Source organism: Chenopodium quinoa, unplaced genomic scaffold, assembly GCF_001683475.1.
Source record: "Chenopodium quinoa cultivar QQ74 unplaced genomic scaffold, ASM168347v1, whole genome shotgun sequence".
NCBI classification, from domain to species: domain Eukaryota; kingdom Viridiplantae; phylum Streptophyta; class Magnoliopsida; order Caryophyllales; family Amaranthaceae; genus Chenopodium; species Chenopodium quinoa.
Window position 1 is genome coordinate 143,453 of NW_018744583.1, and position 64,667 is coordinate 208,119.

Sequence of the window (64,667 nt, forward strand, 5' to 3'; positions counted from 1 at the left end):
TCAACCACGAAAACCACCCTAGCCTACTCCCATCGTCAACCACCACCACGAAAACCGCCTGTGCCGGTTTGCCCCCTCCCCCTGCGCGCCGATTTCCCCCCTCCCTCACGCCGGTGACGCGACCCACCTTCCCACCGCACTCCTTCATCAATTCCCTCCTTTATCGAACTCCCACCTCGAGAAAACCCGTCGCCCCTCCCCCCACCACCGATTTTGTGATGCTAGTTGTTGATGATGTCGATTGATGGTGATGAACGGTTTTGATGGTTGAATGGGAAGATCGAAGATGGTTTTGATGGTTGAACGGTTTTGATGGGGTTTGGGTTTTGGGTGGCGTTTCGGGTGGGGATGGGGAGGGGATTGATTCCGGCAAGGTGGGAGGGGTGGTGTCGTGGGTGGGGGATAAGGGAGAGGTTGGGTTCGCCGGCCGCCAGGGAGGGAGGGTTCGCCGGCCACCGGGGAGAGAGGACTGGCAGTGGGTGGGGGTAGGGTGGCTAGGTTTTTTTTTTTTTTTTTTTTTTTGTTTTTTTTGATTTTTTTTTTAATTTTTATTTTGACCAATCGCATGCCGCCACGTGTCATGTAACCTGTTATAACAGGTTACATGACCGGTTGGGACCAATAAAAATTAAAGACCCCCAAAGGTCGGATTATTAAATAATAATCGAAAGGTCGGATTATTAAAAAAGAATGGGATAAAGGTCGGATTATTGACATGAATTTTTCCTTATTATTATTATAATTATTATTATTATTGTTATTGTTATTGTTATTGTTATTGTTATTGTTATTGTTATTGTTATTATTATTATTATTATTATTATTATTATTATTATTATTAGTATTAGTATTAGTATTATTATTATTATTATTATTATAATTATTATTATTATCATTATTATTATTATTATTATTATTATTATTATTATTACTACTACTACTACCATTACTATTACTATTAATATTACCATTACTATTAATATTACCATTACTATTTTTTTTTTTTGGACACAATATTACTATTATTATTATTATTTGATTTTTTTAGATTTTTTTACTCTTTTTATAACATTAAAAAATGTGTTAAATAATATAAAATATTAATTATTACCATTAAATATTTGTTATTATTATCAAATAATATTATATATTAATTGTTATCATTATTATCATCATATAATATTAATTATTATGATTATTAAATATTAATTATTATGATCTATAGATATTAGTAATTATTAATTATTATTTTTAAGCAGAGCAAAGCGAGCAAAACAGAGCAGATTACAGCATAGCAGATTTCAGCAAAGCAGAGCCGGACACAGTAGAGCAGTTCAAAAGAACACAGCCTAACAGCGCTACCTCAAACCTCACTGATATGCCGTCCTATATTCATTCTACCAAATTCTAGGCGCCAAAGCAACATACCACATTACCACCTATTCTTAATCCAAACAAATCCCACTTCCCAAAATCTATATTGTCATTTTCGGACAATTTGCCAAAATGAGCTTAATTACAAAACTATTTTGTAAAATAGACGCGTGGCCAAACTATTTACCAAACTAAGCTTCTGGGGTAAAACGCGCTTTTTTTTTTAAAAAAAAAAAAAAGTGTAAAACGCTGCCTCAGTCAGCGTTTTACGTGTTTGAATTTTTTTGTAAAATTTCGTAATTTCTGATTTAAAAAAAAAAATCAAATACACTAAGAACGCTGAGTGAGTCATTGTTTTTAGTTTATTTGTTTTTTTTTTAAAAAAATTTTTGTATCGATTCCATTCTCATCTTTCACAGGGTTAGCCTTGCATCTTCCTTGATACACTGCTCAGCTCCTCTCGTAGTTATGAACATGTCCACACATCACCATATCAACCTATATTACACTTTATAGGTCAGCATTTATTCAACTATAATTAAAACTTTAATTTGATTGATGTAAAATATTTACCAAAAAAATTAATTAGAACCTCTGTTATAAACGAAACTTGCAGGAACAAAAATAATAAGAACAATGTTACCGGGAATAAGGCTGAGTCGCGGACTATGTCGCTTTCTTTAGAACATTCATGGTACTGCCTTTAAATTGTGCAAGCAGATCGAACTACAACCGGATGTTCCCCAGGATAAAACAACCTCTCAAAAGTATAACGTACCGGTGGATTTGCACAGAACCACCGGGCAACCAAACACCAAAAAATACCAGAAAATTACTGCTCGGGTTATCTTTTTTTTTTAAAAAAAAAGAGGAAGAAAGAATATTATTCGTATTTTTGTTGTGTACGAAAACCGTGAACAAGGAGGTCTTTTATAGCCAAAAATGGCAGCATAACGATACCAATTAGGCCAACCATTAAATCTGTTCAAGACCAACAATTACCAAAACCGAAATTAAAATAAAAACCGGCCAAGATTTAATTTACAAAACGGTAAGTAATAAAATCTGGAATCAATTGGTAAACGGTAATCAGTTAGCACAAAATCTGGCATAATAGCATATTGATCGGTTTTTAAAAGGTAGGAAATCAGTTACCCAAAATCAAGGCATTAATTACTCAATTAAACCTTGTTCAAAATCTGTATAAAAAATTAAGATTGTTTAATAGACCCGACCCGACCCGGCTCGGCGCGCGTGTGAGAAAGGTTGGCTTGGTAGGTAAGTCTTCCCTCTCCACAAAATGTGGGTAGCCCTTGGGCCACACCCAAGTACTCCACTCCATACATTATAAAGGAGGATAAACTCTCATTTCCTACTAATGTGGGACTTTGTGATTTTCACAAAATTCACACCCATACACACTTTGTTCCAACAATCCCCCACTTGAATTTTTGAAAACAGTTTCGAGCAGAATCCTTACATATATAGGTTGTGCATAAACAGAAGTGTTTTTCAACTTGAACTTCTGCATAGTAAATACGATTCAGATTTAACAAGGGTAACTCGAAGTTTTGAACCCTATCTCTGACAACGTACCACACACGACCTATTCTTGGTGTTGTTATAGACCCGTGCTATTACGGCCATGCACGTCTATCCCAGTATAGTGAACGCTCTAGAAATGCTGCCACACATTTCATAGGAAGCGGCCTAACTTCCACATTCACATAGGTGAATCTATCAAGAATACCCCTATAGCTAGGTACTCCACTTCAAAATGGATTATAAATTTCATTAAGAGTTCCTATTAACTCATCCTTGATCGCTTCAGGAATTTATGTCTTTTGAACATAACCAACTCATATCACTCCATAACTTGTTATTACCCATTGAACATATTTCTTAGGATCTCCAGTCCATAGGTTGGGTTACCATTATGTGTGACTCATTTTAATGGCAATAGTCCCATTCTCTTAGAAGAATAATGGACTTTCTCTCTAGCCAATCCTTTCGTCAAAGGATCAGCCAAATTATTCTCCGTACGTACATGATCCACTCTAACAGCTCTGATTGAAAGATATTCTCTTACAGTGCTGTGCTTACGACGTATTTGTCGTCTCTTACCATTGTAGTAACGATTCTGAACTTTTGCAATAGACGCGGTACTATCGCAATGGATCAAGACAGCCGGTAATGGTTTTTCCATAAGGGAATTTTACCTAGCAGTTCTCTTAACCAACCTGCTTCTTCACTAGTTGTAGCTAGTGCTATCATTTCTGACTCCATGGTGGACTGAGCCAAAATAGTCTGTTTCTTAGACTTCCAAGATACAGCTCCACCGGCTATAGTAAAAATATATCCACTAGTAGCCTTAGAGTCATCTGATAAGGTGTTCCAATCAGCATCACTATAGCCTTCTAGAACAGCTGGAAACCTTTCATAATGTAACCCTAGGCTCATGGTCCTCTTAAGGTATCTCATGACCCTTTCAATAGCATGCCAATGCTCATTACCAGGACAACTAGTAAACCTGCCTAATAATCCCACGACATAGGCAATGTCGGGTCTAGTACAATCAGTGGTATACCGAAGGCTGCCAATGACGCTCGCATAATCAGATTGCTTTACGACATCACCAGTGTTCTTAAATAATTTTACACTGGGATCATAAGGTGTACTAGCAGGTTTACAGTCAAAGTAACCATATTTCTTTAGGATTTTCTCAATGTAATGACCAAAGAAACTCCATTTCCTGTCCTAGTAATCTTGATTCCAAGGATTACATTTGCCTCTCCTAGATCTTTCATATCAAACTCAGCATTCAACAATAACTTTACATTATTCACAGCATGAATATTCGAGCCAAAAATTAACAAGTCATCCACATACAGACAAATTATAGTGCAAATGTCATTCTCAAATTTTACATATATGCATTTGTCACTAGCATTTATCTTAAAACCATGTGAGATGACTAAGTTATCAAACTTTTCATGCCATTGTTTAGGTGCTTGTTTGAGACCATAAAGAGACTTATCTAATTTACATACCAGATGCTCTTTTCCTGGGATGACAAAGCCCTCCGGTTGGTCCATGTAGATTTCTTCTTCTAATTCACCGTTCAAGAATGCAGTTTTTACATCCATCTGATGCACTACAAGATTATAAACAAAAGCAAGAGACATTAGCACTCTAATAGATGTTACTCTAGTTATAGGTGAATAGGTATCAAAGAAATCAACATTCTCCCTTTGCCTGTAGCCTTTAGCTACCAAACGAGCTTTATAATTATCAACGGTGCCATCAACTTTCAGCTTTCTTTTTAGGACCCATTTGCAGCCAATTGTCTTGCAACCTGGTGGCAACTCAATTAAGTGCCTAGTTCGATTAGACTCAAGTGAGTCTATTTCGTCACTTACGGCTTCTTGCCATAAGTCTGCATCAACTGAGGCTAGGGCTTCTTGGAGGGTAGATGGATCCTCCTCTACATTGAGAACTTCAAAGTCCGGGCCAAAGTCTTTAGCTACTCTAGCCCGTTTACTCCTTCTTAGCTCGGGTTCAGCATCCAATTCTTGTGAGTTAGATCTGACCTCAGGAATAATAGAGGAGGACGAACCCCCACTATTTCTAGATTTAAAAGGAAACCTGTCCTCATAAAAATCAGCATCATTAGATTCAATAATTACACGGGCATTTAAATCAAAGAATCTATATGCTTTACTATTAATAGCATAACCAATAAATACACATTCATAAGCTCTACTAGCTAACTTAACTCTTTTAGGATCAGGAATCCTAACATATGCTAGACAACCCCAAGTTCTGAAATAAGAAATGTTAGGTTGTTTATTACGAAGTATTTCATAAGGAGAAACCTTACTCTTAGTCTTTGGAATACAGTTCAAGACATAACAAACAGTGAGAAGGATTTCACCCCACCAATGATCAGCACCACCAGAATTTAAGGAAATAGCAACTACTAACTCAGTAAAAGTTCTATTTTTCCTTTCAGCCTTACCATTCATTTCTGGAGAATAAGGGGCTGACCTTTCATGTATGATACCATGTGAATTATAAAATTCTACAAAAGCATCAGTATCATACTCAGTTCCACGATCACTTTGTAACCTTTTTATTTTCTTGTTGAATTGATTCTCAAACTCTGTCACAAACAACTTAAACATTTCAAAAGCATCACTTTTATTTTTCATCAAATAAACACAAGTATAAACAGAACAATCATCAATAAAGGTGATAAAATACCGTTATCCATTTCTGGTCAACATTCCATTAAATTCACAAATATCCAAATGAATTAAGTCTAATGGTTCTGAATTTCTAATAACTGACTTATGAGGTGTTTTTGTAATCTTAGCCTGACTACAAAAATCACATTTGTCAAAGTCATTAAGAGAAATATTAGGAATAAGGCCTAAATTGCTCATATTTTTTATGAATCTTTTGTTCACATGACAAAGTCTAGCACCCAACAACACTTTCTTATCATCGGTCTTTTCAGTGTATGTTTTAAACATCCGACGATCATAGCAGACCACTACTAGAAAACACCTTATTTACGACGGAAAAATTCCGTCGGTTTACCCTATAAATCCGTCGGAAAAGGCTGTTTCCGACGGAATTCCGTCGGAACGCGTTGTCGGAGATCACTTCGTCGGGAAAACGGCCAGTTTCGTCTGAAATTCCGTCGGAAAACACTATTCCGACGGAATTTTTTCGTCGGAAGAGGTTTTTCCGGTACCGGAAAGTCCATCGGAAATTTCCGACGGGATTTAAATCCGCTGGAAAATTCCGACGGAAATTCCGTCGAAAAAGTTAAAAGAAAAAAAAAAAAGCGAAACCCACCACCAGCCCACCCCCTGCCCCCACAACCCAGATCCCCACCCACCAGCCCACCCCCTGACTTACCCCCCTACCCACCACCACCAGCCCACCCCACCACACCAGACACCACACCACACCAACCCACCCCCTGACTTACTCTAACTTACCCAGCCACACCTACCCACCCACCACCACCGAAGCCTAACCTAGATTCACCAACCACGCACCACCACCGAAACCACCCACACCAGCCCCTAACCTTGATTCACCGACCACCACCATCGAAACCACCCACACACCACCTCACACACCACCACCGACACCACCTCACCAGAATTTAACCACAAAAAATCAAAAATTAACCCCAAAAAATCACAAATGGGCCCAAAAGTACGGAAATTAACACAATAATATCGAAAAATTCCACACAAAAATCGAAACCACCACCGGAATTTAACAAAAAAGAAAAAAATTCCAAAAAAAACGAAAATTATCATAAAAAAACAACGAAATTACCCAAATTAAATTAATTCAAAGACATATAATTATACAATTATTTAACAAAATTTATACATTAACATTACAATGACATCAATAATTAACTAAAATCAGAATTTAAAAGGAAAAAAAAAAGGCTAGATCTACAATCTAAGAAAATAAAACCGTGTTGTTGCGATGGAGGCTTTTGTTGCGGTGTCGTTGTCCGGTGTTGGTGGTTGTTGTTGACATCGGTACGGTGTTGGCGTTGATCTCGGTGTTGACGATGATCTTGGGTCTTCGTTGATGATTTTCGTTGATGGTGGCTAGGAGATCGAAGAGGAGAGTGAAAGGGGAGAACAGATCGAAGTGCGTGGAGAGTGAAAGATTGGAGAAGAGAAGAATAAGAGAGGAATTTAGACTGAGAAGAGGAGAGAGAAAGGGAGGAGAAGAGAAGAGGAATAGGGAGGAGTAGAGTGAGAAGTCTGGGAGGAAAGAAGAAGAGAGGAGAGAGAAAGGGAAGAGAAGAAGAGAGAGGCGGAATGAGAGTATCCGGATTTTTTAGGGTTTTGTAGGTTCTTTTTTTTAATCATTTAATTAGATTCCGACGGATTTTATTTCCGTCGGAAACTTAACGTTACGTCGAAATATTCCGTTGGAAATCTTCGACGGATTTTATTTTCCGTCGAAACGTTAAGTTTCCGACAGAATTTTCCGTCGGAAAGCCCATAAATTCTAACGGATTTATGTTCCGTAGAAAATTCGTCGTAAATTTCCGACGGAATAAAAATCCGTTGGAATTTACGACGGAAAAACATGTCCGTCGGAAATGGTCCGTCGGAAATAGGCCTATTTCTAGTAGTGGACATGGCGTGTAGCACCAGTGTCTACCCACCACCCATCTGATCCACCAGTAAGGTTGATCTCAGTAATCATAGCCACAATAGGCTCTTCAATCATGCTTGCCTATGCAGGTGCAGGGTTAGGCATGTTCCTGCACTTTCGTCCCATATGGCCTGGTTTTCCACACCTATAGCATAGAAATTGACCAGTACCATTCTTAGGGGGTTGAGATTGTTGCTTTCCATTGTTCTTTTGAACATTCTGTTTATTTTTGTTGAAGTTATTCTTCCGGTTCTAAGGTTTGAAATTCTTACCAGCAGGCTTGAGAACTACAGCAGATCGCTTAGGAGCATTGTTTGTAAGATTTCTTCCTTCTGGTCCTGTTTTCTGGATTCTTCTTCTATACGGAGCCGAGTGATCAAACTCTCTAAGGAGAATTCCTTAGTCTTGTGCCTGAGATTATCTTTGAAATCTTTCCAAGAGGGAGGTAGTTTGTCAATAATAACAGCAATTTGAAATTGTTCATCAAGGGCCATACCTTCGAAAATTATCTCATGGGCAATTTTCTGAAGCTCGTTGGGTTGCACTTCCACGGACTTTTCATCAGTCATCTGAAACTTCAGGTACATACTGACAACATACTTTTTGGCACGTGCTTCTTCAGTATCATATTTATTTTGCAGGGCATCCCACAAATCCTTAGCAGAATTTTCCATATTGTAATAGTCATACAAGTTATCAGATAGACCATTAAGAAATTCATTCCAGGTTTCGATTTCACTGTTCAGATAAACTATTTCATCTTCATCAGCATTTTCAGGAATAACAGGCCTAGGAACAGTCAATACGGAATGAACCTTTTTAACGGTCAAGAAAAACTGCATTTTCTGTTTCCACCTTTTAAAGTGAGCGCCTTCAAAACGGAAGGGCTTGTTAAGGTCATTGGACATAGTCATATCTTTGGTAGACATAATGTTCACGAAGGCAGAACAAAGTGTTCTAAAATTGTTATAAACGAAACTTGCAGGAACAAAAATAATAAGAACAATGTTACCGGGAATAAAGCTGAGTCGCGGACTATGTCGCTTTCTTTAGAACATTCACGGTACTGCCTTTAAATTGTGCAAGTCGATCGAACTACAACCGGATGTTCCCCAGGATAAAACAGCCTCTCAAAAGTATAACGTACCGGTGGATTTGCACAGAACCACCGGGCAACCAAACACCCAAAAATACCAGAAAATTACTGCTCGGATTTTTTTTTTTTCTAAAAGAGGAAGAAAGAATATTATTCGTATTTTTGTTGTGTATGAAAATCGTGAACTAGGAGGTCTTTTATAGCAAAAAATGGCAGCATAACGATACCAATTAGGCCAACCATTAAGTCTGTTCAAGACCAACAATTACCAAAACCGAAAATTAAAATAAAAATCGGCCAAGATTAAATTTACAAAACGGTAAGTAATAAAATCTGGAATCAATTGGTAAACGGTAATCAGTTAGCACAAAATCTGGAATAATAGCATATTAATCGGTTTTTAAAAGGTAGGAAATCAATTACCCAAAATCAAGGCATTAATTACTCAATTAAACCTTGTTCAAAATCTGTATAAAAAATTAAGATTGTTTAATAAACCCGACCCAATTTGGCTTGATGCGCGTGTGAGAAAGGTTGGCTTGGTAGGTAAGTCTTCCCTCTCTACAAAATGTGGGTTGCCCTAGGGCTACACCCAAGTACTCCACTCCATACATTATAAAGGAGGAAAAACTCTCGTTTCCCACCAATGTGGGACTTTTGTGATTTTCACAAAATTCACACCCATACACACTTTGTTCCAACCTCATTTTTGAGAAACAGTGGCTCCAAATGTTTAGCGTAGTTGCCTCAACACTGAAGAAAGATAGAAAATCGGAACTATACATCGGTCTGTGCCTGAAACATTCAATTTCAAACTACTATAATATTCAAGGTAAGGGATGGAAAACCATGTAGGGGATTCAGGCTTGAACACAAACTTCGTTCTTGCATGAAACTCACTATTACTAATTTCTTGATACTTGAACATACAGTTGAAATGCATGAATGTGGCATAAATTTGACATCTTTGCTTTTTAGTCAAAATAAGATATGGAAAGCTTGTGTGCAAAACTGATATAGAATATATCAATTCTCGCAGGATATTCTTCCATTATATATGCATGACCATGAATAACCCCATTAAGGGGAAGGGGTTGGGTGGTTATGGGGGAAGGGAAATGCGCCAGGGAGATAGTTGGGTGGTTACCAAATTTTTATTTTTGTTTTATTTTATTTTATTTTATTTTTAAAATCAGAAATTAAAATTTAATCAAAAATTAAGAATTTGACTCGGTCAGCGTTTTTAGTGTATTTTTTTTTAAATCAGAAATTAAGAATTTAAAAATAAAAAAATTTGCACTAAAATCGCTAACTGAGTCAGCTTTTTTTAGTGTAATTTCTTTTTTTTTTTAAATTTAAAATCAGAAATTACGAAATTAAAAAAAAAAGTCAACATGTAAAACGCTGACTGAACATTGATTTTTTTTTTTTCCTTCAAAAAATCAGGGATAAAACACTGTCCGACACAGCGCTTTACCCTGAAAACATAATTTGGTAAATAGTTTGACCACGCGTCTTTTTTGGTAATTAGTTTGTGAAATTCGACTTAGTTTGGAAAATTGTCCGTCATTTTCCCTAGTACAAATCACTCCAAAACAAACCTCCTCCTGTGCTAAATATTCTCACCCATATAATATAAAAAATACATTTATTTATATAATAAATAACAAAATAACAACAAAGCCCAACCTAAATACTCCGTAATATTCGCTGCCCAAGTTATTATCATCATTTTCATAGTCACCGCTTTCACTAACATTCACCGTCTCTGGAATATCAATGGCGGAAGCAGTCTGCCCTGCGCATTGCGCAGCATGGGCGCGCGACTACATTGGGTATTGCTTATGCACTACCAGTGACGCCGTCTCTTTATCCCTTGGTTTGGCTAGTGTTATTAGTTGGGGTGTTGCCGAAATCCCTCAAATTATCACCAATTTTAAGACTAAATCTACCGAAGGCCTTTCCTTTGCTTTCTTGCTTACTTGGATTATTGGGTATTTTTTTTCTCCTTCTTTCTGTTCATAATTGTATTTGTTATGAGTATTATCATATGCTTGTGAATAATGTGTGAATGGTTAGTATTTTTCGTTAAAATAAACCGAGCCTTAATTTTACTCTTTCTTTTTTTTATAATATAAATTAACACTTATTATGTGTCAAATTTGTTTAAACATAGTAACTTTATTTCTAACGTCTTGAGTCGAGTCGAATTCGAGTCGAGCTAACTCGAGTCGAGTTTTGACCGAGTCGAGTGCGAGTTGCTCGCGAGCTACTCAACTCAATTAGCACTCCTATCTGGAACATTGTTGAGTAATTTGATATGAATGTATTTGATAAGTTACTGTGGGTTGAGACTTGAAAGTGACTTTTATTTATAAATTTGGCATCTTTTAATAACTTAATGGTCAATTATTGTACGGGACGTCGTTGTTATTGTTTGGTATTGCTACCTGTTAATAATGGGTGAGTAATTTTTTTTTTTTAATTTTCATTTTTATTATGTATTTTCTGGGGAATTATTCTGTATGCGGCGGACTTTTAATACTCTTTCGGAGTTTCAGTTCCTAAAAGTTTGCCCCATTCACACTTTTCGTTGTAATAGGAATTTAGGTAGATTTTGTTTTTATTATGAGGTATTTTTAATAAATACTAAGTAAAGTAGAAAGGGATTGTAGGGACTAAATGAGTTGGATCAATCTTTTAATTAAAGGCGGCTCGAAAAGGGAAATGGGTAAATCTTTAAGAGAAGGAGAGAGTAACTTATTATAGTCAATTATTGTAAGTCGGCCTTGCCTAAGAATTAGGTAATCAGGTTTAGGACCTATGTACTTTCATTGTTAGATGATAATAATAATAAGTGTTTTCTCTTTTTTGAGATTGTTTGGGTATTGCTTTATTCTTTCAGCCCATAATTCATGTATTTGCATGTGGTAAAAGTCACTAAGCTTTGTCACAATGCTGGAGTAAAGATCAGGTTTTGTCTTATATATATGTAGTACCCGGGTTGTGTACTTTAAAGATAAGATTGGTGGTACCCTGATACAATTATGAATAATATCAACATCTTTTTGAAAAGTGTTAATGGCAGCTGTTACAAATTTTAGTGTTTAGCTGTTTATCATTTTAGCTAGACTGTCTAGCAATTAAGGTAACCATGAAAGTTTTGATAAGCTTACTTAAGTAGGAAGGTTAATGTTCCTCTGCATATTGCAATGACAGGACTATCAAGAAGGGAAAATTAGGATTCTTTTAAGATGGTTTTAATTTAGCTCACTTTTTCTTGTTATTTTTTAATTTCGAAAAATTGATAGGGGCCTTTATTCTGTGTGAACAACATTTGGAATGTATTATAGAGGAAATTTTATTTACTAGATTTAGTCATCAAAAGGCCCACAAGTGACCTAAAGCTGCTCTAAAAAAAACTAACTCTGTTCTCTAAAGGCTTTTCTAGTACTCCGTATAAGTTTGACTATTAATAGCTCAAATAATGTATTTGTATAAGTTATATAAAGGTTATAATCCAAAATTACATATTGAGAAAAATCTAACAAGACTTTGCGTGAATATGTTTTTTTGTATGTATGAACTACAAATGATGGTTAAGGTGGAGTTTGTGAAAAGATATGGGCCCCACTATTTCTCACATTCTATAAATAAAATACATACCTCCTATTACATCTATTTTTTATTTTATTTTATTTTTATTAATAAAATAATGTGAAGTATTTTACTATCTCTTCTTATGTCTATTAAAAAAATATTCCATTTTCCTTTTACGTCTATTTTTCATATGAAATAATATTGCACTATCGCCTTTTACCTCTATTTTTCTAATCTAATAATAATTGATAACCAAATAACTAATTATCTACAGTAGTACTTGCCATGATAAGTGCTAAAAAATTGGACAGAGGGAGTAACAATATCCCATATTATAATCATGTTTCTTGTAAATTAGCAAAGGATGTGGTCATAAATGATAAACTTTGACCTTGAAAAGTCAAATGGATCAACTAATTTGAAACGGAGTAAGTGTTAACCAGAATAAACGTACCCGTGTGGTGGGGTAGCCGAGGGTAAAAGAGAAATTTTCTTTGCAAAAGTAGACCAAAGCAAAGAAGTAAGACCACTGAGGATTGGACACAAATGAAAAAAGTGGGAAGGTCTTTGAATAATTAAAGGACTATTCAATCAATGTCTTGCTTAAGCAGTTAAGCCACCTCTCATTTTTATTCCTAATCAATTTCCTTAATCCTTATATGTATTTATCTTCTCAAATGGGAGAAAGGACCTGAGAATCAAAGCTATGGTCCTCTGGTATCTGAAGCTCACTGTGTTCTCAACACAACAATCAAGATTGGCTACTCTCATTTGTAGCTTAGAAATTATCTTAGTATAATTGATTGTATCATATGCAACTCCATAGAGTTTCAGCAAATCAGCAAGGTATAGGTAGACTCTTATCTTACTGTGTCTAAGCCTCTAAGGTGTAAACGCAACGTGCTTAATGGGTTAGTGTCTGGATGTTGCTTAAATTTTTCAATTTGAGTATGGATATGTTAGTACCAAAGATGAAAGAAGTTACAAATAATATTGTCTTGTAGTAACTCAGATCATTTTGTGACTTGTGCATTCTAAAATCAGACATAAACTAAGTATTTATTATGAGACTTTTAAGTATTAATTGGTCTTTTTGTTTTTTAAGGAAGTATTAAGTGGTCTTTTTTTTTCTTTTTCTTTTTTTTTTTTTTTTTTTTTTTGAGGGAATTATTAAGTGGTCTTTTATCCAAGAGATGTGGCTTTATTTGTTTTAATTTTTTTTATGTGATTGTAGGAGTTATGGTTACTGATAATCTCTGTAACCCTGGATCATAATATCTTGTGGTCTTACCTGGACATGTTTCACTTATCCGTCTGCACTCAGTCTTACTTTTTGTTACCCTTTTTATAATTGCAGGGACTTTTTCAACATGTTTGGCTGCTTGCTAGAACCAGCTACTGTAAGTTTCTCTGTTACAATTTTCATTGCTAATTATTCTGTAGTTCCTCCTTTGGCATACATTATGCAGATTTATTTATTAAAATTTTTAAGTCCCATCTATGATTTTTGCTCACAAAGAACTTCAAATGGATGTATCTGTTTCTTGTTGATCTTTGGCATCTCAAGTTGTAATTCTACATACTGAGCTGTAAAAGGAAAAAAAAGGGAAACTAGCTACCTCAGTTCATTGTTAGCCATGACCATTTTTAGGCATTTGCTTCATGCTCCTGGAGGCAAGTAAACAAGGTTGTTCCCTTGATGCAAACCTCTCATAAACTGATCCCTTTCTTGGTTGAGCCTAACCAGTTTTACATAGTTTGCTCTCTCCCACCCCCCCCCCTCTCTAAAAAAACCCCTGGACTTACCAACCTTATTTAACAACTTAGGTAGTGATTGCAAACCCGTACGTGAATTAGGTAACCCTGTACCTTACTATTGTTTAGTTGCTTGATTCTCTTCCTATCTCTCTCCCTTTCACGTCCTTGTATTCAATCTTTATAAATAATGTGGATCAAATGGCTGTGTAGTCTATACCTTTGTGCAATTATGGGCGTTGTACTAATTTGAATCTGAACTACAATTCAGATCAAGTGATTATTGTGTTTCTTATATCCAAAGACTACCCCCTCCCTCCATTTTCTATCTTGTAATATTTTTCTTGAAGGTCTTTGTCTTTAAAGCTCTCATAATTCCCTTCATCCCCCCCCCCCAAATTCTTTCCAAATCCTTAATTTTAGACTTTTGCTAATGCAAGCCAAAACCAAAGCACATGGTACTAGCACAAACACGTAAATACAAATAAACAACTCTAAAAGAATACTAGGATTTAAAATCTGAAATCTGAAAGTATACTGTTTTTTAATCTATTTTTATTTTTCGGCTATTTCATAAAATGCCACCGAGTACTTAAAAAATTCACCAAATGCCATCGTGTTTTTCAGAATTCACCAAATGCCACTGAGGTTTAGTATAATATCACCAAATGCCATTTTCGTTAGTTGACTGTCAGTGTCCGTTAGTTGACCCCACCACTTGCCACGTGTCACCTTCTGATTGGTCCGTTTTTAAACAAAAAAAATAATTAAACAAAAATAAAAAAATAAATTTAAAAAAAAAACAAAATAAAAAAAAAACCCCAAACCCCTTCCCTTCCCCTCCCATTCCGATTTCCGGCCTCCCCACCCACACAACCCTCACCCTCAAAATCGACCACCCCACCCACGACTTTTTCATCGGAGATGGCCAAGGAAGCGGATTCAACTGGTGGCGAGATCATGCTTTTCGGTGTTCGTGTTGTCGTTGATTCCTTGAGGAAGAGTGTTTCGTTGAATAATCTCTCTCAGTATGAACATTGCCTTGATTCTTCTTCTTCAAACGACGTCGCTCCTCCTCCTCCTGCTGGTGGTGTTAGCCGTGAACGGAAACGAGGTATGAGAGAGATAGTCGGCGTCGCGTATTGAAGTTGTTTTTTTGTTTGTTTTATTGATTAATTTAGGATTTGTTGTTGACTGAAAAATTGATTGATTGTGATTGTGATTGATTAGGAGTTCCATGGACTGAAGATGAACACAAGCTGTTTTTACTTGGATTGAATAAGGTTGGTAAAGGTGAATCGAAAAGGGATGGGGAAGGGGGTTTTGGGTGGGGTGGCCGGAATCGGAAACTGACGGGAAGGGGATGGGTTTTGGGTAGGCTGGCCGGAAATCGGAAGGGGAGGGGAAGGGAAGGGGTTTGGGCTGGTGGCTGGGGTTTGGGTTTTTTTTTTATTTTTTATTATTTATTATTTTTTTTAATTTTTTTAAATATTTTTGGTTTTTTATTTTTTAATTATTTTTTTTAAAAACGGACCAATCAGAAGATGACACGTGGCAAGTGGTGGGGTCAACTAACGGACACTGACGGTCAACTAACGAAAATGGCATTTGGTGATATTGTGCTAAACCTAAGTGGCATTTGGTGAATTCTGAAAAACGCGATGGCATTTGGTGAATTTTTTAAGTACTCAGTGGCATTTTATGAAATAGCCGTTAATTTTTTATGGTTATTAGAATGGAGGCAATTTTTTTTTTATTCCATTCTCCAAGGTTGCTCCTCACGATGGCCTATCAATGGCCTCTTAATCTTCTTTTGACGATGCAAACTCATTGCACATCTATCAATGACACAAATTCCTTTCCAATCGGACAGTTTAAGTCCTTTGAGACCATTTTATAGTAACTTTAATAAGTTTAGTCAACTGTGATAAGTGATAACCATAGCTTAACTGCTCCAATCAATATGTAGTGTGTATTTGCCATCTGGACTCTAGGTCATTAGAATTCTAAACAGAATTTGATGTTGGACATGCATATTGCACTGAGCTTTTCCAGCTAGACACCTTGTGAAAGCTTTGTAGTTAAAGCCATTGAATATATGCATGTGAGACTTGGCTGCTTGCAGATTTAACTTGTTGACCTTAGAGCCTAGGTTTATCACTCATCAAATTCAGATCTTGTATTTTTGAATGTCAGAGAAAACTCCCTGTTGGATAGTTTCTATTAAAGCTTGATTATTTTTTTTTCTTGGTCAGAGTTTTTAAATCAAGAAGAAGTTCTGCTTCTGATTGGAATTCTTAGATTTCCATATTGATGACCATTTATCTTTGAAATGCTTCACAGAACTGACTGTAGACCTAGTGCTTCCCTTACTACACTTTTTTGTAGCGAGTCCTATGAAGTCTGGCTTATGTGTTTTTGGTCTTATTCCAAATCTTCGAACACCTAAGGTGTAGAGTTACTGTATTTTCCTAGAAACTAAACACTAATTTATCCTTCTAAAATCATGCAGACAAATCCATATATTCCTAGTAGTTTGAATAAGAACCACTGTTTGTTCTGACCAAGTCCTGAAAAAGGTGTTTGAGACTTAGACTTTTTACAAACTGTAAGGTATTAAAGTAACTCTGGTAGTGTGCCCCTTATCCTGAAAGTCAGTAACCTTTTGAAAATATTGTAAACTTCATCATCAGAAATAGATCTCTGGGTTTCCTCCTTGCTCTTTCTCAATGAAAATTGTAGAGAATTGGTTTTTTACAATGCAAAGAGGATATTAATATTTTATGCTCCACCATTTCCTTCAATCCTCTATATCTTCCAAAATTATTTCTGATAGAAGATGAGCATGGATTTATTCGTGCACCATGGACTAAGGTACACGCTCCTGCACCATGCTTTTTGAGTTCAAGGGTTTATACTCTTGAGCAGCTTAAAGCTCAAAGCTAAAAGCTAGGCTTTCTCACTTTGTTAGAAAGTATCCATTGAGTTGGGAATATGAAACTTAGGAGTTTAGCTACAAGTTCAAGGCTTCAAGCTAAAACATCTTTAGGTAGTCAAGTCAGCTTTCCAGATATAGTGTGACTATACATATGGTATTCATCAGACCCTTTTTTGTAAAAAGGAATTTTCATACCTTTCCATTTTTAGATGTTAATTGAAATTCCAGCTGTTAAGGATGAGAAAATTTCCTTTCCATGGACTTTGTTATCCTTGACACCTATCCTTCTTTATTTGAGCTCAATTGTAAATAAAGTCTTGTTCAGATGTGGCCAATGTAGCATAGTAATTAAACACTTTATCTCCTTTCTCCTCCCAATGGTTATCTTATGTAGATGAAAGGGTTTAGAGAATTTGAGCTTGAGTTGTTGGGAGGTTTGAGAATAACTTACATTCATAATCCATTGGTCCGATTCAGATATCATTGCTTGCTGTTTAATTGTTCTAATGTTTTATGCTTCTTGAATTTAAGTTCCTGATCTTGTTGAATATATCTTAGTTGACTGATAGTTCACTTGTCTTTGTGCAGCTTCCTACACAATTTTATATGGCCTTGGTAAGAAAGTGTCCATATATGGAGTAATCTATGTCTTTCTGCTTTGTACTGTTGACTTCACTCAGCAATATTATTTTTTCTTGCAGCTGTACACTGTGACTACCTTGACTCTTACATTGCAGTCTGTATATTATGGTCACATCTATCATCGATTAAAAAGTAAAAGACAATGCAACAAGGTTTGTACTTTTGCATCCTGTGTATTTGCTTATGTTTGTACTAATCAAGAAATATCTCTGGGTTTGTGAACTTTACAGATTGTTGAAAGGGTATACAACTATGTTAAACATGATTTGTGCTAGAGAAGTTTGTCTTTTGGGAAAATTTATGTGTCTTTGTAATCTAATGATTCTTCTTGATACGGCTTTCAAGTTGAGAGTTGATAGAGGATTTGTTGGATCAAACAACATTGCTTAGTGATCTCTTTTGTTAGCTAACATCACCACTACTATGTTGTTATAACCTTGTAAATTACTACTACAGACTAAGTTTGTCTTTTTGTTACTTCAACTCATCTTTGTAAAAACTCCCAGCGTCCCTAAAAGTAGTTAGGTTTAGATAAGGGCCAGGTTTATATAAAATTATATAAATGAACAATGACTTATATTTTATTTTTTTTACTGATGTCCAGGATGTGATGCCTCATCAGGTAGAAGTGGGAGGAGAGTATAATGTACATCAAAACGGTGGTGTTGAGAAACAAAATGGAAATTATGGCCACACACCAATATCCAGTGCAAATCAGAGTGGTGCTACAATGAGTTCACCTATTCCACTTCCTGGCATTCCACGTAGTCATTCTGCAGGACAAGATTCCTTTTACACGTAATCTGTTTATCTACTTTTTGAAGGTGTTTCTATGCTTTATTATTCTTTTAGCCTAATCTAAAAATTTTGACCTTCCAAATTATTCCAAATTCCAAAATCTTAGTACCTTGCTAGTCTTTGAGCATGTGTCATAAGTTTTGTTTCATTTGTTGAAGATAGGACTAGGTTTTTTTTTTACCTAGAGAAAGGGTTTTCTTTTCTTTTTTCTTTTTTTTTTTTCTTTTTTTTTTCCCACCACATTATTCTCTGTAAATATCCTTGGTGTTTGCAGTTTGGATATCAGCATTTTATAGTTATCTTACCTTTGTGCTAGTCAAATGTCTCATTCGAAGTTCTGACCTTGCTGTTTGATGAATATACCGACCTATCTCTCGATAAATATGTTGACAACATTTAGTAGATACACTAGGGAACTAACTTCTAGCCTTCATATGTATGGTTTAATCTAATTCACAGTTGCTTTCTTTGTTTTTGTTGCTGTTTGTCAATCTGCTTGTAGCCTCATATGCCATGGGTTTCGGTATTTGTTAGGCTTGTACACATTATTTTTTATTTTTTTTTTTATAATCTTTCTTCTATTTCTCTTGTAATTTTGAGTTATTAAATGTGTTAGTCGTGACAATTTGTACTGAATATGTCGCTCGCCTTTCCATTATGATATATGTTATGGAAGTTTTCAAGTTATAATTGTTGATCTTTTGTTGTTTGTATTAGTATATCTGTTGATGTTAGTTTTCAGTTACTTATTATCATGAAAACCATTTACGAAAATAGTAGTCGTGTACTTTTATTCTGGCAATAGATATTATGTGTAACCGTGGTATAGTTGGAAAAGTTGGTGCCACCAAATGCACTTTTTGAAGTTTAAATGTTCTAAATGGTTCAATTTTATCTATTTAGGTCAGCAAGATCTTTGTCGACAAGCCATACTCCAACAAGGAGGTCTTTTGCTGCACCATGGAGACCCTCTACCACAGTGGATGTTGAGGATCCTATTGAAGAGCCTTTGCTTGGTGGATCCTTGCCAACTAGGCTGATGCATCCGTCAAAACCGAAAAACCTTTTGTGTATTGTGAGCTTCAATCCTGCAACCTTGTTTTCTGTTAAGAACTACTCATGATTTTGTTGGGCTGCATGTCATTTAATTTTTCCACTCAGGTGCCTGCTATAATTTTCATCGTTGGAACCCTGAATTTTACCCGTAGAGACACAAGGCTGAGTTTGGCTGTTGAACTACCAAACAGAAAGCTTTTGCAGGTAATATAGCATACTTCTATATGTATCTTACTGAATTTTATAATTTGTTTTTGGTGTGGACTTTCAGTGATAGATTTGACATCTCCAGTTCAAATATGTGTTCATCAGTGATCCTTTAGTTTACTGCTGGCCTTTATATGTCTTACTTTCTCTTGCTGCTAAAGGCAGCTATATCAATTTTGGAGCTATGCATTTCAAAGCTAATACACAACAGGCATCAAAAAGCAAGGGTTGGCAGATAAATTGAGCTAGTCTCACTTAGATATGGACAAGTTCTTTGTATTTTTTGTCAGCTTTTGCATCTACATTCTTGGTTCTAGAAGCTAATGTAATGTGTGGTAGTGTAGAGCAATAAAACAATTCTGAAAAGAGAGAAAAGCTATGATCAACACAACGCATTTGGTCCTGCTGAAGTTTTCTTATCTTGAAAAATACTAGGATAAATGACTGAAAATATCTTTGATTTTGTGGAGTCAACTCGTGGAATACTGAAATCGACTAATATGCTAATTTCGTGAATTCCCCAAATCAGAACTTATTATAGCAAATTGGAATTTCTGTAACAGTTTGAGTTTGATGGAGGGACACGCCGGACAAATTCAGTGTGACTGACTTGAATGCTAATGAAATTTCAGGTCAATGGTCAGCAGAAGATCACATCAGGTGTTGGTGAGGGAATAGGCACATACATGGGTTGGGCTATGGCAGTTATTTACATGGGTGGACGGCTTCCGCAAATTTGCCTAAATGTAAGATTTACTCACTGAAGTTCTGCATGCTTTTTATGTTTATGAATATAAGAAAAACTCCTTACTAACAATATTTAAGTACATCCTCCGTTTTTTAATAGTTGCAACACGCTTTTTCATGGTCTTTATAAAAAGTGGGCTTTACATGACTTTAACACACTTTAAGGGCTGAGTGATTGTTAGGAGTATAATTAAGTGGGTTAGCTTTAAATAAGGTTAATAGTGGAACTTTCTCCAAATAAGCTTTTCAATTATAGTGTGTTTAAAATTTTGTGACATTTTCATTTAGGGAAGTGTTGCAAGTATTAACAAACGTAGGAAGTACATGCTAAACAGTAGGAGTGAATCACAGTTCTATATTTTACTTCTCTTTATTGAACTTGGTTGAACAAAAGTGCACATCGACCATGCTACATATCAGATTATGAATATCCATAAGAAGTGACGATGAACATCCAAATGCCTAGATAATGGATTAGGAATCAACTTCCTGTTCTCCATATTAAAAATCGATCAACAAACTTCGCTGTGAAGATTTCTTGTTTCTATCCATCTAAATAAAACATATGGATAGCAAGAAAAGCAGCTGACTACAAGATCTTCTGCTCCTTATCCTTCTCAAGCCCAAAACAAGCAATATTAAAGGTGATCTGATTATAAGCTTGGCAGTATTCCACTTTCCATATCTTAGAATATCTATGCTAAAGACATATGACTAGCTCACAATGCTTAAACTATTGCTACCTATTTCTTCATTTTTACAAAATACTGTGTGTACACATATGAGGCATGAGATACCTCCATTTTTCATTCAGATGTTGCAGTTTGCTGCTGCTTCTAAGTTTATCTTATCTGCTGTCCAAGAAAAGCCTCCTCCCTCTTTGGACATTTAGAGTTATATAAAAGTTAGAAGCAGGAAAAATGATTTGTCTTGGTATCTATTTTTGCCTGTTTGTTGTAAGGATTCTTAACAACCTTACCCTTCCGTTAAAATATCCAAAGATACAATTCTAAACATTAAATAAGTATATAAACTTTTTTGGCATTGCAGCTTCTAGAAAACAAAGATAAACTATTTAAACAAGAAATACTTTAATGTCAGCAATTATTTTATGGATTGAGAAAGGTTTCCTTGCCTAAGACTCTTCTTAGAGTTTAGTGTCTTCCTGTGTCCCTGGTCGATCTAATACTTGATTACTGAAGGAAGAGGTGTGGTACACAATGAATAGAAGTACAGACTCGTGTTAGAAGCATTATATATTATCAGTCAAGCATGGAAACCACACGTTTTAAGGCCATACCACTGTTTAATAATTTTATACAAAAGGAATTTAAGTACTTGAACCAACTTATGTTTACCTACCAAGGAGATGTCCTTCAACATTGGATAGCCTGTAAGCAAGGTCCATCTTCTTAGAGCCTTAGTCCTTATGCCAATTATCAACCAGAACAATCTTTAAGTCTACAAGTAGATGCCACATTGTCAAGTGATCTCTCTTGTTTTACATATTTCAAATAGTAAATAGTTGCTATGTATGCATTCAAGCTTCTTACGTCTGCCCCTCTGCATTATGGACTCTGATGTGCTATTATGTGGAGAATTGGAGATGTTCATCTTTTGATCTTAGTACATGGTACCTGTACAACTAGGCATACTAAGTGTTTTTCCTCATAGCTAGCAAGTATTATATTAGTCTTGTAATATCTCAATAGATGATATCCACTTGTGCCAGGATTAAGTATATTTACTCTCTTGCCGTCTGCTGCTCCTGTTTTTGGATTAATGCAGGACTGGGTATTTTGGTTTTCTTACTCTAATCCTGCATCATTTACTTTAAAATAAAAACCCATCCCTAGTATTAAAAAAGTGTGTATAAAAAAAAATTTACATTCTCCCTAGCATCAATTTGTTTTGTCAATCTCATCATAAAGAATTTTTTTGAAATTATGTTTATGTTAATATCAATTCTGACAGGGATGATAGATTACTCTTTATTTAAACAATTTTTCATTCTCTAATTTTCTCCTTGTATATATTATTACTCAGTTTTTAATAGGAGAAATTATAGTAACAAAAGATTATTATTCTATGAAGGAAAAAAAAGTGATGTTAAATTTGTTTACTAGAGAAAAGTTCGCGTTGAAATAGAATAAATATATGTGTAAGAAATTTACCTGAAGAGGCTAGAAGAGTTTTTTTTTTTTTTTTTCTCTTCCCTATTTTTAAATATGACTAACGGAGTTAATCGTGTGCTATAATATTGAACATTAATATAAGGTTTTTTAGGAGCAAAGTGCAATTAGTTTTTTTACTTTGATTTTTTAAATGAAATAAGACTAAACAAATTACTATTCTTGTTTGATTTACCAAACTAGGGGGATCATAATGAAACAAAGTTTAAAAGCTCAGAGCACCAAAGTGGAATTAGTGAAACCATGGGGGACCAAAGTGAAATTATGTCAAATCTTAGGCACTGGAGTGGAAATTTTCCTTCTTTACTGCTTCTTGTGCGATAACCACTAGAATAAGAATTTGTATAACAAGGCTACTGCTCCTCATTCCCAAAACCAGCTTCTTTTGTTAGTATATATTTGGGGCCCGAATTTAGAATGTCAAAAGTCATTAATCTATGTACACCTTGTGATAAAGATACAATTACATTTTCATTGTATGTTTTAATCCTTTTGCACCAATCAAGTTATCTTCATCTTCAAAATTTGCAACTTGTGAGTTTTTACTATTAATCAAATACTGATATATTTTTCAATTTTACAGTTTAAAAGGGGCCATGTTGAGGTAAGTACACTGTACAGAGTTTACTTGTATTAATTCAGGTCTGGACAAACTGATAACCAATATTGAGCCATTTGAGTACTTTGTTGGATACAGGGGCTCAATCCACTGATGTTCATGTTCGCATTGTTAGGAAATACAACTTATGTGGCCAGGTATTTCTGATAAATACTGAGTTTTTATTTGTTCATTGTTAAATTATTAAAAGAATTTTTTTCCTTTCTCTTTTGTTAGTTCCTACCAAGTTATTTAGAGACCTGATGATCTACTCCCTCTGTTTTTATATGTTTGTCCCATTTGGTATCTACACAGTTTTCAATGCAACTTTGTAATTAAAATATCTCTAGCTACACATTACAAAAAAACAATAAAAATTGCATATTTAAAATCTAAAATTCCAGCCGAATCCAACAAGATCTCACATAACTATGTTCTGAAATATATAAAAAAACCATTAAATTACTAGATTCCATTTCCATTAGAATATCTCAAGATTTCAAATGAGACAAACAAAAGAAAACGAAGGGAGTAGTTTACTCCAACTTTTCTAAATGTTTACCTATTATTTTTGGTAGGATCGTATGAAACATAGGTCAGCTATGTAACTGGATGGTTTGAGTAAAAGAGGGATGGATAAAAGATTGTTGACACATTTGGCTACTTTTCTTGTTGAAATTTAGTTGCTAAGTCATGTAACATTTCTAGTTATCTCTCTCAACTTCTGCTTAACCCTTCATCCTTCCTAATCACTAATTCGCTGCCTATGATTACAATTAGTAAAATGCTCAACCTAGTCATCTATTTCCTTTTATTTTTGACATTCTATTATGGTCTTGAAGAGAGGGGGGGGGGGGGCAGTAATTTTTCCTTCACCATTATGCTTGTAGCAAGCGACTCAATTTTTTTATGTTACGTGTGCTTGTAAAAACTTTTCGCATAGTCATGGTACTGTTGCACTTCTTAAAAGCATGTTACAATTTAAATACTAATGGAAAAAATCTTGTTTGAATTAGAATTGTAGATAATGGAATGCTCATATGCTATGAACATGATATGGGAGCAGCCACCAGCTATGCTCATACTGCTTTGGACATTCCAGCTCCTACTAGCTAGGCTGAAATCTTGTACCAGTTTGTAAAATAACATCATTTAACAAAAAAAGCATAAATTATGTTATATGGGAAACAAATGTCTTCTGTACTCTGTGAACTAACCATTATATTTCGTCCACATTAAGCAGAAATTATAAGCTAATAATCTTTTCATGGTCAAAGGATGAAGACATAGTAAAGCCCTTCTAAGAATCCTTTAACATCGGGTCAATGTACATAGTGACAGTTTTGCTTCTTATTAGGTCTTGTGATTGAAAATTAACAATTCTATTAGGCTTCCTACTACCCTAATGCTGATGGATACCTTTTCAACATAATATATGACATTAACTGAAGGCACAAAGGTATTTTTTTTCCAGAAAATTCCTGTTAATGTTTGGTTCTAAGTGCAAGGAGTTGTATAAGGTGAATTCCTCTGTGAAAAGTTGTATAAGATTGTGGGCTATGCTTTTATATATATATATATATATATATATATATATATATTATATTTTTTTTATATATATATATATATATATATATATATATAGTATGCATTTCTTTGCTTTCTGTGAATAAAAGAATGTATAATATTTTGTCATTTTTCTACTTATTTTCATAAGATAACTCTAGAGGGGGATTATTTATTTTCTTTATTGTTAACAACTCAGACTCTAGCTGATGTTTAATGTTTATCATGCAGCATACTAGTTAATAGCTTGGATTGGTCGAAGATTTTCCCAAACCTTCCATGGCTGGTTGATGCAGGAGGCTGTGCACTTCTTGACACATTTGTATCCTTAATTATCATATATGGTGTTTCTTTGCCTAGAGTTACTATATTCAATAGAAAATCTAGAAGATCAATATATTTATTTTTTTTAAAAAAAACCCTTAGACATTCGAAATATTTTTGCAGATTCACTCCTTCCTATCTTGAAAATCAATAATTTCACATTTCTACATTTGTTTTCAATTTGGTAAATGTTTGCATTTATGTGCCTGGGTTCTGGGCAGTTGGCCTAAGTCAAAATTTAAAATGGAAGGAAGAATGTATGGCATATATAATACTTATCTGCTTATGTTTGATGCGGTTGTATTTGTGTCCTGAATTACAAGGCATTGTTGGGTCCTTAATCTCTTTGATTAGATACTACTTCAGTTTGTATATTTTCTACGTCAGCGATCATATCATCGTGGGACCAAGCAAAGCACAGAGACACACATTCTACATTAAGTTAGAACTTTACTTTCTCAGGTAGTTCTTTCCTTATTTTCTCTGCCTTCATATAGTATCAATGCCATGCTAGATCATTTTGACCCCGGCATTTTGAACATATTCATTGAATGTATATGCTGATCTTGAAGATTCTAGTTACATTTTTTTATTTGTTTTAATAGGCAAAATTGGGATTTAGCTTCTTTACATAGTTTTATCACATTTTCCCACTTTTGGTCTTGTTTAGTCTTATCTTGATACTAGTATAATTTTGTGGAATACAATTTAGCACGAAACCTAAAATATATCTATGAGAATAATTGGTTACTTGACGCTAACGAATCAATTATAAGTATAGATTTTCAAAAAGGCATAATTCTTTAATATCATTTTTGATACTGTACATAATGTTGTAGGAAACTACCTTATAAAAATCGATATTTGTGAAAAACTACCATAGATAAAAAAAACATAAAGCATAAATTGTTGTAAAAAAGTACCTTTTGCCGGTTTCCGGGAGTTTGACTATTGCCAGCATTGACTTTTCATTTTTTAATATTTTTTTCCCTCCTTTTTCTCTCCATATTCACCCAAATTTTATCTTCCTCATAATTTTTTCCTTCTCTCTTCTCAAGGCCCTTATACCAAAACCCAATTTTCTCTCCCCTCTTCTTGAAGAAGACCCAACCAAAAAAAGAACCCAAATTGGTGAATTGGACTCTGGATTTTACTTTATACTAATTGTTTTGCAAACTCTTTTGAGAATATTGCTCATTTGTTACAAGTGAGATAAGAAATGCAAATTCTTCAAGGTTTTGATGTTGTTGTTTGCCATAGATGATGCTTTGTTTTTTAGCATGTAACTAATGTGAGAGGAGGAAAGAGAAAGAAGCTAAGTGAATGTTTTGCAGGGACTAAGGAGAGGCATTTGCCAATTTTTTTGAAGGGGAAGAGTTAGAATAGAAGGTGGCGAGTTAGCGCCTATCAATTACTCGTAGTAATCATCAACTCCCAAACATTGGAGGGAAAAAGGAAGGAAAAAAAGAAAAAAAAAAAAAGTCAACGTCGGTAAATAGTCAAACTCCCAGAACCTGGCAAAAGGTACAATTTTACAACATTTAATGCTTCGTAAGGTAGTGTTTTACACCATTTTCTATACAAGGCTATACCACTTATATCTGAATAGTAACTATTGATGTAGTTTTTTAGGCACAGTTTGATGACGAGAGGTTAGCTATTAGTTACTCACATGAGCTGGTTTTACTAGCTACTTGTATTAGTTATATCTATTAGCTACTCAACCTCCCTTTTTGCCCCAAATCAATCCTAACCAAACACTTTAGTTTAGCTAGATTTTTTTTTTGATATTTTTGTTCATAAACACAAAAATGATACACTATGAGGTTTTATTTAACCATTTGTGAACACAGAGCCATGGGACTGCAGTATATAGTATGTACCATATCCTCTTAATGTCATCTATCGTACCACATGCTCAGAGCAATTGGTCCTGTCCAACCAAGCCTTTTCATTCATTGTCGTATCTTAGTTTCTAAAAGGAAGTGCTCCTGGTGGCATGGATAGTAAACTTCAAGACTTATACAGAGATCACTATAAATTTGATAACTGATGTTCGATAGATAAGGTAATGTTGGGAATAAATGTAACCCATCTTTGAAATTTCCCCTTGTGGCTCGTGAAAACTGGTTACTGTTTTAATTGATCTAGGGTAAATGCCGCTTACCAAGGTTGCTTTATTTGGTGCAATGGTCTTTTATGAGCTCGTCCCATTGCTATGCTCTTCTTTTCTCTAACTTATTGGAGTTGTTACTTGTTACAGCTCTAGTTTCTCCATAAAAATGGTTCAGCCTTTTTATATTATGTTACCAGTTTGATATCTTGTTGAGCTTTTATGTCTCAAAGTCGATTTTTGCATGATCACCTTTAGACTTCTGGTATGACTGTATTTCAAGCTCAACTGCACTAATCTCTGATTTCACATCATAACAGGGAAATTTATGCATCTGAAATCACGACATTGAATCTCATTGATATCAAACTGACAGCGCTGGGGATGCTGCTTGGCTTCAGCGTAACCTCATATCACAAATTGCTTACCATGATATATTTCTAACTATGATTTTTCAGTTTTTGTGGTCTGTCCTGGACAAAACTCCAATTTTGTTTTTTCTCATTTCTTGTTGATATTCCTTTGACAACTGAAAACAGCTTTTAAATTTTCGAAATTGTCTCATTTTAAAACATTGTAAACAGATCCGTAATATTTGTTACCATATGATTCAATTATCCTTTTGCAACATAGTTTTCCTACAAATGTTTATTGACAGTTAAATCCATCTTGACTTGTTTGACATAACTTATAAGATCTCATCATCCGTAATTCCGTAGAATAATATGAACTTTGTTTACGTGGCATGGAACGAAAATGATATGTATATTTCTATTAAGCTCTGTTTGTTTTGAAGAAAAAATTTGAAAGGGAAATTGATAAATTGAGCCAAAAACACACTTAACGAAACGCCTATCTTTTGGCGAAAATAATTGGGTGAGTCGGACTCACTGTGGGTCTAATATGTCTGACATTAATAATATAATATCTTACATTATTAGATCATTAATGTCATATATTAGATTATTAAGGTCAAATGTAAGATATTAGATTATTAATGTCAGATATTAGATTATTAAGGTTAGACATATTGGACTCACGGTGAGTTCAATTTCACGTAAAATGTTATCAATAATCTATCAGATTTGACACTCAATTTTCAAATTGAATTGAGGCATCTTAATTACAAGCGGAATAAAAATGTCTATTCTTTTTTTACTGGTTTAGCTTGTTGATTGGTGGATGGGACTAAGAAGAGTAAGAACGAGGATAAAAATGATGGTTTATAGAGGGAAAATGGGGAATGAAAAAAACCCTTAAAACGGTGTAGTTTGATAGGGGTGTAGGCAGTAATAGGTAGACTATAGAGCAGACTAAAAATTGTAGTCGATCATATGTAAGAAAGGATCGGAGGAAGGAGTTTGGGCCAAGCGCTAATCAATATAATATAATTACGCATTGTTGCAAACCCTAATTGTCAAAATTTTCTCTCTTTCCCCTTGCTGGACGGTTGTCTATATTCCCTAAAGAGGAAGGAGTTCGTCCATTCGTTCTTATCATCCAACTAGCTTTGGTGGATGTTCAAAATGCTTGTGGATTGAGTAGAGAAACAATATTTGGGGCTCTATTTCTCCATGATTCCTAGTCAAAATATTCGTGGAAATCATGTGTCAAAGATATTATTGCTTATTATTATATTATCCTCTAATTGTTATGCATGTGATCTTGATTGGGTGCGAATAATATGATTCATGAAATTTCGCAATATAGTACTTAATTCCTTATAATCATGTCCATTGTTCCTCCACCAACCGATCTTGGTTGAAAACCTCTCGAGACCCCACCATCCAACCAACGAGGAAAGAGGACAGAGAAATGGGTCGGGGTGGGGGAAAGCAGGGTCGGGATAGATCAGATGAAAGTAGATTTGGGGACTAGGTCGGGGTGGGGATAGGGGAGACATGGAAAGGGGTGTGGATCAGGGTGACCAAGGTCGAAGGTGATTAGCAAAGACCGACAAGAAAGGAAGGTCTGGGTTGGGGTTATGGGTGAGGGACGACGTTGTCCAATGGTGGTTAGCGAAGGGGGGTTTGGCCAGTGAGGGATGAGATGGTATGGTGAGAAGGTTATTTATACTTTTATTTTCTTAAAAAAAAATATTTTTAAAACATATTTTAATTGTTGAAAAAAATTCTAACCAATCCCAAGTGTAATACCCTGGAAATTTCCTTCCTTTAAAATACTCCTTTTACTCTAAATAAAACCCCTTTTAGGAAATAACCAAAAATTACCGCCACCGTGATGACGGCTAAGGCTAATTTTCAAAGTCACACAGCGGAAGTCTAAAAACAAAAAACCAACTTTTAAAAAAAATAAAACTTGAGTTCACAACCTCAAAATAAATGTAGAATAAAACAATCACAAGTTGGAACCAATTTAAACCCCCTTCTTAAAAACCAATTAAAAACAAATATAATATTGTTAGTCCATAAACAATAACCAATAATTCAAAAATATTAAAATTAAAAAACATAACAAGTAACTCTCTGCACTTTATCCCATCATGCTCTTCATGCTTCATGTACCAGTTACTTCCTCTTTATTTCAACTCTCTACTCACCATATAAATGGGTCATAGTAGGGTCAACCCAAAAGAAAGCCAAACATAAACACAAAAGTACAAATCAGCAAAGCTGAGTACATATGCACCATACTAACATGAATGTCCTAGCATCAAAATAAAAATAATAATTAAAACATGCTCGCCACACAATCACAAGTCAACTTATCTTTGACTCATAACTAACAATATTAATTATAAATAATAATTTTGGATTACGCATCGAATGGGTTTCCTTCCTTGAAAATAGCTCATTTAAATATTGAGCTTCCAATCAGGGAGCTACCCCAATTGGCACCTACTATGTCACCTTGTGACGGAATTCCAGTGCATTAATAATAAAAGAAAGTACAACGTCTTGTACCCCAGTAGAAGCTATGCTTAAATATAAAACCCCATAACTCCCCCCATATGTTCATACTCAATGTATATACATTCCAAGAGTTTTGGTGCGTATCCTCTTACACTTTACGCGATTTACAAATTTAACTTGTGATGACTCAAACCAATCAATCAAGAATAAACATAGCAACACTCAATACATACTTCCAAATCATTCTTGAATCAAATAGTGAGCACATACTATTTATTTTAATTAAGGTTCCTTGCCTAGTTTTGTGCACAAAATTGCACGATTACTACCTTGGTGCATAAAATGCACTACTAAACTTCCTTGACGCAAACTCAACTTACATGAGTGAGTAAATAAATGAATTAACTTCTTGACTAAACACCAATAATAAATGGGTGGGAGATAAATTTATGAATCTATAAATAACCTTGCTTATTAAATACATGCCTTCTTGATACTTGAAAATAAAACATACTTCCATGATTCATACATATTCAACTTATATCATGCCTCAAATAACATATTCACATGCTTGCATAACAATCATGCTCAACCAACATCAATTTCAAGCATATAATCAACCAAACATGCTACTAAATCATCACTTAAATCATACTTTATGAATCCTAGCATGATACTACGCATACACAAATATTCTTGTGCACATACGTACCTTGAATAATGCCTAAATTCGGCCACACTCGCTAGAAATTACCTAGCTCAAAGCTTCCTACAAATAAGAATACATAGCTATAATTAATCCACTATTCTCACAAATTTCCAACAACTATAATAATCTTTAAACCTTACTAATTAACCCAATTTAATGACATAAAAGCCATAAAACCTTTTTTTTAAGTGGGTACTTCAAATCCAATAAAAAAGACTTAATTTTTATGACTTACATAAATTCCACCATACTTATTTAATATAAAACATCACTAATAGACTAGAAAATCATATTTAAATCATTAAAACCTTTTTCCCTTTTATGGTTAATCAAATCCTAACTCAATAATTAAAAAATAGTGTGCATAGATAAATTTCAGCATTAATTTGAGGGCTTTAAACTCATTAAAAACATGTTTAAACCATAAATTAAACAACAACAACCTAGGATCAAACCCTAACCATAAACATTTTATTCCCAAATCCTAGGGTTTGTAAATTAGGGTTTTTGATTGAATAAAAATCTGAAAATTATATAAATAATTTAACAACATCAAATACCCAAAATCAATACCAAAACATAATCAAAATCATGTTTTAAATTAATAAAAACAATAGAATTAAATTAGGAAGAGAAAAAGTTTTTTTTTTTTATACTACCATTCCGCAAAAGAGGAGAGAGAAGGAGGGGCTGGCGCACGGCGGTGCGCCGACTGCTGTTGCTAGCCGCCGGTGGTCACTGGTGGCTGGTGGTGGTGTCGGTGGCTGTCGGCGTGAAGGGAGGAGAGAGAGGCGTGGGGAAGAGAGGGAAAAAGAAGAGGAAAAAAAAGAGGAAAAATAAGGAGAGAAAGGAGAGAGAAAATAAAGAGAAAAACTTTGAAATTTTTTTTATGAAATCTGACAATTATGATTTTAGAGTGAAAAATCTGAGGTTTTGAAGTATTTATACTCCCTTTTTAAAACAAAAACTCATAATTACAAAACTGCCATTATTAAATCCTACTCCCCCTTGACTTCTTCCTTTGAGGCCAATTTATAGAGCTCTTAAGTGTCCTCAATCTCCCAACAAGTTGATCCAACTATTTAAATAAAGATTACCTAATTCTAAACACTTTTATTGTCTCAATTAATGACCCATATTATTTTATGCACACTTACATAATATTTAAATAATTAATTTCTTTTAAAACAAAATAAATCATTTTAAACTATAAAATAAATAATAAATTAAATAAATAATTTATATATATATATATATAAATATTATAAAATACGGAGTATCACACCAACGTGACACATGTTCAATATAGCCTGGTTAACAAGTGAATGGTTTCTTATTCTATTTTTGAATATATTTTTGTCAAATGTCGTTTTAGTTAGAAAAAATTGAAATATAGTTTTATTTTTAGAAGACCAGTCAAATATCTTATTATTCATGTTAATTTTTCCTTAACCTATAAATTTCTTTTGAAGAAAAGCCAATTTGTCATTATATGTTATAAATATTTAGACCTTTTGTTTCTCAACTAAGATTAAAAAAAAAAAAAAAAAACCTTCTTATTCTATAGTTGGTGTGTCTTAGTTAAAAGTGTTATCAGGAAAAAAAAAAGTAAAGAATAAGTAAGATATTGGATAGCATCCTACATGTTCGAGACCCTACGTATTACAAGTGTGATAGATCCTTTTATATCTTAATTCATGCATTTCATGTTTACCACAAAAAATAATAATGCTGGTAGAAGGCAGAAAGCAAAAGCGCAGCAAAGTTCTAGATTCTTACGTGAACATCGTAAAACAATTTGGATCAATCGAGACGCTAGGTAGTTAGTTTTCACTAATTGTTACTAATATTTGCTAATTTTCAGTGTATTATATATAGATTAGTATAGTATATTCAATCAATCAAAGTTGACTATATGAACCAAATTTAATTATTCCGTGTAATCATCGACAAAGATACTCCCAAAAACTGATTTTATGCTTCAAACAAAAACTTTAGGGCATGTTTGACATTGTTTTGTTTTTAGTTCTCTAATTTATTTGAAAACAAAACACCAAAAAATAGGAAACAAGAAAAAGATGATGTCATTTTTCAAAATTATCATGGTTTTAATAAATTTAACCAATTCATGAATCATGATTCATTATATGTCGTACTTCCTTCGTTTTTATTTACATGACACGTTTAATTTAAGCACACACTTTAAAGAGAAGAGAGAATATTAAATCAAGTGGGTAGACCGTGTACTTTAGCTTATTTAATCAAGTTTGTAGTGGGGTAAAAAAAAAAAGTTTCCCAAAATGCCAAAAAGGAATACGTTTCAACTAAATAAACTTCTCAAAAAAGAATATCGCTCAACTAAAAAAGAACGGAGGTAGTGTATTATATAATTGAAAAAACAAAAAACCAAAAAACAGAAAACCACTGCGATATGAAACGAGCCTTTTTAGTTTTGGTTGATTTACGACTTACAAATTTAAATTTTAACCACCCCTCCTTTTTAAGTATAAAATCAAAAGTTATGGGTAAAAATTTGAACAAAATTTACATGATTTTTGTGATTATAAATTACCAAAATAATCAAAGTAGGATGTGTGAATGTTATAGCATGTATTCTGTCAAGAAAAAAAATGTTGTAATAACATGTAACGACTGTTTTTATTTTATGACATTTATTTTTTACCTGGTAATATATACAACTAATACAAGTGTATATAGTGATTATCTCTTTTATTTCATGGTCTCCACACCCATGCTCATACCCTTTATGCTACGAAGTACGAGTATTGTTTATATTCTCTCACATCCTTAACTTTCAAACACCTCAAGCATAATATTTGAAACATAACTCAACCATCTTAAACTTCAGACAGGTTAAAGTGTTGCAATTTAATAAATGACAGAAGTAACTGATAGTAAATGGAGGAAGATTGACAGTGATAATACTAAATTTCAATTATTAGAAACAGGGTTTAATTCAATCGATAAAAATAAATATGTTCAATTAAAATAAGGAGAAGCAAACATCATTTTAAATTAGTCTCGTTTCAGTTCAACTTATAGTAATATTTACACCATTTTTCAATACGTGCAACATCTTGTACTAGTTATATATCAATTCTACTACATTTAATACTAACATACTTCCTCTGTTTTTCTAAGTATTAATCCAATGTCGTCATCGGATATTTTATCATCTTCTAACCCCACCTTATATAACCTTATCAAATTTAATAATACTACCAACAATTAGAATGGTCAAGAAAGTTCAGGACTTGTTACACTGCCTTGATAATCACTTGTATAAATAGAATTTCTCCTTATAAACCAATTCAAGTTGTCAAATACAGTAACAAAAAAGTTTAAATACGTTCACAACATTAACAAATTCTAGATTGTTTTCTCATAAGGCTCAAAATAATGTCATTGGAGAGCAATTTAGTAGAAAACATGAAGAACATCACTTGAAAATTGGGATCCATTTTATTGGGCAGCACAATCATGTCCTGTATTAAACAGCCCAGTAGATTGGAAAGAAACACCAGAGAATCATGTCTTTATGGTTGATCTTCCCGGTGTTACGAAAGAGGATGTCAAGATAGTGGTTGATCAAGGAAGGGTCCTCCAAATAAGTGGGGATAGAGGTGGTGCCTCTGATCACCGGGAGGTGGGTTCTGAGGCTGCCAAAGACGGGGATAAATGGCACCGGATTGAGCGAAGCAGGGGTAAGTTCTGTAGGAGATTCCAACTGCCACAGAATGCTGAAGCTGATGAAGTTAAGGCTAATATGGAGAATGGTGTGCTTAAGGTGATTATTCCTAAACAAGAGATGAAGAAGCCTGAAAAGAAGGTTATTGAGATTGAGGAGAAATAATGAGATGACACTATAAGGTCTTACTTCGTTTGAAATCAATAATGGTTAAAGTTATGCATTGTAGAGTATATGAGTAATTGAATAAAGATGCTGATGTATTGTGATATTACTGATATATAATGTGTTGAGTGTTTGAGTTTTTGTGTTAAGTGAATACTTCCAATTGATTTGATATAATCTTCTCAAGTTTTAATTTTGAATTGCTCTGTAGCTTGATAACATTACAATTCAGGCTTTTCACATCAATTGCATATATATCAGTTGGTAAAGTAATGTTGATGTTACATATAAACTGCAAATATATGATTACTCCATCAAAAATAATTTCACATTGAAACTTCAAAGTATGATTTTAATTTTTAACCATCAGTGTAAAAACTAATATCTTCGCAAAGACTAATTGATTAATAGTTTTCAAAGGACATGAGATGGTTTCGAGTTGCTTCCAAGATAGGAAGTTTAACCTTTGTTGGAGGAAGGCTTGTGGCACCATAACTTTTTCGAGGATCAAAGACAAGGTATGTAATGTGATTGTTGTGATTCTCATCGTCGCTTTCTTCAAGAAAATACAGGCGTTGCCCTGCACCATACCCCTCAAGGAGTTGGTATGATCTTTCAGTTTGTTCCATTGTCAGGCAAAAGTCTTCAGTACCTGTTGTAATATTCAACATATTAAAAATACATCCCACTGTACAATTAATATAGTAATGCAACATAGTACTCCAGGAGGGAAAGGGACATGTCTTCGGCCAAGGATGGTGGCGACAGTTGGGGTGGAGGCAGAGGTGGTGGGGAGGGGAATCAGGGGGAAATGCAGGAGAATGTGTCATGTGTGCCCCTTTTAACAGATTAAACAAGGAGTTGATGTAAGAACTTACAGGCAGCAAGCTCCAACTGAGTTTGATAGATGAAATTCAGGACAGTAGAGAGCTCTTGTTCAAACTGATGAAAAGGCCCCCCTTCAAAATTCAGCTTTCGAAGCTTGCACAAACTCTCTCCCATCTCCATCATTGCACCCTTGTGATTCTGCATGCCCACTTTGTTTCTTAATTTTAGCCAGTCAAAATTCAACTGTAACCTGTTAGTTTACGTACTCTGTACGTCTAGAATTTATATCACATACTATTTCATTTGTATACTTATTTAGGGTGTCTGAATATAGTAATGGTTTATGAATAGATTTACCGATATGCTGGAACACAAACTAAGTGGATCACATAGGTAACAAATGAAAAGAAATGAACCAACAAAAGGGTATGATTGTCAAAACTTGTCATACAGGAGTTGGGACAATATGAAAACTAATTTCAATTAGAGGGAGTTAATAAATCACTATGTTTCCTGTCAAAATAAATAAATAAAAAATAAATAAATAAAAAAAATCACAACGTTTTATCTTCGAAAATCAGAATAAGTTGCTTAAACTACTTGGGGGTCACCGTCTGTAAATATTTTAGCGGGATGTGCAAGTTAATTTCTGAACAATAAGAGCCATGTTCTATACTTTGATTAAGTTATAGAGCACATTTTCTGTGAATGAGCAAGATTAATTTTTTTTTTTCTTAATAATTGCGATTTAAATTTTAAAAGGAGATTTTTTTATTAATGTTCTATACTTTGATTAAGAAGACGCAACCCACCTGGTTAAAGAGGTGATAGAAAGCAACAGCACATTGGAGGAGGGCATGAAGAAGGGTACGAAGAGGGTCGTATGATTCAAACCAAAGAGATTCAAGCAAGTCGTGGCATGCATAGTATTCCCTTCCATTGAACAGCTTCACTGCTTCTTCAAACCTCGAAAAATGATCGGAGCTAGAGTCAAGACTTGATTCTTCTTCCTCCTCGAAGGAGATGGAACGGTAGGATCTTGGCAGATGCCTTTTACCTCTTCCAGCATGGGGTATGTTGCATTTGATCAACCCAGTGACAGGTATATTAGGATTGTGAACATTCCAACTGCAGGTAATGAGACAACGTAGATGGTGAGAAGAAAAGGGTAGTAAACCAGGAGAGGCAAAAGCTCGTCGATGCTGTACACACAGCATTGCTTAGGTCCTGATTTCCTTCTGTCTCCTCTCTTCCTTGCTGACCACAAAATGGGATATTTCATGGGAGCATTTGTGGTGAGACCAAAGGCAGATATAGACACAAGACAGATATTTTATATGCTAGTTGCGTTAACTACTAGTAATACTACAAGAAGCCAATTAAGACGATATAACAAAGGACTGAGGATTTGAATACAAGAACACTATAATATCGACATTTACTGTTCAAAATCGTTTTACACAACCTTGTGATATTACGACATAATTACATCATAAACACATTTTATAAAACTACAGTATAATTGCGGCAAGACCAGATATTCATTTCAAACTTGAACAACAGACTACACATTAAACGAATAATAAAAATGCACCACCTCACAAGTAACAATGACATCAAGAATGACCCTTAGCTTATTGATATCAATGGATTTCTGCAGGGAATCGATTCCAAAAAGAATACAATAACAAGCATAGTATCTGCCGACACTCAAGAGGAGGAGCTCCCAGGATTTGATGGGTTAAAAGGAACTTGTTCAGCACAGGTGAGCGTTTCACTGGACCCTGCTTCTTCTCGGCCAACACCCAACAAGTCAAGGTAGTAAAGGTAGTGAGACATGATGTTGTTCATATCATCGACATCACCCTTCCCACAAACACCATCTCCATACAATATATTCATGGTGGCTCCAAAGCCAGGGACACGCTTAGACAAAGTATCGTTCTTGGTAGGCTTCCAATCACCAACAAAAGCCTGGTGTGCTGATGGTTGTCCCTTCTTCAATGGTGTCATCCACTTCCAAATTGCAGCAGTGAAGGCAAGAGTTGCATTCTGCTCGATGTACTCTGGATGATTCAGCAAATCCTCCTTAAGTGCCTCACCTGCAGCTCCATAGTTGTAGTTCCTAGAAAAAGAGCATCAGCAATTAATAATATTTTCCATTTCATATAATATATACGCTGATTATACTACCTTCTTTTAACATAGTCATTGATCATAATCATATGATCTCAGAGAGTCAAGCAAGATATCCAATTAAAAAAAAAATCTAACATTTCTAATTATCACTTGAATCTTTACTTCACCTGAATGATCTAAACTTGTCACCCATTCAACGATCTAAACTGAGCCTTTTGGCCAATAACTCGTCATTAAATAAAGCATTGATTTTGTATTTGGGGAGGGGACTAGGGAGAGATGATAAGGTATAGCTAAAATTAAGCTTTAATTAATAGTAAGAGGAAACAATATCAGCATGTCTAAATATCTAGTGTAACGGTAGAAGACACATGTCAGATCTAACAGAAGATCACAGGTTAGAGCATGCACACAAACAGTCCTCTAAACACTCGTGGAAGATCAAACTGATAATAATTGGTAAATTCATAGTTCAAATAGATTTCACCACTAAAAGTCGCACAAGGCAGCGTGACAAAGGGGTAAGCAACAAAATTAATGTGGCAATTTACACATACCAGTAAATGGGTATAGCCCCTCGGCCATAGTATTCAGCTCCAGGTGCGCAGGGGTAAGTATACTTGTAACTGTCATCACAGTATGATTGGCTTGGGCTCATTTCCCTTTTATAGCAAAGTCCCCAAGCAAATGGTCCACCAGTGGCAACTCCATAGCCGCCTGATACACACAAAATCATTTTAAGCCTCATACGATCAAAGACAATGCAAAATTTCCAGCAAAAACCATTGTATTTCAACCAGCCTCATTACAAACAGAATATGGATATCAAATAGATCATTCAGGAAATTCCCAAACCACGCAACACACAGAATGAAAGTCAACATCAACTTAATATAATCAAATAATATAGCACAATTAGGAACCTCACGAAGATTGGAGACATACTCGGCAAAAATTAGCTTGGAATCACGGTATCCAGACCAATTCTGACCATCCTATATACAACAATTCGTCGCTTTAGCTAAATCGAGTAGCAATTGAAGCAACTACAATGTTATAATCCATCAATATGCTCAAGTACACAGATAAAAACACCAAAGTAGTTCTAGCACAATCAATGTTCCAAAAACAGTAATTTAACAATCTACATTTATAATTATAATTTAATCAAACCCTACACCTTACAACCTCTCAACAACATAACTCTTCTTCAAAAATCAACAAACCCAACAATGATACATTATAACCAAAGATCATCATCCAAAAACATTTACAGATCATAAAATTATATCAAAACAGAAACCATAATTCAATAAACTCATCAATTAAACCAAATAAAAACAAAAAATTCAACAAAATCAATCAATAAAAGCCAAATTAAACTCAACAAATAAACAAAAAGATTGAGAAATTACATGAAGTTTTGCTGCCGACATGACCAAGAAAAGCAGCAAGCTCCCTCATACCCATAAGTTTACCACCAGTAGTACAAAACCCAAGATGTTGAAACAACGAAGAAGCAGTAATAAAGGATTGATAATCCCAGAAATAGGCAGCATGAGCTTCTGGAAGATTCCTTTTGGCAAACAAATTCTCAAATTGGTAAGTTTGAAAGAAATCCGAAATTGTCTCATTACAACAGTACTTAGACCATGTGCCACACTCCCATCCTCTAGTACAAACCTTCTTCCCCTTCACCTTCTTGACCTTCGTCTCCTCGGACATATCCGCCATCGCTAAACCCGCCATTAACACTACCGCCAACAACACCACCCACACCGCCGACACTTTCCATGCCGACATCTTCGCGAAAATTGAAATGATACACAAAGTTGCGAGGTGGGATATATGAATTAAAAAGGAAGAGAGAGAAAATGATGGATTAACAGAGAATTGAATTGATTGCTTTAAATGGGTGTTTTGGATCTTGAGTAGGGTGGAAGGGAAGAGAGGAGAGAGAGTGAATGTGTGTGTGTTTAAGAAGGAAGGAATTGGGAGGTGGGCTATGGTTGTCGAAGTAGGAGAGAGAAAGAGGAATGTGGGGTCAGAGTGAATAAGATTGGAGATTGGATAGAGCTCAACGGTGGAGATTTGAGTTGGTGGGTTTATTGAGTTTAGCTTTAAAGACAGGCTGGTTGAGTTTTGAGTAATGTAATGCGAAGGCGACGACTCAACTCCTTAGCACCGACAGCCAGCTCCACAGTTGTTTATGCTTAACTATACCTAATTAGTAATTTCAAGTGTTTGATTAGTGTAATGTTATATTTTTTTTATGAAGGTCACATGTTATTGATGTATTTGACTTTATATAGGAGGAACTCCTTTAATCTCTATTTTTTTTTACCTTATTGTGAATTTATAGGTCAAGCTTTAAGAACTTTGATAAAATTCCCCTTAATTTATAAGAAATAATATTGTGATGAGGATCTTGTTAGATACGTCTCATTGTATTCTCCTTCTGTCACAACAACCGTTGAGAGCAACCTTGTATGCTCCTAGTCGGCGGTGGCGGATCCAGGATTTTAAACTATGGATAACATTTAACAATAAAAAAAGGAAAAATTGTCAATAATAATACAACTTTTGGCCCGTTCTTTTTAAAAAATACAACCTTTGTTTATACATGAAAATTACAGCCTTTGAAGGTCTCAATTTTAAACAAGCCAAAAAAACTTGTAACCGGCTAAACAAGTTGTCCATGACACGTGTCGTCATATAATTGGTCTAAATTGATACTTTTTTATTTTTTTAAAAAATGATATTTCTTTTATTAAAAAAAAGGCCCCAACCCCCGATCAGCAACCCACGCCCAACCCCCTCCCGACTCATCGAACACCATACCCAACCCCTTGAAAGGAATGGTGTCCTTCCAACAAGTGTATTCTTCCGATAGAGGGTTCAGAATTATTATAGAGTTAATTCTTCAGTAAGATCAAGTGATCGGAATGCCTAGGTGGAGGCCGCTTCCGATCAGTAATATAGAGGTACAATTGATATTACAGCTTAATCTTAACTGAACCCTTCGGGTCGAACCCAATCGAATCACCGATCCGAGACGACGAATTAATCCGAAAGGATTTAATGAGTCGACAGAGTTTTACGAATACAGACGTCGGATATCGAGCCTAGGGCGTCGAGACCGAGCGTCGCAAAATCACAAGCGACAAGTACGAGTGTAGCTGTAGCACCACAATGGTCTAACCATGTGGATGATAGGCTAGTTCGAGCTAGCATGCACCTAGCATGGCTAGGCGCAAGCCTAAGCACACTAGGTGTGCTAGGCGCACCATCGCAGCCCTAGCATCATGCCTAGGCGCTATCGCAGCCCTAGCATGATGCCTAGGCACCATCGCAAGCACTAGGCAGCCCATCGAATCATCACAGCACAAGCACAACACCATCGCATGGCTAGGCCAGTGCGCGTGTGCGTGTGCTTGTGCCTTATCCTATCGCATCAACACAGCAAGCATGGTTGCGCACATGCGTGCCTGGGTGCTAGGCACCATCGCAGGCCCCTCGCACAAGCACAACACCATGGTAGGCCCTATGTGCGTGTGCTAAGAAGGCATAGCAGCAGCATCATGCGAGTGGTGCGAGGCTGATGCGAGGACAGTGCGTGATGCGTGGTGCGATGCGTGGTGCATGGTGCAAGGCCAGTGCGCATGATGCGAGGCAAAGGGGCCAGCATGCGTGGCTCGCTAGCAGCACGCATGCTGGCCATGCTAGCAATGGTGCGAGAGATGCTGCGAGAGATGCGAAGGCCAGCACCAGCGCCTAGCACTGGGCAGCACCAGCGCCTAGCATTGCCCAGCACCAAGCATGCGAGGCTGATGGGCAGGCTGGCGCTAGCTGGCTGGGCTGGCTGGCACTGCTAGCTGGCAGCAGCCCAGCAGCACTTGTTTGAGCCGGTTTTGCATGTGGGGACCATTGCTTGGAGCAATGGCTTGGGGATCAAGGCAATGCATGGTCCCCCCCAAGCCTTTGGTCCTCACTTGGCTTTCTCTATTATTGTGCCATGTGTCGATTTGTGATTGAATTGATTAATCATTTAATTTTGGAATTAAATAATTATCATTTCACCAACTCTCCTACATTGATGGGAGATTGAAAACCAAGGATTCATTTCCTTATAAATACCCTTTAAGGGTGTTAGGAAATGAACAACCTTGAGTGGAATTAATAAGGCAACTCTAATTAAGAGTAAACCTTTGATTCGTAAAACTCATAGTTTTGTTTTGTCCGGGTCTTGACTAACCTTCAAGACTTAGGACGCTCGGGTCTGGTCGAGGGTACGATCCGTCGGAGATCTCTAGTTTCGGGATTTTGAAGTAAGAGCTCTTCGGGAGCGAAGCACGCAACAAAAGGTATAATTCTTGTTTTTAGTCTTGTGTGATTAAGTTTATTATGCTTTTTAATTGCTTTAATTAAGGGGCGGGTCTTGGGGGGTTTCCTTCCGCGTAGTGTCGGTCACTACGAAACCCTACACCCCTTTCCCGGTGTGTAATACCCTATATTTTTGAAACGTATTTTCTAATTAATTAATTAGTTAGTATATTCTTAAAAGGGTTTTTTAGTAATTTAGTTTACTATTTGAATTTTGGAGCCAAAATGATATTTGAATTTTGGTGCCAAAAACATTTTAAAACTCAATTATTATTTTGGTTTTTGGATAAGATTTATTGTCCATTTATCTTATTTTAAAAATTGGATTATTTATATATATTTTGGATATTTTAATTAATCAAAATTTATATTTTCTTATTTAATTTAAAAGGGCCTAATTTCCCTAATTAATTAGCTAGGATTTTTGGATTTTTTAAGTGTAGAAAATCTAGTTTTCTTAGTTAAATTAATTAGTGAATAATTGGTATTTTTCTAATTATTTATTTTATACAAAATATAGTATTTACATAATCATTTTTATTCCTTAAAAACTAGCAAAATAATTGCCTAAATAGATAAAGGGAGGTTCGAAAATATGAGCTTAGGAAAGCTCAAATTTTCGGCCACCATATTGTATTTTGAGCAAAATTATTTTGGTAATTTTTGTATTTTAATTATCTTCTTCAATTCTATTATTTTCCTTAATTCTTATTTTCCATCTCCTAAATATTGGATCATCTTATTTCCCTACCTTAAACCATTCTTGATTATTCCCCAAGCAAAGCCACTTACCATTTAATATTTCATGACTACATATTTACCTTATTTCTTCATTACTTAATCACCATAACCTAAACTTTCCATAATTCTTTAGCTCTCTTCTCCAAGTGATTTCCTTAAACCAATTTACCATAATTCTTCCTACATTCTCCTACCATTATCCTTGCATGAGCTAGCCTATAAATATCCCCTCATACCTCTCATATTCTTCACACCAAAAACTCAATTCTCTTCTTCTCTCTTACTCTTCTTTTCCCTCGACCTTTTCCTACTTTTCTTCTCCTCTTTTCTAAAAGAAAATCAGCCCATATATCTTTGGATCCAATTTTTGGGAACTTATGGTCAGTTTTGGGATTTCTCTATTTCACAGAAAATTGTTTCTCTCAAAACTTCCTTGAGGTTAGGCTCAAGAATCACCCAATTCGGAGTTATATTAAAGGAGTTATGGCCTCTGCAAGTTCTGCCTATTCTTTCCAACGCAAATCCAATTCTCTTTAATCCTCTTCATGGTTAATTTTTTAAATTATAAATACTTATTTCAAAGATATAATTTTATATTAAAGTATTATTTTAAAAGAGTTTTATAGTCCATGCACATTAGATTTGGGTTTATGTCTAAAGATGTCGTGATAACCTTATGGTTATGTTAATTGCAAGGTGTATTTGTGATTGAACTTTGAAAGTGCGAAGTGTTGATTGATATTCGGAATAAAGATACGTTTAGGTGGCTAGATACCTTCGAAAGTGATTGGTTTGAATAGCATGTTTTATATGATTTTATTGGTGATTAAATTAAATTGATTTGAAATAAAGTATGGTTGGATGAATTGATTTTAATATTTGTTTTAATAAATGTATTTTTGAAGGATTGATTTTAATAACATGTTTTGAATGGTTTGAAATTATTTATTTTTAAGGAAATTTGGTTTTAAAAAGTATGTTGGATTGTTTTAAAGAGTTTTTAAAAAGGTTTATCAAAGGAAGAGTTATTGATTTTGAAAAGTTATTTATATGAGATTTAATTTTCAAGTATTTATTAAAAGGTTGATTTTGAAAGCGTGTTGAATTAAATAAAAAGGAGTTTTGAGTTAACCTATTATAAAGGTTGATTTTATTCAAAGAGGAATTTTATGAGGATTTATTTAATTATTTATTAAAAATCTTTACAAGCATGATTATTATATTAATCTCACTATGCGGATTCATTGAAGACTATGGACTTTGTATGACCTAGTCTTTCTCCAAGAATAGCCTTGAAATAGAAGGAGACTAGCTTGGGGGGTGTGCACACTCAGAGAGGAGGTTGAGTTTTAGAAAATAATTGATTTTATTAATCATTATTATTGAGTTATTGGAATTATTTTGAGGATATTTGAGAATTGGTTTTTAGAAGAGGAATTGGTTTTCAAAAGAGGAAAAGGTTTTATAAATCGTTTCATCGAATTATTGAATTATTGAGAATTGATTTGAAATCATGAGTTTTGGAGTTCATTGGATTAATTATTGAAATTGGTTTTAAAAGCATGTTTGCAAATAAAATGAATTTAATTATCTTGCACTTATCGTACTTAGCATATTTTGCTAATCCGTATTTCTTATTTGTTTTGGTTCGCCCTGTTTAGCGTAATGGTAAGCAGTGTTGACTAATTTCAGGTGGAGTCAAGAATTGAGCATATGGGAGTCCCGGGAATGTTTTTCACATGTTGGTCTTGGTTTAATTATGAGTACTCATGACGATGGATTCTATTTAGAGTTATTGTTAAAAAAGAAAAGTTTGAATTTCCACTACAAAGTATTGGTTTTGGTTAGTAGTTGAGTAGCCTTGCGTAATCACGCGGCGGTAATACGCCTAAGTCTATCTCTACGGTATAATTATACGTATTATACTAGTATTTCCATAGAGGGAGATTTGGGGGTGTTTCACTATGACCCCTCTCCCTATCGAACACCACACACCCAACCCCTTCCCTTGACAAACACCACGACGGTGGAACAAACGTAAGGAAGGGCTCGGGTCTGGGGAAAGGAGTGGGTATGGCGGCGGTTTTTAAGGCTGGAGAAGGGGAGGGGGTTGTTTTTAGGGCTGGGGAAGGGGAGGGGGACAATTATCGGGAGCTGGGGAAGGAGAGGGATGGTTTTTCGAGGGGTTGGGGGAAGGGGAGGGGCGGTTATTGCGGCTGCTGTGAAAAGGGGATGGGGTGGAGATGGGTTGGAGGAAGGGGAGGGGGCGGTTTGCGAGGTGGGGAAGGGAGGAGATTGATGGGTTTTAGATGGTGGGGCTTAGGTGGCTAAAGTAATATAAATAAAGTTGAATAAATCTTACTATAAAGTAATACAAATAAAGTCGAATATTGTTGATTTTGCTTCTTTCACGAATTTGAATTAAAAAAGAATAACGATATTCGTTGCAATGTAGACTTTATGTGATTAATTTTAGTAAATAAAATCAACTAATTTAGGTTTTAGGTATTACGTTGCATATATTATTTGGTAATGAAGTGGTGAGAAAAGAAGAGCTAGTAGAGGCCGAACTAGGGCTAAGATTGTGATTATCAAAAAACGTTTTTCTAATACCCTCGCTCTCGAACTCATTTCTAGTTTATTAGAACAATTTGGGAATGGGGTTAATTTATGATTTATGCTAATCATCCCTTGAACTCTATTTGGGAGAAAAGTGTGAACGAGGTTTATGAGTTTTCCTAAAACTCATTAGCGATTCTCTATTGGTTTCTTATAACCAAAAAGTATTGTTTGGATCATTTCTAATTCAAGGTCTCCCAAACAGTCAGGAATTCAAATCCTAATGCACCCTAAAAGTGTAAAGTCCTAGGCTTTGAAAGGGCCAAGGTTATAGAGGAAATGAGATCCCTAACTTCGGGCTACCTTCCTCACACTCCCCTTTAAAAAATCTAGGATGAATGGACAAAATCCCGGTTACTGGACTTAGATGCTGCTCAGTGTGTAAGTACTTATAACTTCTAAAAAGTAAATAAAAAGTTGTTGAAAGTTAAAAAAGTAGCTTTAAAGTTAATGATTGTAAGTAACTGTCATGTGGACTTTTGCAGGTGTTTCTACCTTTAAGAAAGGATGATCATTATTTCCTTGCTGTGATAAAATGAAACTGTTGATCACTTGGACAACACAGAGTAAGAGGACACAATTTCTGGGGAGCCATTTAAGAGTTTTATCAAACAAATGGTAAATAAGAAAGTTTTGTAAAATATGCAAATCCTAATTGGTTACTTTATTGCTGTAATCTGATGATTATAAAATATTACAGTTGGTTCAAATTCAAAAAAAATTCAAGAAAAGAAAACATCTAAAGACAGATGATATTTTGAACTACAATTTGAGGTTAATATAGCTTCATTGCCAAATACAAAAAATAGACAACTACTCTGGAATTTATCTGACTCTGCACATGAAAGTTTATGATGGAGTTAATGCTTTGGGACTAGGAAGTATCAAAGATGTAAGAATATATTTTGTTTTTTAACTAATAAATTTGTAACTTCTGTATTATCTTAAACATGGCTTAAATAATTGTGTTATGTGTTTTTTTTTCCTAGAGAATAAAAGATTGAAGCACCTTAATGTTACAACAATTCTTCAAATGCTTCTCAACAAAGAAAACCAAATAGAAACAAAACCGCTTGCAAATGTGGAAGAATGGAGATTGAAGCACCTTAATGTTACAACAATTCTTCAAATGCTTCTCAACAAAGAAAACCAAATAGAAACAAAACCGCTTGTAAATGTGGAAGAATGGGAATCTAAGAAAAAGGAAAACGTATATATATATATATATATATAGGGAGTGGATCATGTGAAAACAAGTGTTAAGCTGCAAACTAAAAACATTGACCATTGAATTTCATTTAATGGATTAGATTAGATCTGGTGTATTTAAGTGTTTTGTTACCTAATTTATGACATTATCTCTCCTTTATTTTTACTCTATTTTTCTCTCTCCTCCATCTCACGATCTCCATCTCCCTCCTTCTCTCTCCTTCCCAAATCAAAATAAATGCTGAAAATCATCAAATTACAGAGAAATTTGGTTCAATCTTCATCGATTTCGTCATTATCTTCGAAAATCCAGCTGCAATTATTCGGTTCTTCATCAATTTCTCAATCAACAATCTATTATGTGAGTTAGTCATTTTTCATAATTTGAGTAGATTTCAGATTTTTAATTTTCGATTTTATTTGGCAATTTTATCAAAAAAAAAAAAAATTCTGCGATTTTGTTCGATTTCTTGTGCGATTTTGCGTGTTTTGTTCATCAATTTTGTTCGATTTCCAGTGCGATTTTGTGACTTTTTCTCATCAATTTTTTCGACTTTTTTTCATCAATTCTTTTTTTTTATTTTGTTCGATTTCCTGTTTTACTAATCGATTAACTTTAGTTTCTTCCTTAATTTCATTGATTTGTTCGATTCAGTTGAGTTTTTCCACCATTGTTAACTAATTTGAAGTTCAACTTGTTGATTTGATTGATTTTTGTAGTGGAAGAAGAAGCGTATGAGGAGATTGAAGAGGAAGCGCCGAAAGATGAGACAAAGATCTAAGTAGAAGAAGATCTACAACTTTCATGATTTTTTCAGTGTTGTTGAAGCATTTTTCTGGCTCCCATGGCGAATCAACGGCGACGCCACCACCACCTCCACCACAGCAACACCAGCATCGCCGCCTTTCTCACCGATTTCTTCCCGCTGTTACCTCCATCGTCGGCGTCTTCTTCCTCTGCTTCTTCGCTCTCTCGCTTCTCGCTCCTCGTCCTTCTCGCCTCCTTTCCCATGGCCACTCTAGCTGCTCATCTTCCATCTCTTCGGTATTCCCTCTCTTTCGCTTTCTCTCTCCTCTGACATTGTAATTGCAACAATTTTTTTTTGATTAATTTGTGTTTTTTTTCGCTTTGTTTAGGTTGACGATGCTTTCGTCGGAGTTTCGATCTCTTCTGTTCTGGTTAGGGCTTCCGATGATTATTTTTAGTTTATTTGAATTCAATTTTGTGATTTTTAAGTGTTGCTTGGATCTGATTTTTTTATTTTGTTGTTTTCTGAAATGTAGGATATTGATGGAAAATCTAAACATGATATTTAAAGGTCTAGGGGTTTTGAATTTTTCTACGGGTTGTCGCAATGCCATCAGTAAATGAGTCAAAATTGATATAATTACCTTATTTTGGTATATAGTGACCTTAATGTAAATGTGGTCAAAATAAATATAGTTACCCTGTTTTTGTATATAGTGACCTATAAGTAAGTGTGGTCAAAATTGATATAGTTACCTTATTTTTTAATATAGTGACCTCAATGTAAATGTTATCAAAATTGATATAGTTACTTCATTTTCGTATATAGTGACCTTTAGGTAAATGTTGTCAAAATTGATAAAGTTCATTATTTTTGATACATAGTTACCTTTATGTAAACATTGTCAAATTGGATAAAATTGTGTTATTTTTTATGTTATTACCTCTAAACCATTGAGTATGTATAAGGAAAAGTTGGAAAGATCATTTGGCTTTTAAACCGTTAGATCTTGTTAGTAATAATGGATGGTTGAGATTTTCCGTTTTTAGTTTTCACTATAAGCCCTGTTTTCAACGGAACATCCCGTATATATATATATATATATATATATATATATATATATATATATATATATATATATATATATATATATATATATATATATATATATATATGATATGAGACCACATCCTTTATGTGAGAACTTGGTTATGTGAGGACATATTACAACCGTTGAATCAATTGCATCAAATGGTCACCATTTATCCCGGTCAAATATAATTTAAAAAAAAAATCAGCGTTTTCTCTCTCCTCCTTCATTTTGCAAGTTATTTTCTCTCTCCTCCTTCATCACCATTGCTGAATTTCCCTCAATTGCAGCTATTCTCTCTCATCTCCCTCTGGATAAAACCTACGATTCTCCCCTTCTTTCTCTCAAAACCCTAAAATCAATCGGCGATCAACGCATCAAAGATCAAGTAATCTGTCTTGCGGTTCCTGCTCATGTATTTGGTCTTGTGTATAGTGAAGGTGGTGCTAATCTGTCTCGTCTGAAACAGGTAATCAATTCCTGATCATTGATCTTGATGTTTTTGCTGACCAATTTCTGGTGAAGCTAGGTTTCTTGATTATGAGTAAATTTCTTGAAATTCCCATCATTTTGCTAATTTTGGATTCTAGTATGAATTGTTGATTGAGTTGAAAGATGTTTATAGATTTTAATTGAGATTGGAATGGTAAATTAGGAGTGGAAATGAGTTCGCAGTCGCAGACGCGGTTGGTGACTACTCGTGACTTGGTTAAAGAAGCTAAGAAGCGAATTGTCATTCTTTTGATATGTGTTGTTGGTCTTTCTTACCTCATGTCCTGTAAGTTCACTCAATCTTTGCTATTTTCAGAGTTTTTACGCTTTCAATTAGCTTCTACTGATTTTTGTTTGCTTCAGTTTGTTGAGTTATTGTCACTTTTTATGATACTTCTATGTTTTACTTGTGTGTTAGGAGTTTGGGACACTGCCCTGATTGTAATTCGTTTCGGGTTTAGGATTATACTGCTTATACTTCGTGCATATATGTATTATTGCCTTTTACACTATGTTTCGATAGAGAGAATTGGAGGGAAAGGAAGAGAAGAGAAAAGGAAGGATACACAATCCTTTGTTTGGATACTTAATGGAGGGAAGGGGAGGGAATTGGAAGGATCCATTATCCTTCCCCTTTAATAAACTGAATCCCTCCATTGTTGGAGAGATTTGGAAGGAATACGAAAGAGGAATGGAGTGGAATTGTGAGTTATTGCATTGGCGATCAAAGTTGACAAGTAATTTGAGAATAGTAAATATTTTGTGATACGATGGAATGGAATACAAATTATTTAAATAATCCGCGGATTTTGAAAGTCTCATGCCAAGTTTAACGGTCTATTAGTTGTAAGTGGCAGTGGTTTCGAGTAGAATTGAAATACTCTTGAGAAAATCATCTACTTCGAGATGGAGAAACGTTACTTTATAGTTTGGAAATAGTGATAAGATAAGCCTTTACATATAAAATCATGGATTGCAGGAAGCAAGGTATCTAATTTTTATGTTTCAATAGAGTTTATCTTAAATGATTTGCTCCATTTATCATTAATTGGGCATTTAATGTGTTTATTGTGTTATATGATGGTCATATCATTCGAATTTTCCTTCTATACTTTTACATGTTATTGTACATGGACGTGGATGCTAGAGTATATAAATTGTTTTACTGATACATAATAGGATTTTTTCAGAAAGGAAAAAAAAATGACTAATTTTTGTTGGATGCTTCTAAGGAGTTTGATTCTTATTGTGAGTGAGTGAGTGAGTCTATGCAACATAAGATTGGATTATTTATAGTATTCTTTTTATCACTTATTGAATTCTTGAATAGCTTTAGGATGTAGAGCAAAACTTTTTTGTTGCTTCCTATTGTGACATATGTGAACATATAATTTTTTTTTATGCTATGTTGAAGCTTTTTTCATGGTACGTGATTGACCATATCTTTCTCATTCCTTTTACATATAGCTAGACTAGCTTTTAAATCTGTGTGATGCACGAGTCAAAGGAAAAAATAGTGTTTGGTTGTTGAGGTTCATAGTTATGGTTGTGGTAAATTTTTTTGTAGTGATTATAATTCAACTATTGAGAGTTAGATGAAATTGGTTTTTTCCAAAGTGTTAGGTTACTAAGTGATGATTATTACTCCGTTTAACATAGCAGTATTGGATCAATGCTTTGAATCAAATGCTCTAAACTAGATGCTCTATCATATATGAATATGATTTTGAAGATGATACTTTAATTAATAGTATTCACAGTCTGACACTCGTCAATAATCTAGTCTCACAGTCTCATGAGCCACATTTTATATTAGTTCCTGCTTTTAAAGTATATAATGTGGCATGTACCTGCATAAGGTGCATGTATCTGACACTCCCCAGGGCATCCTCACCATGCTATTATTGTTTCTACTATGACATTCATTTTCTCAGTTTCCTCCTAAATAGTGGAGTGTTTAATTTCTTTGTCTAAGCTTGCTGTATAGATACTCTATGCTGAATTGAGAAACTGGAAAAACCTCCTTTTTCGAAGTGATCATTTTCTTGCAGGAGAATTTGCAATAGCGAGGGCAGCATCTGCTGCTGGCACAATTATGGTTTTGACTCACATTTCTTTCCCTTCCTATTTTTCCTCTCTTTCTTACCTTAAGTATCAAATTCATTCTTTGATTTGCATGTGTGATTATTTAATCCAGGCATTGTCTACAATGGCCACATCTAGCGTTGAAGAAGTTGCCTCAACTGGACCTGGAATTCGATTTTTCCAGCTTTATGTGAGTATAGGTATAAAAGAAATTGTAATTTAGTAACTCTAACATTTTTCCAGCTTGCTGATTTAATGAATAGTAGTTGAAGCCATCGTCGGTGGAGGGAGTTAATTCACAAGCATATGGAGAGGGTACTTTTTCATTGAGATGTCGAATGTTTTAAAACCCGCTATTGTTTTGTTTTTCCGGCTCCTTCGAGGAGTCATGAGACACTACCATTATGGGGGATTTGAACTTCGTGATGGGGACGCGATAAGATTTGTTGAATAGGCTTAAGTTGAGTATTTTTGAGAAGGTTAGCTAGGCCTTGGTTAGTCATGACCGTGGTAGATCTTAGGCATATACCTCATGCTCGAGTTTTATTGCTTAAGAATTCTTTTATCTATGCATGTGCTTTTCTTTGAGCAAACTAATCTATGGGGTTGTTTTGTGCTATGTGAATTTCTTGAGGACAAGCAATTGGCTAGCTTGGGGGGATTTGATAAGTGGTTTATTTGACCACTTATTGTGGTGATTTTAACCCGGTTTTGTAATCTTTTCCCCTTTTTCTACCCCCCTTTTTGTATATAAAGTTGTATCTTGGCTTTGCCTCCCGTTTGTATGTGTTTGTCCATGATTGCAGGTATAAGACTAGCTTTGACAAGCAAACAAAGTTCAGGATTCGAGACTAGAGGCAAAACGTGATGGAAAGGCCGCTCCTGTTGGAGCGGGCGTGCACCTCTCCAAGAGCGAGCGCTCCTGCAAAGTTTGCAAAATTCTGCCTCAATCATGAAGCAGGGAGGAGCGGGCGCTCCTCCCCAACAGCTAGAATCTGCAATCTGCTGAAGAACAGGGGAGCGGGCATGCACCCTTGTAGGAGCGGGCGCTCCTCGCTGCCATCATTGAATCTGCCTCTATCTGAAACCAAGAGGAGCGGGCGTGCAGATTTCAGGAACGGGCGCTCCGAGCTGTGGAGCGGGCGTTCTCAGTAGGAAAGCCGTTTTAATTTTGACGGATTTTCCTTTGTAATTCGAGGAGTATAAATACTACCCCTTTAGTTCATTTTAAAGTAGCAAGCAGTAGCATAGTACTTAGAAACTTTCTTTTAGTTTGGAACAATCATCTTTGGTATTTTAGCTTAGAAATCCTCAAAATTAATCATTGTATTAGCAAGTTTCAAGGATTATTCTCAAGATTCAACATTTGTGCTCAACATTTGGAGCTTCATTTAGTAACATCTTTCACTTTTCTCTATTTAATTTCTGATTTCATTTTGTTATTGCATGTCCTTTAAATCTCTTTAGTTCTTGATAATTTGTTATTGGATGTTAGGTTTTATCATTAGTTAATCACTTTTCCCCAATTATTGAACTAGTTAGAACTCTAATCTTAGTTTGCATGTCACTTGAAATGAGTTGTGAGTAGTCCTCTTTGCTAGGGGTTGGGTGAAGCTCAACCTAATGGTTAATTAAGTAAACTTGGGGGAAGTATTGATGTTTGATTTGTTTTCAAATTGATTGTATGAGATTGCTTGTTAGTTCTTCATGATAGGAGTAGCTACCCTTGAATTCGGAGCTTGATGGCATGTTATACTTAGTTTGACATGGAAATGTAGATTAAGTATGCCATTACTTATCATTATGTATCTCCTATTGCTAAACTAATGAGGGATCTAAGTTTAGGAGTGTGAGTTGTTTTCTTAATTGCATGAGGTTGGTCTTACATATAGTCCTTGCTATCTCTTGTCTCTTTTACTCCCAATTTTCCTAATTGACATGGTTGAGTGGATCCCATTCCCTAGAGCTTTTAATCACTTGATTTAGAACAATAGTTTGTTTGTCTACTTGATGAACCCTTAATCAACATAAGTCTTCGAACTAGCTTGCATATTAAGATCTTTAACGATTATATCCCGTTCCTTGTGGACCGAACTCTTACTGATCATTGTGATTTGATGGGTGACATTTATGTCGCTCCTAGGGTAGTCTTTTCTAGTAGTTTTAGTAATAATTTGGTCCATTTTAATATGTTTTTGCTATGATCCGCCTAGTTTGAGTATTCTACCTTTGTGATGCGTAATGTGTATTCATGTGGTTTAGGTAGTCTGTACTCCCCTCCCCTTTCGTTTTATTACGCTTTGCCTTCCTGTTCCATGATTGTAGGTGTATGCCGTTGATTCGGAGATGCAAGGAACAAGGGCAAAACGGGAGAATTCCAGACCAGACAAATGGCGCGGGCGCGCAACCAGAGGAGCGAGCGCGCCACCTATATGCGCGGGCGCGCCTCCCTTGAGCGCGGGCGCGCTGATGAGCTGGACCAACCATTAAATACCCACTTTAGAGCGGGCGCGCATTTCGAGGAGCGGCCGCGCCAGTCCGCTGGGGATTCAAATCCCGAATTCAGTCCAATCAACAAAAGGGAGGAAAAACGGCTAACATGGGACAATTTTTCTATGTTATTGTTTTAGCCACTTTTGTATTGAAGAATCTTGATAGTTTTTAGTGTATTTTCATTGCCCATCAACATTAGTTTTACTCTTAGTTTTTGAAGAAGTATTTTGCAACATTGATGTATGGTCAAGCTTGGAGCTTGGATGATGTATGGTTCTTTACTTGGATTTCAATGAAGGTTTTGGTATATTTCTCTATTTTCTCTTGTTTTCATGATTAAAGTTTCTACCTTTGTTAGTTTAGTTGATAAAAACCTTGTCTTTCTTACTATTTCATTAGTTATAATGTTGGTTAGTATGATTGTAGTTGTAGTTATGGATAGTGAGTAGTTTCTTGTTGCTAGGGGTTTGGTGAAGGTATGCTTTGAGTTTGATGTATGTTAGGCTAGGTTATTTGGAATATTTGTGATTAAATCTTCCTTGTGCTTATACTTATTGGCCACTCCATGTTTATGGCCATATGCATGTTGTGGTTGAATGACTTGAACTAAATCGTGACGATAGTGCGATTTAGGAATAGTCATTAGGTGATTGATTATTGCATGACCTTAGCTTGTATGCCTTACGACGATAGTATAAGTGTATGCTAGCTAGGAAAGCTCTTAGTCCTGATAGGTGATTAGAGAGTATTCTTGATATTGCCTTGTATGAGTTGCTTGGGTTACATGTAAATCTATTTTCCAATGCCTAACTTCGTTAAAATCATAACATGTTTGATCCTTCCCCCTAGTGCTTGTTTTAATTGTTATTCTATCCCCTTTAGTCATTACTTTACCCACCATACTTCTTGATCAAACTAGATTAACATTAGGAGATAAATAGCGGTGCTTAATCGTTTCCCTGTGTTCGACCCTTGACTTGCCTCTATACTCGTTTAGTTGCATGTTTAGGACTACAAATATCATTTGATAGAGGTGTCTTAGTAACGACCTAAAACACCGCCTGTCAAATTGGCGCCGTTGCCGGGGACACGGTATCCATTGTGTGTTTATTTTCTTGTTGAGACTAGTTCTTTTCTATTCTTTTGTTTTTCTGTATCTTGTCAGTGCTCACTTTCTGTTTAGCTTTGTATATGCACATGAGGCATAATTGCTCTAGGCCTTTGGTGTCCATAGACCACGAGCTAGAGCGCACTCTGGCCCGATTGAGGAGACAAGCAAGGGAGAGAGGTGAAGACCCACTTCAAGAGGAAGTGAGAAGTTCCCCTACCCAATCCTCACCTACTTCAAGTGAGGAGAGTGAACCATTCACAGACTCAATTTCAAACCCATTTGCCAATTGCCATAACCAACAAAATATGGGCGATCAGAGGTCTCTAAAACAACTTGGAGCACCCGAACCATATGCCTCCCAAAGTGGGATCTTAGCCCCCACCACTCAAGCTAAAAATTTCTAGATAAAGCCTAATTTCATTTCAATGATAGAGAAGAGGCAATTTACCGGTGGGAAATTTGAGAATCCCCATGAGCATCTCAAAGAATTTCTCAAGTATTGTGACACTATCAAGATCAATGGAGTGTCCCAAGAGTACATAAGATTGAAGATGTTTCCGTTCTCACTCATGGGAGCGGCGGAACATTGGTTGAACAAGGATGTTCCCCCCGGTTCCCTCACAACTTGGAATGAGGTAACACGACATTCCTAGGAAGGTTTTACAATCACAAGAAAACCGCCGAGGCTCGCTCAAAGATTCAAAGTTTCCGCCAAAGAGGTGGAGAGTCTCTTTGTGAGGCATGGGAGAGATTCAAAGAGTTACAAAGGCAATGCCCACACCATGGGATTCCAAATTGGCAAGTTCTCCAAACATTCTATGGAGGACTCTCCCCTCAAAGCAAGACTAGCCTTGATGCCGGAGCCGGAGGCCCAATCATGAACAAAAGGGAAGATGAAGTGGAGAGTATCATAGAAGATGTTGTGCGCAATTATGAGGATTGGTACGAAGGTGAGAGGGAAGCCACTTCTAGCAAAGGTACGGTGCAATCCATACAGAAAACAAATGCAATCACCAACCTTTCGAACCAAATGGCCAAAATGGCTAAGCAAATGGAAGAGTTTATGAAGACAAATTCTCAAAGTTCCTCCCATTCTACCAAGGGAGGCCATGGTATGAGCCCCTCTACTTCTTCTCCTTCTAATTGCAATGTTATGCCTCTCGGTTGTATGTTTTGTGATATATGTAGAAGCTATGATCATAATTCTCAACAATGTATGTCCATAAGTGAAGGTCCCCCTCCCCATGAAAATGATGATAATGTTGAAGATGTTAATGCCATGAATTTTGTGCCCCGTGAGGGAAATGCTGGAATGCGGCCAAATTGGAATCAAAACCTAAACCGTGGTTGGAATCAAAACCAAGGTTGGAATCAAAATCAATGGAATCAAAGTGGTGGTGGTTATGATAACCAAGGCCAAGGTAGGGGAAACTCTTCCAATTACAATGGAAGAAGTTACTCAAACCAAAGGCCCAATTGGAATCAAAACCAATAGCACTATTCCAACAACCAGCAACGTTTTAATTCCAATCAGGGTTCCGGGTGTAATAGTCCTCAAAATGCTTCTACTTTCTCACAAAAAAGTATACCCCCCGGTTTTGACCAAGTAAGGCCCCATTCCCAAATTCGTCATACTCAACCCCTCCAAATAGAAGCCCCTCCGGATTCTATGATGACTATGCTTCAAAATTTCATTAAAAATCAAGAAAACCATAATAAGAGTCAAGAGGAAGAAAAGAAACAAATCAAGGCACACATGAAAATGCTTGAGACCCTAATCTCTCAAATTGCCCAACCAAGTTCTTCATCCTCCCCTTCTTCATCTTCTTCTTTACCTAGCCAAGGTGTCAACCCCAAGTCTATATATGCCATTACTACTAGAAGTGGGAAGATCCTTGAGAGTGATTTAATGGTTGAGAAGAGTTCCGATGTGAGGATAGGACTTGAGGTTGAGGATGAGTCATCAAGAGAGAGTGAGGTTCTAGAGGGAAGTGCCGGAAAGAATGAGAGGGGTGAGAAAGAGAAAGAGAAAGAGAAAGAGAAAGAGAAAGAGAAAGAGAAGGAACCCGAAAAGGAGAGCACCAAAGATCAAACACCTTTACCCCTTAATCTCCAACCTAGGAATGAGAGGTTGCCTTTTCCCCAAAGATTTTCTAGGTCTAGGCTTGATGTCCAGTTCGGAAAATTTTTAGATGTAGTAAAGAGCTTGCATGTTTCTATACCCTTTGTGGATGCTATGAAAGAGATGCCACACTACTCTAAATTCCTAAAAGAACTCTTGAATGGAAGGAGAGAAGTTGAAACCGTTAGCCTAACCGTAAATTGTAGTGCTATTCTCTCTAGTAAGCTACCCACTAAATTGCAAGATCCTGGTAGTTTTTCCATCCCTTATTCTATCAATGAGATTCATTTGGGGAAAGCTTTGTGTGATCTAGGTGCTAGTGTGAGCTTAATTCCCTTTTCGGTCTTCCAAAAGCTTAATGTGGGAAACCTTTCACCTACAAACATCACCCTCCAACTAGCGGATAGGTCCACAAAATTGCCTATAGGGAAAGTAGAGGACATACCCTTTAGAGTTGGTAAGTTCACTTTTCCGGTGGACTTTTATGTTCTTGAGATGGATGAAGATGAAAGAATTCCTATAATCTTGGGTAGGCCATTCCTAGCTACTTCTAAAGCAATTATTGATGTCAAAGAAGGTAAGATGACCTTGAAGGTTGACAATGATTCTATCGAATTTGATTTGAATAAGGTAATGAGACAACCTTCCTCTATAATGAATGCTTTAGAATAGATACAATTGAAAATTTGATGAATGAGTTTAGATACCCTCATGTGCATGCTTCTAATGACCTACTTGAGAATGTTTTGTCGAATGAGAATGAAGTAGGTGATCAAAAGGAGATGCAATTATATGAGGAAATGCTTGATGAGAAAGAGGAGACAACCCCCGACCAAGAGATGCTCCAAACATATGAAGTCTTCCAAGTAGAAGAGGAGAAAATCTCCAATGGTAAGGGAGCTCCGAAGGTAGAATTGAAACCTCTACCTTCGGGCTTGAGGTATGTCTTTTTGGATGCTAATGATACTTTTCCGGTCATTGTCAATGCTAACCTCACGGAAGAGCAAACCTCCTCATTTCTTAATGTTTTGAAAAAGCATAGGAAGGCTTTGGGTTATACTCTTAATGATCTCAAGGGTATAAGCCCCTCCCTATGCGTGCATAAAATCGATTTAGAGGAGGGTGCTAAGCCGTGTAGGCAACGGCAAAGGAAACTTAATCCTTCCATGCAAGAGGTTGTGAGGAAGGAGGTTTCCAAGCTACTTGAAGCGGGGATCATCTATCCAATCGCTCATAGTGATTGGGTGTCCCCGGTTCAAGTAGTGCCGAAAAAGGGAGGTATGACGGTTATGGTCAATGATAAGCAACAATTGGTCCCAACTCGGCTTGTTACGGGTTAGCGTATGTGTATTAATTACCGCCAATTGAATGCCAATACTTCCAAAGACCATTTTCCATTACCATTTATTGATCAAATGCTTGAGAGGCTTACAAAGCACTCCTTCTATTGCTTTCTTGACGATTATTCGGGATTTTTCCAAATCCCGATTGATCCCAAGGATCAAGAGAAGACAACATTTACTTGCCCCTATGGTACCTTTGCTTACCGTAGGATGCCTTTTGGGCTTTGTAACGCCCCCGCCACATTTCAAAGATGTATGATGTCAATCTTTAGTTATATGATTGAGGATGAGATAGAGGTTTTCATGGATGATTTCTCTGTTGGGGGAACCACCTACGAAGATTGTCTATCTAATTTATCTCGTTGATTGGAAAGATGTGAGATGGCTAATCTCGTGTTGAATTGGGAAAAATGCCATTTTATGGTAGAGAATGGGATTGTTCTTGGGCACAAAATTTCCCATGCCGACATCGAGGTGGATAGAGCCAAGGTGGAGGTCATAGAGAAACTCCCACCCCCTACCAATGTAAGGGAAGTGAGGTCATTTCTTGGCCATCCGGGTTCTATCGTCGTTTTATAAAAGATTTTTCTTTAGTTGCCAAGCCACTCACATCTCTCTTGCAACAGGATAAAGAATTTGTATTTGATGAAGCTTGTCATGAGTCATTTTTTAGGTTGAAAAAGGCTCTTTGCACCGCCCCCATAGTCCAAGGACCGGATTGGTCTTTACCATTCGAGCTAATGTGTGATGCAAGCGACGAGGCCATTGGATCGGTTCTAGGACAAAGAAAGGATGGGAAACTTCACGTTATATACTATTTGTCCAAGACTCTCAATGATGCTCAACGGAATTATACAACTACCAAAAAAGAGTTCTTGGAGGTTATTCACTCATTTGAGAAGTTTAGAACCTACCTCATTGGTTCTAGGATAATAGTGTATACCGATCACTCGGCTCTCAAATATTTGATAAGCAAGAAGGAGGCCAAACCGAGGTTGTTGAGATGGGTCTTGGTCCTTCAAGACTTTGATTACGAAATGAGAGATAAGAAGGGAGCCGAGAACGTGGTGGCGGACCACCTTTCTAGGTTGGGAGGTGCAAGAATACATGAAGACGGTTTGCCAATTGAAGATGCCCTAATGGATGATGTCTTAAATGCTCTTGAGGCAAAATCGGAGCCTTGGTATGCGAATATTGTGAACTACTTGGCTTGTAGTGCCATACCTCCGGATTTCACTCCTCAACAACGTCGAAGGCTCAAGAATGAAGCAAAGAAGTATATATGGGATGACCCCATGTTGTTGAAGAGAGGGGTGGATGGACTTTTGAGAAGATGTGTTCCTAATGAAGAGTTCCAAGATGTGCTCTCAATGTGCCACTCATCCCCTTGTGGTGGTCATATGAGTGCTCAAAAGACCGCTTCCAAGGTTTTGCAATGCATGCTCTTTTGGCCCTCTCTATTCAAAGATGCTTGGCAATTTGTTAAGACTTGTGATAGGTGCCAAAGGACGGGGAACATATCAAGGCGCGATGAGATGCCCCAAAATCCGATAATTGAGCTGGAAATTTTTGATGTTTGGGCAATTGACTTCATGGGCCCTTTCATCTCATCCCAAGGAAACCGGCACATTCTAGTTGCCGTTGATTATGTTTCCAAGTGGGTGGAAGCCGTGGCATCTCCCACCAATGACTCAAAGGTGGTCATCAACTTGCTTAAGAAGGTCATCTTCCCAAGATTTGGTGTCCCGAAGGCAATTGTAAGTGACGGAGGTTCACACTTCAAGCACCATGCATTCAACAAGCTCCTCTCAAAATATGGTGTTTCGCACAAGCGTAGTCTTGCTTACCACCCTCAAACAAGTGGTCAAGCGGAGATCACAATTAGGGAGTTAAAGATCATCTTGGAAAAGACCGTGGCTAGAACGAGGAAGGATTGGTCTAGTAAGCTCATTGATTCATTGTGGGCATATAGGACCGCCTTCAAGACTCCGATTGGGACAACGCCCTACAAACTTGTGTATGGGAAGAATTGCCATCTCCCGGTGGAAATGGAGCACAAGGCGCATTGGGCCATAAAGCAAATTAATTTTGACCTCCATGCCGCGGGTGAGCAAAGGATGCTAGATCTCCATGAGTTGGAAGAGCTTCGAATGAACGCCTATGATAGTGCAAGTCTCTACAAAGCAAGAACCAAGGCATGGCACAACGCTCATATTTCCAAGAAGGAATTTGTGGAAGGACAAAAGGTCCTACTCTACAATTCAAGACTCAAGCTCTTCCCCGGGAAATTGAGGTCTAGATGGAGCGGTCCATTTCAAGTATCCAAAGTCTTTCCTTATGGCTCAGTTGAGGTATTCAATGACAAGTACCCTCCATTCAAATTGAATGGGCACCGTCTCAAGCCATACTATGAGGGTCAACTAATTGAGAAGCCGGAAAATTTATCGCTCATTGATGTTTTCAAGTCACCATGATTCTTTTGTGAAGGGCGTCAAGCTAATGACGTTAAAGAAGCGCTTACGGGAGGCAACCCGGTTTCTAACTTTTTATTTATTTATTTTTATTTCCTTTGCCACACTTGAACTAATCCATCTAACACTTTTCTTAATCAATTGTGATGTAGGTGTGATTGTGTGTGTCCATGAGGAAAGAGAGATAAGAGTTGAAGCAAAATGAGAAATTTTGAGGAGTTGTGGTGGAATGAAGACCAAAGACAGAGAGCCAGCGCGATTTGGTCGCGGCAGAAGAGTGATCGCGAGAACAGAGAGGCGCGGGCGCGCGTCTATTTGTCGCGGGCGCTCCAGTTCTTGGGTCATAAATTGCCCTCATTCCAGAACGTAGGAGCGATTTTGTCGCGCCATAGGACTGGTTCGCGTCATCAAAGGGGCGCGGGCGAGCTTGATTTTGTCGCGGGCGCGCCTGCTGCTTGGTCTAAAAGGTCTTCCAATTCCAGAAAGAAGGAGCGATTTTGTCGCGATTTATGAGCGGTCCGCGTATTCACTGAGGCGCGGGCGCACCTGTATTTGTAGCGGGTGCGCCTTGACAGGAGCGGGCGCGCCTATATCGGGCGCGAGCGTGCCTTTGTGGGTTTCAGAAAAAAAAAATACGGCTTCGTCTCTTAATTCCTCACAAACTCCCTCAACCCTCACAAACATAACCCACCTCCCTCATTACCTTTCTTTCTCTTCGCGGCCGCTCCTCACCACCCTTACTCAAGATCCGTTTGCCACCATCTTCTACCATCCTCATAAATCAATCATCCTCAAAGCTTCAATCATTCATCATCATCACCGTTTGTTCATCACCAAAGAAAGCAAATAAGCATCCTCAACACCAACCGCAACGAACTTCTTTGCTACTCAAAATCTTCAACAATTCAACACCAAAGCAGCAATTTATTCACTTAAAGGCAAAGGTATTCAAATTCCTTCGTTAATTATTCTCTTTTGATTAATTTTAAAGCAAGGATTTTGGTTATCTTAGGTTATTATCGAGATTTTGTTGATTATTGTTGAAATAATGCTGGATTCTGTTGAAATTGTTGTTGGATATATTCGTTGTGTTTGTTGGATTATTATTGCTTGTAAACAGGTACATTGTGGTTTTGTGGAGGTTAAGGGTGGAAATAGCCAGGAGTTGGCTTTGAAAAAGGAGAGAAAAAAAAAAAGTGGGTAGTCATGAGTCTAAGGATTGGGAAAAAGAGAAAAACCGCAAAGTCGGGACAATCGTCCCAAAAACCCAGAGTCGGACCAACCCAATACCTTACCCACCTTAAAGTTCTTAAACAAAAGCCACTCCTCCATATACTCTGACATGAAAAAAAGAAAGTTGCGACCTTCTAGGCACTACCATCGTGGAGACATGATAAAACTTAGAATAAATGACGACTTGTGGATTCTTTTTGACAACCTTCGACTAGGGTCATTCGTAAACTCTTCATTCATGACCTACCAAGAACCCACCTTAGAGTTTTTCTCGTCTTTTTCAAGTTGATACACTAGAAGATAATGACTTTCGGATATCTTTCCAACTCTTTAACAACCAACACACCATGTCACTAACACAGTTTAACCAAGCCCTGGACTTTGACTCAGATGCAGACCTCCTCTACCCGCTTTATGAGAACTTTAGGGAGTATAGTGAGTACGCTTGGTGGCGCTCCATTTCAGGTAAAAATGAGTTCCATACCAGGAATTCCATAGCCAGTGAGATTTGGCACCCTGCCCTTAGGATCCTACACCGTTTATTAGGGTATTCTATCATTAGTAAACAGGACCTAGGAAAACTGACTAAGGAAGAGGTCCTTTGCCTGTGGATAGCCACAAAGGGAGAGCATGCACGGAGGTTGAATTTGGGATTCCTCTTTATGCAAACTTGCCAAGCCATAGCAAAGGGAAAAAAGCCAGGGGAGATACATTGCGGGGCGATGGTCACTAGATTGGCCACCAAGTTAGGTTACACTGACCTTCTACCTCTATGCACGGTCGTAGGTAGTAGTGGGGATATTTACCTTGACTTGGACCAGCTTCGCCGCTCTGATTTTATTACTCCCACGGCAAACCCCAATGCTTTTAGGTGGCTAGTTAGAGGAGCCCACCATTGTTTCCTCCCTAAGCCTCACTTCACCTCCCTCACGCGTTAGTCCTCTAATGTGTGGAGAGTTTTGAGAGATAGCGGGCGAGTGCCCGATGTTGATAGGGACGATGAGGTAGGGGTAGGTAATGAGGAGGAGGTTCAGGAGAAGTAGCAGCAGCAGCCGGTTACCCAGCAACCCACAGGTACAAGTACATTTCAACTATCTGACATAGCTAGACAGTTGCAAGTGATTTATGAGTCACAGCAAGGCCACCATCTGCAGCAGCAGGCCCTCTATGACTCAGCTGTGGATAGAGGAGAGATTTCTCCCCCTGTGAACTACCCTAATTGGCCGCCTCAGCACGGCCCTGTTCCTTCTTAGGGGGGGGGACAATCTCCCCACTTACCCCTACTAGCAAGGTCCTTCCGAGCTCAGTAGGGAGCTCCGCAGCTTCCCAGAGGACGGGCAGTACGATTATCGTGTGCCCGGCGGGTGTGACTTTAGAGGGGACCCCGCTTACCCTTTTGTGCATTCTGATCACCCCGCCCCTCTGTATTCCCAGTCTGAGGACACTCCCTCTGATCCTTTGCCCAGTTGGCATGAGGATATTTTCGGGGGTCACTACGGTTGGCCGCCGAGCTTTGACGGTGGTTGGGGCCTTTTCAGCCCCCCTAGTGGCTTCATTTATGACGAACCGCCACGTCGGCCTGGCTCACCTAATGAGCCTAGCTCTAGTGGCCAGTAGGCTACGTCCCTTGAGTATATCTCTCTCCCCTGCTTTTGTATGCTTATTTTGATGAGTAGGAGATATACTCTTGGTAGGGAGTGACTTGGCTAGGATTCTTACTTGCTTGCCTGTCGGTCTTTCATTGTTCTACTTGCACCTTTATGCTGCTGATTCTGCTGAGTTGCATGCCTGTTTTCTTTGGTTGATTTTGCCCCTGTTCACTGATATTGTTGATGAGTTTTTGATGTGGTTTTGATGATGATGCTGCTTTGGGGACGTTTCTCTCGGTTTGATGGATACCGGTGAGTCCGCCCCCCGTTTTTTTTTCCTGATGATGATGATGATTACTGGTTTTCGCCGACATGGCGATTAACCAGTGCAGGTGTGTGTATATATGGTTCGATGATTTTTGAGGTAATGTTGATTTTTGAGGAGATTAAGAAATTTTGTCAGTGGTAGATTAGTTTGGAGTGAAGCAAAAATTACAAAAAAAATAAAATAAAAAAAAAAACGAACAAGTGAGGGTTGCATTTTATCCCCTGTTTCTCTTCCTTATTTTCCTTCCTTTTCACCCTAATTTGTACTAACACTTTGTGTATATAGTTTGTCTTTTTCTTTTTTTTTTCTTTCTTTCTTTAGATACTCACCTCTTCTAGGAAGCGTGCTATCACTTGGATATGCTTGCGAGGCGTCTTTTTGGTGAGATCTTTCCCTTTTTATTTTTTTTTTCCTTTTTTCTATTTCTTTTGGTGTGCTTCAGGATAGTTGTAGTTTAATGGAAGTTGAATGGTTTGAGGATGTTTGCTATTAACACCTAGTGTAGTGTTTGGGGCCGTTGATGTTGATATCTAATGGCCACTTGTTTGTCGATTGGGATATATTTGATGATGCTTGCTTCCTCTTCTATTCCGCTCTCTCTTTTATTCCACTTCCTTTCCTTGTTCTAAAAAAAAAAAAAACCTGTGCTTAATGGATTTGCATTCTTGAATGTCTTTCTTCCTAAGGATTAAGAGTTTTCGCGCTCTTGGATTGCCCATTGGTTGACTCTAGGATATGTCTATGCTAAGGTAGTTGTGCTAGAACTCGTAAAGCCCATCGAACCCAAATTCACTTGTTTGTGGTAAGAAGGTGTTGCTCTCATTAGGGGATTTGAGGCCCTCAAGGTAGTTTTTGTACCCCGATGTGAGCTCTATTGTTCAAGCCTCCAACACTTCTTGTATGAGCGGCATAGGATCCTTACCAAGGCATGCTTAGATCGAGAACTTGATGTCTAGCTACCTGAGATCACGACCGA

The 64,667-nt window shown here is 36.4% G+C and overlaps 4 protein-coding genes across 6 annotated transcripts; 2 read left to right on the forward strand and 2 right to left on the reverse strand.

Moving 5' to 3' along the window:
- The first annotated feature begins 10,330 nt into the window (after positions 1–10,330).
- Positions 10,331–27,816, forward strand: LOC110699483. 3 transcript variants are annotated; one of them, XR_002506904.1, is made up of 14 exons: positions 10,331–10,668; positions 13,632–13,674; positions 17,556–17,582; positions 17,669–17,761; positions 18,214–18,407; positions 19,311–19,482; positions 19,569–19,667; positions 20,303–20,416; positions 23,193–23,213; positions 23,307–23,365; positions 25,005–25,095; positions 25,452–25,559; positions 26,432–26,621; positions 27,531–27,816. XR_002506904.1 is itself a non-coding variant. In XM_021876973.1 (13 exons), exons 1-12 carry the CDS (start codon positions 10,454–10,456, stop codon positions 25,536–25,538), a joined length of 1,215 nt encoding a protein of 404 aa, XP_021732665.1. In that variant the 5' UTR covers positions 10,331–10,453; the 3' UTR covers positions 25,539–25,559; positions 27,531–27,816. The 3 variants fall into 3 exon arrangements, 1 of the variants encoding a protein (XP_021732665.1); XR_002506905.1 differs by lacking the exon at positions 10,331–10,668 and adding an exon at positions 12,838–13,120; XM_021876973.1 differs by lacking the exon at positions 26,432–26,621.
- A 5,872-nt stretch (positions 27,817–33,688) lies between these two features.
- LOC110699499 (18.1 kDa class I heat shock protein-like) lies at positions 33,689–34,852 on the forward strand. The gene is made up of 2 exons (XM_021876990.1): positions 33,689–33,762; positions 34,249–34,852. The coding sequence occupies exons 1-2, from the start codon at positions 33,689–33,691 to the stop codon at positions 34,664–34,666; spliced, it is 492 nt and encodes a 163-aa protein (XP_021732682.1). The 3' UTR covers positions 34,667–34,852.
- A 103-nt stretch (positions 34,853–34,955) lies between these two features.
- Positions 34,956–36,818, reverse strand: LOC110699485. Its single transcript, XM_021876976.1, has 3 exons — positions 36,307–36,818; positions 35,545–35,692; positions 34,956–35,318 (listed from the first exon to the last, which is right to left on the reverse strand). The coding sequence occupies exons 1-3, from the start codon at positions 36,709–36,711 to the stop codon at positions 35,071–35,073; spliced, it is 801 nt and encodes a 266-aa protein (XP_021732668.1). The 5' UTR covers positions 36,712–36,818; the 3' UTR covers positions 34,956–35,070.
- Positions 36,819–36,907: 89 nt separating this feature from the next.
- LOC110699484 (chitinase-like protein 1) lies at positions 36,908–39,648 on the reverse strand. The gene is made up of 3 exons (XM_021876974.1): positions 39,049–39,648; positions 38,191–38,350; positions 36,908–37,619 (listed from the first exon to the last, which is right to left on the reverse strand). Exons 1-3 carry the CDS (start codon positions 39,434–39,436, stop codon positions 37,205–37,207), a joined length of 963 nt encoding a protein of 320 aa, XP_021732666.1. The 5' UTR covers positions 39,437–39,648; the 3' UTR covers positions 36,908–37,204.
- Between the last annotated feature and the right edge of the window lie 25,019 nt (positions 39,649–64,667).

Coding starts and splice junctions, on each gene's coding strand:
- LOC110699483 (XM_021876973.1), top strand. CDS start 10,454: ATGGCGGAAGCAGTCTGCCCTGCGCATTGCGCAGCATGGGCGCGCGAC. Junction 19,483..19,568: donor CGAAAAACCTTTTGTGTATT/GTGAGCTTCAAT, acceptor TTTTCCACTCAG/GTGCCTGCTATAATTTTCAT. Junction 19,668..20,302: donor CAAACAGAAAGCTTTTGCAG/GTAATATAGCAT, acceptor ATGAAATTTCAG/GTCAATGGTCAGCAGAAGAT.
- LOC110699499 (XM_021876990.1), top strand. CDS start 33,689: ATGACAGAAGTAACTGATAGTAAATGGAGGAAGATTGACAGTGATAAT. Junction 33,763..34,248: donor TTTCAATTATTAGAAACAGG/GTTTAATTCAAT, acceptor GAAAACATGAAG/AACATCACTTGAAAATTGGG.
- LOC110699485 (XM_021876976.1), bottom strand. CDS start 36,711: ATGCTGTGTGTACAGCATCGACGAGCTTTTGCCTCTCCTGGTTTACTA. Junction 35,693..36,306: donor TCTATCACCTCTTTAACCAG/GTGGGTTGCGTC, acceptor GTGGGCATGCAG/AATCACAAGGGTGCAATGAT. Junction 35,319..35,544: donor TCAGTTGGAGCTTGCTGCCT/GTAAGTTCTTAC, acceptor ATATTACAACAG/GTACTGAAGACTTTTGCCTG.
- LOC110699484 (XM_021876974.1), bottom strand. CDS start 39,436: ATGTCGGCATGGAAAGTGTCGGCGGTGTGGGTGGTGTTGTTGGCGGTA. Junction 38,351..39,048: donor TGTCGGCAGCAAAACTTCAT/GTAATTTCTCAA, acceptor TGTGTGTATCAG/GCGGCTATGGAGTTGCCACT. Junction 37,620..38,190: donor GGGGCTATACCCATTTACTG/GTATGTGTAAAT, acceptor CTCTTTTTCTAG/GAACTACAACTATGGAGCTG.